The sequence below is a fragment of the Homo sapiens genome (genome assembly GCF_000001405.40).
Source record: "Homo sapiens chromosome 15 unlocalized genomic scaffold, GRCh38.p14 Primary Assembly HSCHR15_RANDOM_CTG1".
In the NCBI taxonomy this organism is placed as follows: domain Eukaryota; kingdom Metazoa; phylum Chordata; class Mammalia; order Primates; family Hominidae; genus Homo; species Homo sapiens.
The window spans coordinates 185,421-257,509 of record NT_187382.1 but is presented as its reverse complement, the minus strand read 5'-3'; the positions used below and the strand labels follow the sequence as shown (position 1 = coordinate 257,509).

At 37.2% G+C, this 72,089-nt stretch overlaps 2 long non-coding RNA genes and 1 pseudogene across 2 annotated transcripts; all 3 read left to right on the top strand.

Annotated features, from left to right (window-relative positions):
- Nucleotides 1-20,581: 20,581 nt before the first annotated feature.
- LOC124900616 (uncharacterized) lies at nucleotides 20,582-23,875 on the top strand. Its single transcript, XR_007068540.1, has 3 exons — nucleotides 20,582-20,614; nucleotides 22,075-22,158; nucleotides 23,554-23,875. It is a non-coding gene; the product is annotated as an uncharacterized LOC124900616 (long non-coding RNA).
- A 40-nt stretch (nucleotides 23,876-23,915) lies between these two features.
- Nucleotides 23,916-30,334, top strand: LOC102723592 (neurofibromin-like; annotated as a pseudogene).
- Nucleotides 30,335-34,793: 4,459 nt separating this feature from the next.
- Nucleotides 34,794-62,957, top strand: LOC105369218 (uncharacterized). The gene is made up of 4 exons (XR_007068539.1): nucleotides 34,794-34,904; nucleotides 36,125-36,270; nucleotides 39,875-39,982; nucleotides 62,877-62,957. It is a non-coding gene; the product is annotated as an uncharacterized LOC105369218 (long non-coding RNA).
- Nucleotides 62,958-72,089: the final 9,132 nt, after the last annotated feature.

The following is a 72,089-nucleotide window of genomic DNA, read 5'->3' as shown; positions in this document are numbered from 1 at the left end:
CTTTGAAATATATGATCTTGTGCCTATCTACATTCACGGCAAGCACAATCCTTCCTTTAGCTTGAGCCAAAACCTGTGGGGCAGAAATAAGAAAAACCTTTAGCAGTAGGAAGCAGTGTGGAGTTTTTTAGTTTTTTGAATGCAAAGGTTTACAGAGACCTGAGGACCTTGAATTAAGTGAACATAGTTACAGGGGGAAAAAATAGTAAGAACTATCCCTACCATCAGCATTCAATTAACAGTAGTGAGAAAATACAGCTGTAAACCCAGTTGCAGAAAGTTGAGGATAGGACAAATTCAGAAGCTCTTAAAATCCTGGTAAGTAGAATTAAATTTAATTTAAAGCCAGCCATGGAAATTAAAAGATATAATTAAAGTTTAATTAAAATGTAGAGCGTTTAAGACTTTATGTGAGTGGTATATCACTTTCTTAGATGCTATAAAATTAAATTAGAAATATTGATAGAAAACATGTTCTTGAAAATATTATTTTGCTGCCCTGTTTCAGGTATCTCTATGTCTATAAATTCAATCCCTGTCTTCCATGGGTTTGCTAATGCTGGTCTTTCTGCCCATATGCCCTCACTTTCTATCTCTGCAGTAAAATGTCACCATCCTTCTTAGGCAAATCACACACTAGCTCTTACAACTTCCATCTGAAAATTGCATGCCATTACATCTATTCAGAAATCGATAGGCAAATCAGGGTAGTCTTTTGGTCACACCTAATTTCCAAGTGTCAGGGAGGTACAATTCTATCATGCACTCAGGAGGAAAAACAAAATACTGGTGAACAGAGTAACAACTACAACATTTAAGCTTCCTTTGTTCTTCATGTAAGCATATGATTAAACCTTTATTAAAAGAATGTAAAACAACTATATGTTTAAATTAACTATAATACTTTAAGCTCTTTGATGCAAAGATCTTTTCTTGCCTTTTGTCTTTTTACCTTAGAAAGCCCACAGGACCATGGGTTCTTACTTTGTATCTAATAAATTTTTTAAAAATTTTCCTTCAGTCAAAAATTCACTGAGTGAAGATGAGTACTATATACAACCTCTTCCAGGATACCCCTTTCTGGATATTGGTCATGCATACACTGCATACACTCAACACCATTGCCAAAATTTTGACAACTTGCCCTCAGAAAGATTAGCTACTTTGTTAAATTTTGATTCTTCCCTTTTTTTAATTTAGTTTCTACCCTTGAATCACAGGATTTCACACATACATTGCTATACATATCAGAGTTCAGTACAAGATAGAAAAACAACTCCAAATATTTTAAGCAGAAAGAAATTTAACAGGGAATTAATGCTTGATTAACTCTTTTTCCTTGTTATTCATAGTCATCCTTAGAGAGGTAGCATAATTTTACCACATTAGGATAATCTGCACTTTTGGTGTCTTGTCTTTCAATATCTTAAATGTTTCAAAATGTTCTGTACTATACATTTGATGATATTTATCATACATGGTATCATTAATTGATTCAATCCTTGAGTCAATAAATATTTGTGAAATAACTACTATTCACCAGACACTTTTTTCACTCACTCTTGATATCACAGTAAGGAAATCTGCCTCCAAAAAGTAATTAATTTGTGACATAGCAAACCCCAGAAGGGAAAATTTGAGGTAACACAATGAGTTCACTTGTACACATGGTCAACTATGTGTCACTGAGATATCCAAGTAAAGACAACCAGTCAGCGATTGGACAGAAAAGTCTCAAGCTCAGGAGAGGGTAATAGATATATTAGATATTAGAAGCTGTTAGCACAGAAAGGGCATTTGGACCTGAAGTGGGTATATACTTCCTAAGAAATACTGCCTAAGAAATATGTATGAGAAAAGAGCAGAGAGTCTAACGTCAAGCCACCAGCAATGCCATAATAAGCACAAATAAATATATAGTGGATAGGTGGAGAAGCAAAATACCAAAAAAGAAACAGGAAAAGTAAATAAAGAGGGAAAAAAAAAACAGAAGAAAATAAGCAAAGAAAATGGGATTTTCTTTGAATTTTCATTTAGAGAGTTGTCAGTCTGGTCAAACACTGCTAAAAAGTCAAACAATTCACGAACTTACAAGTAACCATTTGATTTAGGTACATAGAAATCACTGGTGACTTTGGCAAAATTTCAGAGACATTGTGGAGAAGGAAACCAGATTGCTGTAGGCTGAGGAGTGAAGTGACAATGAGAGATACAGAGAACCGGTATAGACATGGGGCTTGGCTAAAGGAGAGGAGAGAGATGAAAACTGAAGGGGGATGTTAGATCAAGGAAGAATTATGTTTTTGTTTTTGTAAGGTAAGGTTGAGCAGGGAAAGGAGAGAAAGGTGGTAAGCAAAGGTACTCGCTCCCTGTAACTGTGGTAGAGGATGGAATACAGAATGTGAAGGGGGAGATTTCAATTTGAACAAAAGGGTAAGAATCTCTTTTATTGCTTATAGGAAGAAATGAAAAGAATGTGAGGACAGATTTTTTTACTTTAGTATGTTCCAATCATCAATAACAATCTTCCTGTGTCAAACTATTGGTTTGTCTTAAGTGATGTCCTAAGTGAAACACACAGTACACTAGCTTTGCCTTCAAAGCTTTCTTTTACTTAAGTAATCCAGCCACATAGAAAAAAATAAATATTGAATAGTATTTTTAGACAGTAAGATAGCTCTCCCACCCAAGACCCTCAGTTCTTCTAAAAGAAAACTGCTATTCCTAAGTCACATATAGATAATCAGTGCATTTACAAATATGTGTATAAACACATGGCTTTGGGCATTTAATTTTTAATTTACATAATGCATAATATTAACAGGTAATAGTTTTACATATTTACAAGGTACACGTGTTATTTTGATACAGGTATATAGTATGTAGTGACCAAATCAAGGTAATTGGGATATCTGTCACCTCAATCATTTATCATTACTTTGTAAGCACGTTTTTAAATAAATTATAGCGTACTAATCACACATTTCTGTACTTTATTTCACTTAGAACTACTTCTTGGACATATTGCTTCTTATCAAAATGTATACATCTATCTTAATTCTTAATGGCTGTGTAGTTTTTCATTCTCTAAATGTAACATGATTTATTGATTCAGTCACCTATTAATAGACGTATTTGTTTCCAAGATTCAGCTATGACAAATAATGCTGAAAGCTTATTAATTTATGTAGAAATTTGCAAAATACACAATATCTGAAAGAAATATTCTGAAAGTGAAAATGCTGAGTCATAAACTGTGCACTTTTTTTTTTTTTTTTTGAGACAGAGTCTCTCTCTGCCACCCAGGCTGGAATACAGTGGCATGATTTCAGCTCACTGCAACCTCCACCTCCCGGGTTCAAGCGATTCTCCTGCCTCAGCCTCCTGAATAGCTGGGACTACAGGCACCTGCCATCACACCCGGCTCATTTTTGCATTTTTAGTAGAGATGGGATTTCACCATGTTGGCCAGGCGGGCCTCAAACTCCTGACCTGAAGTGATCCACCCACCTCGGCCTCCCAAAGTGCAGGGATTATAGGCGTGAGCCACCACACCTGGCCTAAGTGTGCACACTTTAAATTTTGGTCAATATGGCCACATTTTCCTCCAAAGAGGTGTCAGTGCTTTCCTCATTACTGTTGCTTTTCTCTCTATCCTTGGCACCAAGGCCTAGCTTTTCACAAGTTCTTCAAAATGAGCTTCACAAATTATTTTAGCCACAATGTTTTATGGCTTCATTATGGTGATATGAATACTGTCCATATCAGTGACATTAATTACTGTCAGTTGAGAGAATACGGTACATATTCTTGAAGTAAGACTCTTTCATCAAAGGTGACCCAATGTCTACCCTTTAAATCTATATTGTACACACTTAATAATATAAGGTCAGTGACCACATGAAATAAAGATATGGAGTAGGAGAAGGCTGCAACAGCTACCCACAATGCATTATAGAACAAACCTAGCACTGCCACTATTTCAATATGGGCATAGATGGGATATATGATTCTTCAGAACTCACTAGATCTGTTACCAGGCTAACCAGTTATTCCCCATAAAACTCATGACTTCTTACAAATCATTTGCTGGAAAATTTTTATATCCTAATTTCCTGAGATGGGCTCTACATTGTGGCAGATGGCTTTTTGACCTCTTAACTGTACACTCAAATTTTATCTGGCTTGTAAAAGCTCTATGACATTTAGCACAGACTGTATCATACATTCTATATGCAATAGAAAAAAGGTTCCCAAGGATATAAGCTATAAACAAAGCGCTTGTAGTAGTGTAATATAAGGGAGTAATAGTTGTTGCTATCGTTATTTTTTAATTTTAATTGACATACTAATTATATATATTTATGGGATAAACTATGATGCTTCAAAACATGTATACATTGTGTAATGATCAAATGAAGGTAATTAGCATATCCATCACCTCAAACATTTATAATTTTTGCTGTGAGAACAGCAGAGAGATACATTCTGGTTGAACTTGCTACAGAATAGTAACAACTGATGTGCTTCTGCTAGTCTTTTTTTTTTTTTTTTTTTTTTGAGACAGAGTCTCACTCTGTTGCCTAGGCTGGAGTGCAGTGGCACGATCTCAGCTCACTGCAACCTCTGCCTCCTGGGTTCAAGCAATTCTCCTGCCTCAGCCTCCTGAGTAGCTGGGATTACAGGTGCCAGCCACCATGCCTGGTTAATTTATATTTTTGTAGAGACAGGGTTTCATCAAGTTGGACAGGCTGGTCTTGAACTCCTGACCTCATGATCCACCTGCCTTGGCCTCCCAAAGTGCTGGGATTACAGGCGTGAGCCACTATGCCTGGCCAACTTCTGCTAGTCTTTTTGCAGTTTGCCTGCTATTTAGTTATCTATGATCTCCTCTACTTGCATAACTTACCATGAACTAACTTAAGAGCATTCTATGTCAACTAACCTTAGTAACTTTCCCTTGTCTGATGCGTTAAATTTCCTTTCCAATCAATGTGATTGACTCAACATCACACGGTTCAGCAGTTACTAAAATGCACCAAAGAGTTACTACAAGACTGTAATTTAAACCCAGGCAGGCAATTTCAAAAAGCTGTACCTGGTAGCTTTTCTGCAAAGTGGTTGTAACCCAGATGTTCTATCTATGTGAAGGCAGCTCAACAATATTTCTATGAAAAAGGCATTAGCGAACAACCTGACACGTTATCTCAAGAGATACACTATCATTCTACTGCTATACTGGGTACACTTTTGCATTGTCAATAGCTCCCATGATTAAAAGAGAGAATTAATGACAGACATCTTGATTCATACTTTATTTCAATCATCTCACTTGATCCTTCAAACCCTATGGTATTATGTATTTTTTCATTGTAGAAATTAATGCTCAGAAATAAATAGCGCACTACAAAATGCCATAATTGAAACCCAAGCTTGCCAGCGTCTAAAGCCCATTCTTCTACCATGATACCATGGTGCTTTTTTCAAGCGATATGGCTTTTCCCTCTCCTCTAATGACTTTTTTATTCACCTCTCCACCTTGGCTTTATGGCGTGCGCGCACTCACACACATACACACACACACACACACACACACACACACACAGAGCTTAGGTTAGCTCATCATTATTTCTTTAGTACCTGTTATTTGATTTTTTGCCAACCAGGCACCAGACTTAATTTTTTATATTGCATATAGTTTGCTAAATAAGGGACATGTAGTAATAAAATAATATCCCAGAGGACATTTTCACATTTTACTTGCTGTTTCTCTTTCAAAATTTCCAACGTTAGAAGAGGCAAACAGCCATAGGCTCTGGATATAATAGCTTCAGCTGCAAATAAAAAAATTGTCTTTCTGGATGGAAGGTGTGAAAAGGACTATTATTGCATCAGTCTCTCAGCTACTCTCCCACAGAACATTGCGGTCCGTTCAAACGAATGAGGACAGTAGTGAATAAACCAGTCTTTTAAACTTGTGTAAGATTTTCCATACCTGGGTTTCAGATCATTTTAGAGGCAAGTATTAATTTATTCTTTTTTCTCCTAATTTTTCATATGGACAAATTTAGGCACAGAGGAGATAATGAACTTGGCAGAGAATCAGGAGCAAAACATTGATGGAAAATGATGCTGATTTAAATGTTTCCTGCTTGCATTTCTCATAATGAAAGCACAGCCATATTGTGACACTTGTTATTTTATGGTTCACTGAAGAGCCGCAATAACAAATTTTAAATACCTATCAAATGTCATAAAATGTCATTTAATATTGTTCTTGGTTTGTTAAAGGGAAAATGAAAACTGATAAAGTTCATGTATATTTTGTGCTAGTTCAATAAACTAAATACCATACTATAAGACTTTCAGCAAACATACAGTCAATTGTAATATGGTAATATTAAATAAGAGGGTACTACACTTTTTCAAGAGAAAGTGGTCTTATTAAAAAGGTTATTTTAATGATGCTCTAAACAATTTCTTTGGCTGCATCACAGCATAGGTTCAGTTCATAATAAAAGTTGCCTTTGAACAAAGTATTCTAAATTTTTACAAGACTCCAATTCTCCTGTGCAATTACGGAATTTGAAATGTAATTCTCCTGGAACCATAAAAGAATTAAGACCAGAGAACTGCTGTTAAGAATAAAGCAAGATAAAAAGGAATTGCTTCAAAGACCCTTTTTATTCTTCTATTTTTTAGTGCCACGTTATATTCCAAGTCACTATGTTGTTATGGAAAAGGACAATGAGAAAATCCACTCTAGACAATTGAACATTTCTAGAATGTTGACTCAGGGCTATTTTTCTCTTGATAATTATGTATTAATTCAATATGGACATCTGTATGTGAAATCCTCAAAGAATTTCCAGAAGAATGGATGATATATCAATGCACAACTGTTTGGCATTGGTTTATTGTGGACTCAGCACTGTGTTAGGCACAATGGCTCAGGCAAATTGTTTGGGAACATGGCCCCTGCTCTAGATCTGCATGGCATTTGTTTATCATTTGAACTGAGATGTGGTTATTACAACTTAACTTCTATCTCTATTTCACATTCCATTAATCATCAAGTACTATAGATTCTATCACCTTCATAATCTTTCAAATCTGCCCATTTTACTACATGTGCAATACCACTGTTAATGATGATCACAATAAGCTCCTAACCATCCTCTTTGTCTTCAATCCTATCCACTTTAATTCATTCTGAACAACAGTTTGGAAATAAAATTGTGAGTGTATCACCCCTCCATTTTAAACTGTTCCAGAGTATTTTCATTTAACTCCTGCCACAGTTTAAGCCCATCAGCATAACCAGGCAAGGTCCTCCGTAAGCTGACCCTTCTTAAACTTCTAGCTTAGAATTTTTACTCCTTCTGCAAATATTTCATCCAAATTAAATATCATGTAGTTTCCTAAGAGAGATTCTTCTCTCTTCTTCTCCCAAGTCCTTTTTTATTTCCTCCTTTTAGAGCGTACTTCCTCTCACCTTTCACCTGACTCATGTTACCAGTCTGTTGAGACTTAGTTCAGAAATCACATCTTTCATTTTTTCTTTCCCCACCCTCTCCTCTCCTATGAATTAAGTCTTGTTTCTATGTAAACAATTAGCTTAGATATTTATAACTGATGCTGTACTTATATGGTTCTGTTGTCTTCCATGAACATGTGTTAGATCTTTGAAGACAAATATATGTTATTCATCTTATGAAATTTGTCCTACACAGAATTTGGCACATGGTTATCCATTCAAATGTTTGTGGAATAAATATGAATAAACTCAAAATAAAGAGAACATATATTAATTTTGTCCTAATTTGCAAAATTCTCCATTTTATTTCCCTCACTGCAAACTATCCCCACTGACAGAATTGGTATCTGATTTCATAGTGTTGATTTCTAACATTTTTAAACAAAAAACTATGTTTCAATTATAAATCATGTATTTAGGTAAGAATCCTTGCTTCATCAACTATAAGAACATAAATTCTAAGACATTTTCTCTACTGAGATGTTAAAATGTAGGGAGAAATGTGTGTTTTATAATTAACGAAATAAAATTCCTTAAGGTCTTACCATATGCTTGGCCCCATGCTGTGTTTTATATTAATCAGTTCTCTTAATCTTCACCACAGTCCTATGAGGAGGGTATTTTTATTATTCTCATTCTAAAAGTTAATAAAATAAGTTCAAAAGAAAGGTAATTTTCCCAAAGTTACCCAGATTATAAGTGGCAATTGTAGGATTTATCTCTATCTTACTCTACTGTCTGAAACATTCTCGATATTCCTTTTTTGGGTTCAGTACTAAGAAAAAACTATAGAAAATAACATTACTGGTCCTCATTTTAGAATATTCTTTCCTTGGGTTCATCATACACACACGTGCACACATAAACACAAACATACACAGTAATTGTAAACGGTGTGGTAATTTCTTTAAATTTTGTTAAAATACCTCCCGAGAAAAATGGAGACAAGTAGGGGAGAGAATCTCAGAGCTTGAAGACTATCTTTCTGAAATAAAACAGGCAGGAAACAATAGAGATAAAAGAATAAAAAAGACTAAACAAAATCTCCAAGAAATATGGGATTATGTAAAGAGACAGAACCTACGACTGATTGGGGTACCTCAAAGAGATGGGGAGAATGGAATCGAGTTGGAAAACATACTTTAGGATATCATCCAGGAGAACTTCCCCAACCTAGCAAGACAGGCCAACATTTAAATTCAAGAAATTCAGAGAACTCCAGTAGGACACTCCATGAGAAGATCAATCCCAGGACACATAATGATCAGATTCTCCAAGGTTGAAATGAAAGAAAGAATGTTAAGGGCAGCCAGAGAGAAAGTCCAGGTCACCTACAAAGGGAAAGCCATAAGAGTAACAGTGGACCTCTCAGTGGAAACCCTCCAAGCCAGAAGAGATTGGGGGCCAATATTCAACATTCTTGAAGAAAATAATTTCCAGCCTAGAGCTTCATATCTGGTCAAACTAAGCTTCCTAAGCTAAAGAGAAATAAGATCCTTTACAAACAAGCAAATCCTGAGGGAATTTGTCACCCTCAGGCCTGCCTTGTAAGAGCTCCTGAAAGAAGCACTGAAAATTGAAAGAAAAAATTGTTACCAGCCACTACAAAAACACACTGAAATACACAGACCAGGGACACTATGAAGCAACCACATGCACAGTTCTGCAAAATGACCAGCTAGCATCATGATGACAGGATCAAATTCACACATAACAATACTAACTTTAAATGTAAATGGGCTTAATGCCTCAATTAAAAGACACAGAAAGGCAAGCTGGATAAAAGGCCAAGACCCATCACTATGCTGTCTTGAAAAGAGCCATCTGACGTGCAAATACACACATAGGCTCAAAATAAAGGGAAGGAGGAAAATTTACCAAGCAAATAGAAATCAAAGAAGGGGTTGCGATCCTAGTTTCTGACAAAACAGACTTTAAACCAAAAAGATCAGAAAAGACAAGGGCATTACATAATGGTGAAGGGTTCAATTAAGCAAAAAGAGCTAACTCTATTAATCTACATATGCACCCAACATAGGAGCACCCAGATTCATAAAGCAAAGAGTCACAAAGAGACTTAGACTCCCACACAATAATAGTGGAAGACTTTAATACCTCACTGACAATATTAGACAGATCATTGAGACAGAATACTAACAAAGATATTCAGGACCTGAACTCAGCTCTGGATCAAGCAGACCTGATAGATACCTACAGAGCTCTCCAGCTCAAAACAACAGAGTATACATTCTTTTCATCACCACGTGGCACCTTAAAATTGATCACGTAATCAGAAGTAAAACACTCCTCAGCAAATGCAAAAGAATTAAAATCATAACAAACAGTCTCTTAGACGGCAGCACAACCAAATTACAACTCAAGATTGAGAAATTCACTCAAAGCCACACCATCAAATGGAAATTGAACAACCTGCTCCTGAATGACTCCTAGAAAAATAACGAAATTAAGGCAGAAGTCAAGAAATTCTTTGAAACCAATGAGAACAAAGAGACAATGTACCAGAATCTCTGGGACACAACTACAGCAGTGTTAAGAGCGAAATTTATAGCACTAAATGCCCACATCAGAAAGTGGGAAAGATCTAAAATTGACACTCTAACATCACAATTAAAAGAGCTGGAAAGGCAAGAACAAACAAATTCAAAAGCTAACAGAAAAAAAGAACTAAGATCAGAGCAGAACTGAAGGAGATGCAGAAATAAAAACTCTCCAAAAAATCAATGAATCCAGGAGCTCGTGTTTTGAAAAAAATACACAATCAATAGACCACTAGCTAGACTAATAAAGAAGAAATGAGGGAAGAATCAAATAGACACACAAAAAAATGATTAACTCCACCGAAATACAAACTACCATCAGAGAATACTATAAACACCTCTATGCACATAAACTAGAAAATCTAGAAGAAATGAACAAATTCCTGGACACACACACCTTCCCAAGACTAATTCAGGAAGAAGTTGAATTCCAGAATCGACCAATAACAAGTTCTGAAATTGAGGCAGTAATTAATAGCCTACTGATCAAAAAAAGCCCAAGACCAGGTGGATTCTAGGACGCAAGGCTGGTTCAACATTTGCAAATCAATAAACACAATACATCACATAACCAAAACCAAAGACAAAAACCACATGATTATCTCAATAGATGCAGAAAAGGCCTTTGATAAAATTCAACATCCCTTTATGTTAAAAACTCTCAAACTAGGTATTGGTGAAACACCGCAAAATAATAAGAGCTATTTATGACAAACCCATAGCCAATATATTGAATAGACAGAAATGGTACGACGGACATAATACTATTGCACCCCTACTAGACTACAGTGTAGTATAAACATAAACTTTAGATGCACTGGGAAACCAAACACTTCCGTCTGACTTGCTTTATTGCAGTGGCCTGGAACTGAATCCACGATATCTGAGGTATACCACTATTTGAACTGAATAAAATTGGTAGCTTTCACTTTGTTTTTACTTCTTCAGCAATCATAACAAATTTTGGTGTATTTAAAGTACAGCAAGGTAATTATTATCTTCAAAGAGCCCCTAAATTAGTAGAGAAGAGAATACCTATAAAAATGTAAAAACAATGCTGGTAAATAATGACAAATGGCATAATAAGGGAATAGATCCAATGGTTAAGAATTGCACAAAAATAAAAATCACTCTATTTAGAATTGGAAAAAGCACCAGGAATGGTATCTTATTTTAACAAAATTTGTAAAACTCAAAAGGCTGACATAAGTGATGGGCTCTGGGTATATGAACAGGCTGAGCAAGAGTGGAGTGTAGAAATTTCCCAGAGAATTGAGAAATACTTTTATGACTTGTATGTCAGAGAGTACACAGCAAACATAGCGCAATGTTAAGACTATAGATCTGGAGTGGTTTCTAGCCTCCACTCCTGGTTATTTCCTACTGATTAGCTGTGGGGCATTAATGAAGTCACTTAACATCCCTGAACTGGAGTTTTCTCATAGATGGAATGGGACTAGTGATACAACTGATTTACAACTATTGAGATAGAATTTTTTGTTAGTGGAAGAAAGAGATGGATAGATAAAAAGATGAGATAAGTCTGGGGAAAGAAATCAGGTCTTTTAGAGATGTACATTAGGGATTTAGAACTTCTTGCCATAGGGCATGTAAAATTTAACTTGGATTACATGAACTGGTTAATGCACATGATACAATTATTTAAATTAATTAAATTCAGAAAAATTATTAACTTTTGCTTACTAGATTACCTATGACAATGAACTTTCTGACATTGAAAACGCAAAGATAAGTAATAGCTACAATGTATTTTCAGGTCCCTATATAGTTGATATTTTATTAGATTCTACATGCTACTAGAACATTCAAATAGATACAGTTAAGATAGAGCAATGAGAATAAAACATTTCAAAATCTAATTTCCCTTAACATATTAATTTAACGTGATGTTAAAATATTTTATATAATCAATATCATATAACAAATTTTATAATAAAATATTCTTCGTTATGACAAAACTATTTTTCCTTGACTGGATTTACAAATGGTTGAGAGCAGTTATTTGCCTTTGACTCTTGTGGAGACCACAATCTGCTGGTTTACATTATTTATTTGTTTAGAGACTCATTTCCCTAATTAACTGAACAGAGGCAAACTTCACAGGTTCCAGAAATTAATGATATTTTATTGGCCTAGTAGTCCAGATAAAAAGGGAATTTCTGACAGGATGATTTAGATAATTGTCTCAATTTGCTTCATAGCTTTCTACTTATTGATACATCATTAGAGTTTACCTCGTGTATTCTCACAGGCACAGGTAATCAGTTGAATATATCTATAGGTGATTCAGCCTGTGTTAAGTGCCTCCTCAGTAAAGTATGTGCACATGATTGCATTGTTGAAGGTACATTACCAATAAAGATACCATGAAATTGCAAATCAATTCATAGATTTGTTAAAAACACTCAAACTTTTTCTTAAGAAAAATAGCTTTTTCTGTGTTTTAATTTTTTTCTCAATGATAATGTCAGCGTTAAAAAGATACACTCAGGTGCCTCGATGCTTCCTCTCTGTAAGTTGTATCTTGGTAAGTATTCAGAACAAAAAATAAGCATACAGATTTCTTAAACTTCGTTTTGGTAAAAGCTAACACACAAATACACACACACTAGCCTAGGCCTACACTGGGTCAGGATCATCAACATCAGTCTTCCATCTCCACATCTCCTCCCACTGGAAGGTCTTCCGAAGCAATACCACACATGGAGCTGTCATCTCCCATGGTAACAATGCCTTCTTCTGAAATAGCTCCTGAAGGACCTGCCTCAGGCTATTTTAGTTAACTTTTTTGTTTGTAAGTAGAAGGAATGCATTCTAAAATAATGTCAAAAATCATAGTATACTAAACACATAAACCAGTAACATAGTTGTTCATTATCAACTTTTATGTACTATGTATACTTAAATGTGCTATACTTTTTTTTTTTTTTGAGACAGAGTCTCGCTCTGTCGCCAAGTCTCGAGTGCAGTGGCGCGATCTCGGCTCACTGCAAGCTCCACCTTCCGGGTTCACCCCATTCTCCTGCCTCAGCCTCCCGAGTAGCTGGGACTACAGGGGCCTGCCACCACCCCTAGCTAATTTTTTCTATTTTTAGTAGAAACGGGGTTTCACCGTGTTAGCCAGGATGGTGTCGATCTCCTGACCTCGTGATCTGCCCGCCTTGGCCCCCCGAAGTGCTGGGATTACAGGTGTGAATCACCACGCCTGGCCTATATGCGCTATACTTTCATAGAACCAGGAGCTCAGTAGGTTTGTTTACGCCATCATCACTACAAACACGTGAGTATTGCGTTGTATTACAAGGTTAAGACGGCTATGCTGTCAGTAGACAATGAGGATTTTTCAGTTTCATTATAATTTTATAGAACTACCCTGATACATGCAGGCCATCACTGGTGAAACCTTGTTATGTAGTGCATGACTGTATTATATTGGAAGAAAGAGTGAGATAATATGCTGACACTCACACCGGGCTCATGCGCCAGTAGGAGGAGGTCGCCCTCCAGAGACTGCAGGAGAAGGGGGAGAACTCCTCCTTGCCCTGGCTGTTCCTCCACCACTTCCACCGAGGCCTGTGGTACAGCACCCGAAGCTTCCTACCCACCCTAGGCCTGGCCGGGCAGGCCCCGCAGCGCTCCTACTCCCTCTTCCCGGCCCCTGGACTTGCGGCTGCTGCCACAACTAGCGCAGATGTCACTATAACCATCGCTGCTGTTGCCCTCAATGCACTGGCCCACCCTACAAAGCTCCTACTACCTGGCCACCGCCGCAGCCCTGCCCCTGCCATGGCCACAGCTGGCCGTCCTCCTACCGCTCTGGTGCGAGGTAGTCTCGGTAGCTGCCACCAACCGCAGCAAGGCGAGCAGCAGCCCCAGGCTATCTGCAAGCTTCCAGCATGTAACTCCTCCTCCTCCTGGCATGGAACAGCTGGACACACACAGCCAAAAAAGCCTAGAGGAGAATGCAGAGACTGATAGCGTTAGAGCCTCACCTTGTCATCCTGGCCACTGGGTGGCAGGGGCCAGTCTCAGTGAAGGCACTCATATCCACCCTCCAAAGTCCAGCCTCTCCTTTTGGCTCAAGCGGGCCAGGAACTGGGACCTGGAGTGGTGACTGGTAACATCACACTGCCTGGCTCCAATCCACAGGAACCGCTGGGCCCACCAGGACTGCGCTCCTTGGGGAACAAAATCAGCAGGAACTCAGACACAGCCAGCCCTCCCACCCAAATGCCGGTTCCCCATCCCAATGCCTCCACCCACAGAGCCCTGTCTCCCCGTGGTGTCCCCGCCACTCCGTGTCCAGCGTGCCTAGGGGTGCCAGGTGGTCTCCGCAACACAGAGCGAAAAGGGCATGGCCCCGGGAACCCCGGCGGGTAAGGGGTCCTTGCCGTGCTCAGGATTACTGCGGAAACGCCGTGCGCTCGCTGCGCTCTAGCAGGAGCAGGAGGAGATCGCCTTTTAGAGTCTGAAATCCAGAAAGAGGAAGAAGGCTCCTTCCTTGGAGACCCTGTTGCTGCAAGCTCTGCCGCCACCAGCAAGGCAGCCCCTGATGGCGCCCCTAATCCGCTGCCTGATGTTGGCTCTGGGATAGCGCCCCCAACACCGCCCCTCGCCGCTGCAATGTAAAACCCAATAGCGCCCCCAACCCATCCCTGCCTCGGACGTCGCAGCACCAGATAACTCCCCCATCCTACCGTCTGCCGTCGGCCATGCAGCCACGGATAGGACCTCCAGCTAACCCCCGGCTGCGGGCAGTGATGCCCCGGAGAGCACGGCCACCTGCTCCATGCCGTCAATAGTGCAGCCATGGATCCTTAAGGTCCCCAACCCCCTCCCCACGACGAGCAGTGCAGCCCTACATAGCAGATAGCACCCCCAACTGTCCCCCACCCAGGGGGAATGATGCCCTGGATAGTGCACCCCACCCGCACCCCGCCATGGGCAGTGCAGCCTCCGACAGCACCCCTAACCTGTATACCGCTGCCAAAAATATGGTCCCCGATAGCACACCAAACCCAGCCCCCACCACAAACAGTGCAGCAGCTGATAGAGCACCTAACTCGCCCCACCGCCACTGACCACAGTGCAGCCCCCGAACGGTGCCCACAACCCACCCCACCACCCCGCCTGCCACCGGCCGGGTATCACCCCCAAACCGCCCCTTGCTGTGAGGAGTGTATCCCCTAGTAGCGCACCCAAACCTGCCCTCTATCATGGGCAGTCTGGCCCGATAGCGCCCGAAACCGCACCCTCCAAGCACCTACCCGCACCCACCGCTGCCCCGCCCCACCACCAGCAGTGTAGCATCTGATACTGCCTCTAACCTCTCCCCTGCCATGGACATTGCAACCCCACATAGCGCCCCCAACAAGCCCCCACCATGGGCAGTGCAGCCCCAGATAGCATCCCCACCCCGCTGTCGGCAATGAAGCCCGACCAGTAAGCACCCCCACCAGTCCGCACCCTAACCAGCCCTCCCACCACCATGCCGCCGGCAGTGCAACCACAATAGCAGCCCCAACCCGGCCCCTGTCGCGGGCAGTGCAGCACCCAATAGCACCCCCAACCAGCCCTACTGCTGCCATCAATACAGCCCAAGATAGTGACCCCAACCCGCCCCCCACCAACCCCCCCCCACCCGCTGCTGAGGGCAGTGCAGCCCCGGATAGCACACCTAAAAGCAGTGACGCCCAAAATAACACTCTAGTACACCCAAAGCAGTGACACCTGGAATAATACCCCAACCAGCCCCCGCCGCGGGCAGCCCTGGATAGCTTACCTACCCCATTGCCTTTCTACACTCTGGCCAGCTGCAGTATCCGTCGCTGCCACCAACCACAGCGAGGCCAGCCAGGGAGGCGAGCCAGCGAGGCCAGCCGCAGTCCTGCAGGCTCTAGCCTCCAGCCTATGGTAGGTGCTTTCTCCTTCTTTCCTTCCTGTAGCCAAGCACGGAGCAGCTGTCACTGCCAGCTGCCTCTCTCCATTGCCACCACACACCATTCAAGGCTCCAGGGCTCCAGGTTCCAGGCTCCAGCCTGCGGCAGCACAATCTGCTGCCGCTTTCTCCAAACTCTGCGGCAGAAGTACAGGTTAACACACGATAGCCTGCAACAGCGCGACGCCCCCTTAGCATACCTTATATACTGGGGGGTTGTGCAGGCCTGGTTCTCGGACTTCACGTTCTGATTGGATGAGAGAAACATCTACGCCTACTCTGATTGGACGTTATTTTCATGTTCTGATTGGATCAGAACAAGTCTTAGGCTAACCAATCAGAACGTGACAATAAAGTCCAATCAGAGTAGGCCTAGTGTTTTCCTCTCATCCAATCAGAACATGTAGTTTATAATCTCGGTATATAAAGCATGTTAAGAGATAGAGTTGCACTATTCCAGCCTCGTCGGCATCTGACTTCATAGCTGCTCCATTGCCAGCTTGGAGTAGGAGGTGCCAGCCACTGCATGCTGGAGGCTGCAGCCTACCGGGCTGTGGCTGGCCTCCCTGGCTCACCACCTCGCCGGCTTGCCTCGCCTTGCCTCGCTGGCTTGCCTTGCCCGCTGCGGTTGGTGGCAGCGATGGACACTGCAACCGGCCAGAGTGTAGAAAAGCGTCGGGGTAAGTGCGCTATCCAGGGCTGCACTGCCCTTGGCCTGGGACGGGTTGGGGGCCCTATCTCAGGCGTCACTGCCCACCTTGGGTGGCTGGTTAGGTGTGCTATCTGGGGCTGTGCTGCCTGCACCCAGGGGTGGTTTGGGGGCCCTAACCGGGGCTGCACTGCCCTCGGCGGGGAGCCTGTTGGGGAAACTATCCCAGACTGTATTGCTGGCAACAGTGAGGTGGGCTAAGTGTCCTATCCAGGGCTGCACTGCACGGCTGTTGCGGGGGGGTGGTGGTTTCAGGTTGAGGGTGCTATGGGGTGCTGCAATGCCCGTGGTTCGGGGAGGCGGGGCGGTTTGGGTGTGTTGGGTGCGCTATTGCGGGGGGGCTACACTGCTGGTGGCAGGGGGCAGGGTGGGTTGGGGGCCATATCAGGGGCTGCACTGATTGCTTTAGCTAGGGTTTCCAGTACTATGTTAAATAACAGTGGTGACAGTGGGCATCCTTATCATGTTCCAGATCTTAGAGGAAAAGCTTTCCATTTTTCCCCATTCCATATGATTCTAGCTGTGGGGGTCTCTCATGTGGTTTTTATTGTGTTGCAGTATGTTTCTTCTGTACCCGTTTTTTGAGGATTTGTAGTATGTTCCCCAAATTGAATATACCATTTTTTAAAAAGAGACTGAGTCTTGCTGTTATGTTGCCCAGGCTGGTCTCAAACTTCTGGACTTACGCGATCCTCTTCTGCCTCAGCCTTCAGATAGCTGCAGCTATAAGCATGCACCACCGCACCCAGCTTGAAGATACTGTATTTTTAATTCCATATTGTCAAGCGTTTAAGTTACTTTTCTTTAAAAAATTAATATTAATTCAAAGGAAGAAATTGGCAGAGTGAAAAGACAACCTACAGAATGGGAGAAAATATTTGCAAAGTATGTATCCAGCAGAGGATTAATATCCAGAATATACAAGGAACTCTTGACATCTCAATAGCAAAAAAAAAAAAAAAAAAGAATCCAACTGAAAAATGGGCAAATGACCTGAATAGATATTTCTTAAAAGATGACAGACACATGACCAACAAATATGTTTTCCTAAAAAGCTCAACATCACTAGTCATCAGGGAAATGCAAATCAAAACCACAATGAGGTGTCATCTCACCCCACTTAGAATGGCTACTATCAAAAAGACAAAAAATAGCAAATGCTGGCAAAGATGTGGAGAAAAGTGAACACTTAAATGGGGCTAGTGGAAATGTAAACTAGTACAGCCACCATGGAGAACAGTGTGGAGGTTCCTCAAAAAACTGCAAATAGAACTATTATATGGTCCAACAATATATTATTGGACATTTATCCAAAGAAAAGGAAATCAGTATATTGACGAGACATCGGCACCCCCGTGTTTATTGCAGCACTATTCACAATAGCCAAGATATGGAATCATCCTAAGTATCTAACAACAGATGAATGCATAAAGAAAATATGGTATACATACACAATGGAATACTATTTAGCCATAAGCAAGAATGAAATCCTGTAGTCTGAGGCACATGGATTGAACTGGAGGACATCATATTAAGTGAAGTAAGCCAGGGACAGAACATTAAGTACTGTGTGTTCTCATTCATTTGTGGAAGCTAAAAAAACGTTGATCTCATAGAGGTAAAAAGTAGAACAGAATACTACAGGCTGGGAAGCATAGGGTGCAGGGATGGTAGAAAGCAATTTGTTAAAGGTTTCAAAATTACAGCTAGATAGGAAGAGCAAGTTCTAGTGTTGTATAGCACTGTAAGATGACTGTAATTAACAACAATATGTTACACAGTTTCAAAGAGTTAGGAGGAGGATGTTGAATGTTCCCAGCACAAAGAAATGATAAATGAGATTATGGATATGCTAATTACCTCGATTTGATCTCTGCAAATCTATGGGAATGTTACTATGTTATTCATAAATACTAATAAATACATCAAAAATTTTAAAATTAATAATGAACAAAAGATAAGGGGCCCTGAACTCTAGCTTTAGGGCTGAATTGTATCCAGTCAGATGGTTTATATGTTATTTAAACTTTCACTTTAAATTTGGAGTGGAAATATGTTTGGAAATCCTTACTTTTAGTATGTTGATTTGTGTGTGTGCGTGAGGTAAATTTGGTTGGCTATTGGCAAATGTACTGGGTAGCTACTTAATGAAACATTTCCTTCCAGTGTTTCAGCTTTCTGATTCTTAGAACATGTGTATATTTAACAAAATATGCATTATCACTTTTGAAAGTAGTTATTCTAACACTTATTTGTGCTAAATTAGAATATGAATTTGGGAACTATTACTCTTTTCTATGGTCTGGAATAATTTAAGTAATAGAAATTATCTGATTAGATAGAAATTCATTGTAAAATCATCAAGTTTAGAAGCTCTTAAGATTTCCTTTGACTTTTGCTTATTAGTTTTAAAGAAAAAAATAAATTGACATAATGGAAATTTTCACTATACATCAGGAAGGGAATTCAGTGGAAAAGTAAGCTTCCTACTCCCTCTTGACCTTCAGTTTATACTTTTCTTCCTAAGTCAAGTACTGCTACTGGTTTCTTATGCTGTTTCTAGAACTAGCTTATCTATTGTCTACTTAAAATAACTCTTTAATCCTTTTATTTGAGCTGCCTTATGGATCTATGTAGTTTTTCTGTCTCTCTTTAAAATTTTTTATGCGGTAGAATACATATAACATAAAATTTACCATCTTAGCCATTTTTAAGTACACAGTTTAGTAGCACTATCTTTCACATTGTTGTGCAACCAATCTCCAAAACCTTTTCATCGTGCAAAACAAATTCTGTGTCTATTCAACTGCTCTCCATTCTTTCCTACCTGCAATTCCTGCAACCATCCTTCTACTTTCTGTCTCTCTGAATTTCACTATGTCACATAAGTGGAATCATACAGTATTTGTCTTTTTGACATGGGCTTATTTTACTTAGCATAATGTCCTCCAGTTCCATTCATGTTGCCTTGAAAGGCAGGATTTCATTCTTTATGGCTGAAATAGTGTTCATCTTGTTGTAGCATGTCAGGATTTCCTTCCTCTTGAAAGCTGAATGATATCGTATGTATATACCAACATTTTGTTGATCTAAATGTATCTGTCAATGGATTTTTCGGTTGTTTCCACCTTTTGACTATTATAAATAATGCTACTATGAACATGGGTGTGCCAGTAACTTCAAGGCCCTGCTTTCATTCTTCCGAATATACATCCAGAAGCGGAATTGCTGGATCATATGGTTATTCTATTTTTAATTTTTTGAAGAATTTCTATTATTTTTAAAGTCACTTTTCATGGTTTGTTCTTTCCTACAAAACATGTTTTTCAATTTTATCAGTGCAGAGTTGTATATAATATTTATATATTTTACTTGTACAATTAAAGGCTGTATTTTATTTCTATATTATCATATAATTACCTTCAGTATCTATGTTTGTAACTGTTTCCTCATTTCTTTTTTTCCTCGTTCACGTTTACTATTTTATTGGTCTTTAAAACCTAGGCTTTCTTTTTTTTTTTTTTTTTTTTTTGAGACAGAGTCTTACTCTGTCGCCCAGGCTGGAGTGCAGTGGCACGATCTCCGCTCACTGCAAGTTCCGCCTCCCAGGTTCACACCATTCTCCTGACTCAGCCTCTCCTGAGTAACTGGGACTACAGGTGCCCGCCACCACGGCCGGCTAATTGTTTTTTTATGTTTTTAGTAGAGACGGGGTTTCACCATGTTAGCCCAGGATGGTCTCGATCTCCCAACCTCGTGATCCGCCCACCTCGGCCTCCCAAAGTGCTAGGATTACAGGCATGAGCCACCATGCCCAGCCTACTTCTTTTTTTGTCATTTCTAATTGACTGGTAAGTACATTATATCATTACTGCAGCAGATTTATGTTACAGTGTTTTACCTGTTTATGTTAGAATCAGTTTATGTTTCTGGAATCTGGAATAGGATAATACCTATTTGATTTGAAATTGGACAGAGAGTAGCTTTATGTTGGTCCAGATAATCTCATTTCTCATTTGGACAAGATATTTGAGGGTTTGAAAAATTCCTGTGATGATTAAAGGAGAAAACTCTTGTGAGTTATTGTATGCTGAGACACACACACACACACACACACACACACACGCAGTTTATTGCATTGTTGGGTTTTATACATAAAATTACCCAAGTTGCAAATATATGTCTTACAACTTTGACTCTCAGGATAGTGCAGCAGGATGAAGCGCAACCGCCCCCGCCCCCCCTCCCCGATTTGCCAACAAGGGCAGACCAAACTAGAAGTGTGGCGCTGTACATGTTTCTGTGGAACCCTGACAGTGAAGCTGTTCTGGTTGCCATGTCCTGTTTCCGCCACCTCTGTGAGGAAGCAGATACCTGGTGTGGGGTGGATGAAGTGTCAGTGCATCACCTCTTGCCCAACTGTAGCACATTCATGGAGTTTGCCTCTGTCAGCAATGTGATGTCAACAGGTAAATGTGAATAGTGGTTTTTTTACTCAACCTGCCTGAAGCACGTGGCATCTAATTGTGAGAATGTATTTAAGGTTACTACTTTGTAAGTTTACAGGGGAGATTCAAGTAGCTTACTTGAAATCCTTTTCTGAACAAAGAAATGAAACAAAGATGAAAAGAAAAAGCATTTGAAATAGTCTCCCAGTGAGTTTTTAATATGCTATATGTTTTAAAAATAACTGGCAGTATATGTTACTATCAGTTGTGATCATATAATTTACCCCACCTAAGTTGTAGATAGTGAAGTTTTATGCACATTGGCATATGTTTTGAGTAAATTATAGGTGGGAATAGCTATTTTGTGCTGTGGACATTGTAGAGTTTAAGATAAGTACCTTTCCTGTGAGGTTAGTGAAAGGAAGTTTTTGGCTTTATCATTTGAGGCATTTGCTCTGCTCCTCCTACTCTGCCTTTTGGGTAGGGCTTATGAGGTTCTCCATGGGCAGGCAGGGCTCTAAGTGCAGTGACTTGATTGGCTGTTGTATTTGCTTAGGAACAGCAGCACTTCAGAAAGAGTGATGGCACTGCGGAGGCGCACTTAGCATCCCACTGCAGGAAACACTGAGGTGTGCTCTTAGCAAGAGAAACACCCCTCCTAGGCGCCCACCCTCAATTTTGGAAACCTATTGTTACATATGTGTAATCAGGAATAGCTTTTGAAGTAAATCCAAGATATGTGCGTGTTAGAAGTGTAATATCTGAGTACTTATTATACATCAAGTTTGAAACTTGGCCATTGCTGGTTGACGTTTAGCTCTAGACTTAAAGTTGCTTTCAAGTGATAATTGCCTTCATTTTAGGCTTGGGAAGATACACATGCAAAATGGGAACAAGCAACAAAACTAATCTTTAACTATCCAAAAGCCAAAATGGATGACAGCCAGGTAAGTCTGTAAAGTTGACTTTTGTCTATTAACTGATCTGCTAAATATATGTCCTTCTCTTTGGTAATCTCTCACGAGTCACTCAGTAAAGTAAGCATATAGTTGTCTGAAGACTGATATTTAGTTGTGGTTTATCTAGACCTGTACTTCGTAATATGGTAGCCACTAGCTACGTGTGACTATTTAAATTTTAACATAATGAAAATTAAATACAATTTAGTTCCTCAATCATATAGTAGCCACATTGCAAGTACCCAGTAGCCACATATGACAGTCTGGACAGCAGAGAGAGAAAATGTTTCCATCATCACAGAAATACTGGGCAGCACTGCTAGAGACTGTTGCAGAGACCATTTATCTTTTCTTGCTCTTTATCCCTTCATCAGGGTGTTTCACAGAATTTTCAGAAAAGGAGCAACAGAGGTAGAGAAAAAAAACATGGAAACAATTCATTTTGCTATTTTGTTAAGTATTCTAATTAAGGAATGTCTTGGGCAAAAGATTGAACCCATAGATTAAATGAGATTTTAAAATGTGGACAGTTCATTCAACTATTACTATTGACTATATTATCTGTTACTCTGGAAATTGATGAGTTGGTGTTTGTGTGTAATTGATTTGTAATGTTCATATTCCTCCCATTATTAGGCAATTTATATAAACTGGTTATTCCCCCATGTTTTTTTCTGTCATACTTAATTACAATAAGAAAAATGTTATGTTTTTATGAAGCAAAATTGTGTACCTAATAGCTTTATTTGGAGGGGACATGTAGCTTTAGAATGAAAGCTTTTGGGGGGATAACTGTTTAATATACCATACAATTCACCCATTTAAAGTGTCCAATTCAGTGGCTGTTTTTAGTATATTCCCAGAGTTGTGCAACCATTACCACAGTCCGTTTTAGAACAATTTCATCAATTGAGGAAAAAAACCCCTGTATCCTTTAGCTATTTCTGCCTCTAACACCCTACCCCACCTCCCCGCCACTTTCTTGTCTCTCTTCCCCCGGCTTCTCCAGCCCTAGGCAACCTTGAATCTACTTTCTGTCTCTGCAGATTTGTCTCTGCTGGATCTTTTCTGTAAATGGAATTTTAGAATATGTGGGCTTTTGTGATTAGCTTCTTTCACTTAGCATAACGTTTCCAAGGTTCATCCATGTGAAATCAAAGCTTTTTAAAAGAAATTTGATACTTGGGCGATTATATTAGTGTATGACAAAAATAAATCAGTGGCTCTTTAAAAATGTATATGGTAATTTTTGGGGTTGATTTTAATGTGTTTTTTACATTTTTTGTACTTTTGTCATGGAAGAAATGTTGGATAAAGAGTAATTTGTCAAGTCTCAACTAATTTAGGTTTAATTCATGCTTTGCCCAAAAATTTTGTGTTTAGGCTGCTGAAAGTTTCACATGACCATTGTTAGGAGTCGAATGTCCCATCTGAGTGGAGGAGGATGCGCAGATTTGTCTGACACAGACTCCCTACAGGAATGGATCAACATGACTGGCTTCCTTTGTGCCCTTGGGGGAGTGTGCCTCCAGCAGAGAAGTAATTCTGGCCTGGCAACCTATAGCCCACCCATGGGTCCAGTCAGTGAATGTCAGGGTTCCATGATTTCAGTGATGTCCTCAGAGGGAAACGCAGGTACACCTGTCAGCAAATGTATGGATCAGCTGTTGTCCTTAATGGTGTGTAACCATGAGAAAGTGGGACTTCAAATACAGGCCAATGTTAAGGAACTGGTGGGTCTAGAATTGAGTCCTGCTCTTTATCTGATGCTATTTAACAAACTGAAGAATGCCATCAGCAAGTTTTTTGACTCCCAAGGACAGGTAAAGTGTGCTCTTTTTTATTTTTCACCTTGTTTGAAATAAGGAAGGCTTTTTCTTTCCAATTATTTAAATTAGGTGCTCACAGTTTTTAAAAATTGCCAAAAAATTGCAGAAAGAAGAGTCATCTCAATGTAGGGGTCAGCTTGCTTCTTAGGAACTCTGGTGTGTATGTGTGCCTGAGGGTATACCTGCCTTGTGTATGGGTATGAGTGTCTGCATGTATCTGTATGCTTGTTTGGCTGTGTGCCTGTGGGTGCACTTCTGTGTTTGTGTGTTTAGATCAGTCGGTTGCATCTCTCTAGAGGTCTGTCTTCTGGGCATTGATGGCAAATGATTAATATATTTGTTCTTTCTATAGGTTTTATTGACGGATACCAACACTCAATTTGTAGAGCAAACCATAGCTATAATGAAGAACTTGCTAGATAATCATACTGAAGGCAGCTCTGAACATCTAGGGCAAGCTAGCATTGAACCAATGATGTTATATCTGGTCAGGTAAGCGTTCTACTGAAATGTAGCAGAAACATACTTTAAGAGATCAGAAAAACCTCTTACACATTGATATTGGTAGTAATTGATAAAATAATTTGCCATTCTTTACTGCACACAAACTAGGGTGTGACAGTCAGGTAACCAGAAGGTGTGTATGTTCTCATAAAAATAAATATTGTTTTCAGACTTACATGTAGTTCATTTTATTTGATGACTAAAGTACTTTGAATGCTTTCTCTTTTGTCTATATCTGATAATTTTTTTATCGTCTCTGTGTCTGTATAGGTATGTTCGTGTGCTTGGGAATATGGTCCATGCAATTCAAATAAAAACGAAACTGTGTCAGTTGGTTGAAGTAACGATGGCAAGGAGAGATGACCTCTTATTTTGCCAAGAGATGAAATTTAGGTGAGTTCTCAAAAGAGCAATGTAGGGTCTTGTAAATCTTAATTTGTTGAATGAAGTACAGAAATAGAGTAGATATCTGGTTATTGGTAGGAAGGAAGACATAAAAAGAGAGCAATTTACACGTTTGTGTTTCTCTACGTCTCTCCTCAAATTTCCGTAAGCTTTGTGCCTGTGGCAAGCCTCCATTTTTCTAAAACTGTGCTGTACTTGAGCTAAGAATTTGATTCTGTTTCCAATTTGATACCATAAATAAGGGCCATGTTGGAGGTTAAATATCCACGTTGCTTGTTCCCTTCTGGCTTTTACGTCTGTGACATCAGTATCTCTTTTATAAAGTCGTCATGTCACCTGGGTTATCTGCCAAATTATTTGCACTGTAAGAAATCTTACACAATTAAAGGTGTGTGTGTGTGTGTGGCTTCAAAAAAATTGTTGGCTGTTTCTCTTTTCTCCGCCATTCTTTAGGAATAAGATTGTAGAATACCTGACAGTCTGGGTTATGGGAACATCAAACCAAGCAGCAGATGATGATGTAAAATGTATTACAAGGTAAAAAAGAGAATGACCTTCAAGTATTAGTGGGTTTTCCTGTAAGAATTATAATTACTTCATTACAGCTTTATACTTGTATTTTATGTGTATTTAAATTTTTTAGATGTCAAACTTTTGTGGTTGAAATATGTAAAGATACTAATCTTTATTACTACTTTTTTTTGACTGATAGACTTTCTGTAAAAATAAATGTGCGAGAGCGGTATGTTTGGGAAGTTAGTGTTGTCAGTTTATGAAGAATAGTCTACCGTTATTGGGAAATAAGGTACATAAAGCCTCAGATTGCATTTATGTTATGATTAGATAGAAAAAGGTATTATTTGAGGAACTCATTGTGTTGGTCTTTCTAAAAAATAATTGATTTCCTGATTCAGGCACCAGAGACAGAAAAAAAAGGAAGTAATTAAGTGTAATTAAGTCTGCTTTAATGATAAATGCTTATTGACACATATCAGAAAGTGATTAAACACTATGGACTGTATAATAAGCCTTTACATATGTTTCTTTGACCAAGCCTAGCTTTATAATATGGTCGTCTCTCAGTATCTGTCAGGAATTGGTTCCAGGAACCACCCCCCAAACTCCTGCCCACATCTCACTTCCATGAACACTAAAATCCACAGACTGAAGTCCCTGATACAAAATGTCATAGTATTTGCATATAAACTATGCACATCCTCCCATATATTTTAAATTATCATTAGATTACTTATAATATCTAATAAATATAAATCTTATATAAACACAAGTTGTTATACCATATTGTTTAGGGAATAACGACAAAGAAAAATCTTTACATGTTGAGTACAGATGAAACCCTACTTTTTTTTCCCCCAAATAGTTTCAATCCATGGTTGGTTGAATCCGTGGATACAGAACTCGCTGAGACAGAGGGCCAATTGTACATGCTTCTGATTGAAGATAGTCATTTTGCCAAGATTACTTTGTAGAAAGTTACTATTGTCTTCTCCTCATTTGAGATGATTTTGTATTCTAGGATCTGCATATTAATTCAAATTATTTGGGTTGTGCTAATAATTTGTTTAATGAAACAGGTAGTTCCTAAAGTTTATATCTGTTAATAAGAGGTTTATTTGAGAGGAAGTGAAATAACCTGAAAGATTTATGGTCTCTAATTTTTTTTTTTTCAGAGATTTGGACCAGGCAAGCATGGAAGCAGTAGTTTCACTTCTAGCTGGTCTCCCTGTGCAGCCTGAGGAAGGAGATGGTGTGGAATTGATGGAAGCCAAAGGGGACACAGTTATTTCTTAAGTAAATTTCAGTCACCAAAAAACACAAAGCAAAAGCAAATAAAGCCCCCCGCCGCCACACACACACACACACACACACACACACACACACACACACACTCAAAGACAAAACAAAACAAAAACAAAAAAACAAAAAAGAAAACAAAGAAATGTTCCCCATGCAGGACTAGGATTAGGAAAATAACTGTGTTTTATGATTTTTAAAGAAAATAATATGATCCCTGAAATTTTGCTTATAATAAAACCCAGATTGCTTCACTAAGTCATTTACAAAAGTGACATTGTGTAAGCTGTTTGGACCACTAATTTTATATACTAAACATTAAAAATGACACATTTACCAGGAAACATTGCATCTATTTGATGCTTATGTTATGAAAGGTATGCTAGGCTATATCAGGTATAATCATGCCCAACACAGCATGCTTCATAATGAGTCACCCTGGCTGATTATCCTGAGAGAGGAGAGAAGCAGTTAATCCAGGGCCAGTCACACCGTGCACATGTGATAGTTTTGGAATGTCTGGTTAGCTTTCTAGTTGATACGGCCTTTGCTATGTAAAGGTCAGTCTTTTTATTTCTCAGATACTTCACACTATTTATGAACCTTTTGAGTGACTGCAGTGAAGCTGAAGATGAAAGTGCACAAACAGGTGGCAGGAAACGTGGCATGTCTCGGAGGTTGGCATCACGGAGGCACTGTGCAGTCCTTGCAATGTCAAACTTACTCAGTGCCAGCATAGACGGTGGTCTCATGCACTCCATAGGTGAGATCAAATGAAAGTTTCATATAGAAATACACAGCCTAGAGAACTGGCTTGTAAGATAAGCAAAAATTACTTCAGTAAGGCCATGTTAGTAAATTTGCATCCATTTGTCCACATCAGGTTTAGGGTACTACAAGGATCTCCAGACAGCTACATTTATGGAAGTTCTGATGAAAATCCCTCAACAAGGCACAGAATTTGACACACTTCAGAAACGGTATTGGCTGATGGGTTTGAGCAATTGGTGGAACTGGTCACAGTGATGGGTGATCAAGGAGAGCTCCCTATAGCGATGGCTCTGGCCAGTGTGGTTCCTTGTTCTCAGTGGGTAAGTGCATAGAGTAAGTGGGGAAGAAAAGTGCCTGGCACATAGCAAATCCTTCAGAACATATTTGTTCAATAAATGTTTGTTGAATGAATTGATAAAATTTTAGAGCCAGAAGAAATCTTAGATGTTTAGTTAGGTGACTTTTCAGCTGTAGGGAAGTGGTTGGCACTGCTAGACCTGAATAGTGTCCTATATCATTTCATCCCACTGAAAAATTCCATTTAAACACTGATTAAAAATCACTGATCTACTCCGCTGTCTTCATATATTTGAGAAGGTAATTAAGTTAAACCTAATTTCAGTCAGTTGTTGCAACGCTGGAATTGGAATCCACGATTTGTGCCTGTTTACTACCTCCAGTTTGCTGTTCTTTTCCCCATAATATCTTACACAACTTTTAAAAATGTAAGCACTGTATTTGCATTTGATATTATGATATTGTTTGTTTTAAACACTGAAAACATCATATGGCTATTAGGTCTCTCTCTTAATTTAATGAAAAATTTTCCTCAAATCACATCATTCCTAATACATGTGAAAACGTTGAGAAGGGTGGTGGTTCCTTTCCAGTGTTAAAAGGCTATTTCCTTTTTAGTGTACCAAAAATGGTTTCACTTATAGTAAAGTATAACTAATAAGGTAATCTGTCATTGTAGATTTGTTTCTGCTTAAAGCTGTAGGATATTTGTTACACCTGTACTTAAAGTAAAATTCAAACTCCTTATCCTGTCCTACAAGGCTCCACCTGATTTGGGCCCTGCCTCATCTCTAACATCATCTTATGCCATTTTCCTTCTTGTTCACCAAAGCCACACCAGCTACCTTTCTGTCCCTCCTTGTTAGACTTGTTTCTGCCTTAAGCACCCTTGCTGCTGCTACCACCTGAAATGCTTCTCCTCTGGTATTTTATTTTGGTGAGAACGCCTAGCATGAGATCTACCCTCTAACATATTTTTAAGTGTAGAATACAGTATTGCTATCTGTAGGCAGAATGCTGCACCACAGATCTCTAGAACTTACTTTGTATAACTGAAATTTTATACTGATTGGTTAGCAACAGCGCCAAATCATTGAAATCTTCCTAAAGCCTAAAATTACTTCACAAACGTTCAAATGTTTTGAAAATGACTATTGTGAATTATCTTATTAGGATCTACCTATGATTAGCACTGAAAATACTCAGTAATTTTTTAAATAAAGAATCAGTTAAATTCAAGTAGCTTTAATTTGTTGTTGAGTTTTATATTAAATGACTTTGAGAAGGAATTTTCTATTAGGCCAGATCTCACCTATCACATTATTGTAATCCTGGGACCAGGCAAGAATTAGAGAGCTATGGGCCATGATCCTGGCCGTTGTTGTTACTGCTTGAGGATTGAGGCATCTTTTTATGGCTACCCCTATTCTCTATAAATTTCTTCTTGTGATTAAACAGTGATTTACCAGTAGATCATTTTTCTTGAGTGTACCCCAAACTGCTTTACTACAGGGAGTTACAAGGATGTCATTTAGGTAATTGGAATTTCAGCCCTCATCCCTGTCCCCCTTGCTTTGTATGTAAATCTGGCTGATCTCTGGGTTCTGAACGCCCAGTTCCTTTTCTTCCTGATTTCTCAAAAATCCTATAGTCTTTCTGTTTTTGTCATGTCTCTACCTAGTCTATGTTCAGCATTCACTGAGTTCCCCTGACTGTATGAGAAGAGAGTAGAACTCTTCTGATCATCAGTCTTATTTCTGCTCTGTGCAAATGCTTGTACAAATCAAACTAAAGTATTTGCTGTCATCTTCTGTTTCTGTTCTCTTTCATTTTGTGATGTAATTTGAACTGAATCTTGGAGATTTTGTCTCCTGGTAAAGCCTAGGCCTCTCTTAATAGCTTTCACCGGTTAATCCTTGGAATTAACAGCTATCGTAGACATCGTATATAGTCATCTATCATAAACAATATACGCAGATAAATCTCAGGAGAAATATTAATCAGTCACCTTTGCCTTAATTTAGCAAGTAGTTGTCAACTTTGGGTTTATGTTTTTGCCACTCTTCAGCTATCTACCTGAGAACAAAAATGCACTAACCTGATTTTGTTTTGTTCTCAGGATGAACTGGCTTGAGTTCTGGTTACTCTATTTGGTTCTTGGCATTTACTCTACCAACTGCTCTGGAACATGTTTTGTAAAGAAGTAGAATTGGCAGACTGACTCCATTCAGACTCTCCTCTGAGGCAACAGTTTGGCCAGTAAAATAATGACACTCTGTTTCAAGGTTTGTATCATTCATTTTGTGTGTGTGTGTGCTGAGGTATGTCAAGTAATGATTATGTACAGAATGTGCAGAGCTGATTGTCTTCTTTTAAGGTAAAATGTATGGAGCAGGCATAATGAAGTCCTACTCATGCATTTCTATAGGTATATGGTGCTACCTATCTATAAAAACTCCTGGATGCTTTATTACGAATTGAGATCACATCCTCTGATGGGCAACATGTTAGCTTTGAAGTGGATCCTACCAGTTTTATCATCTTTTCACATAAAAGTGCTCTTTTTTTTTTTTTTGCTAACACTGCATGAAGCAAGGCCCTCATAACTTCTCCTCTTGATCATTAAAATTTGTTTTTAATTATAAAAGTTATATACAAATATGCTTTTCTTTAATGATATCTGTAATTTTTTTTAAGTTATCCTTCTTTTTATCTGCCTTAGATCCAGGGACAGACAGGAGAAGGATGTCTTTGACTTCTACCTCCACAGACCGTTACTAGTTAAGGCTCTTTCCTTTTTCCATGACTTTACATATCACTTTACACAGTCACTTGCATGCTCTGTCACCCAGACTGGAGTGCAGTGGCACGATGGCTCACCGCAACCTCCACCTCCTGGGTTCAAGCGATTCTCGTGCCTCAGCCTCCCAAGTAGCTGAGATTACAGGCGTGCACCACCACGTCCAGCTAATTTTTCTATTTTTAGTAGAGATGGAGTTTCACCATGTTTGCCAGGCTGGTCTGGAACTCCTAACCTCAATTGATCCACCAGCCTCAGTCTCCCAGAATGCTGGGATTACAGGTGTGAGCCACCATGCCCAACCAGAGAATTGTCTGTTTTGAGATTAAAATTTGGGAGTTTTAAGAGAACCACTCAGTAGCAGTGATGGTCTATGAATATTCTAAAATTATGTGAAGAAATTTGTGTGAAAGCATACATCCATTTTTCTAACCTTTATCAGATTTCAAAGAGGTTCCTCATCCCCAGAAGGTTGAACACTATACTGGAATAGTCGAAGCACTCAAATTTTTTCTTAATTCTTTATCTTTTTATAGTTTTAGCTAAAACTTCTATATCTAATTCTAAATTTATATATTTCAGCTAAAAATAAATGGTATTTAGGTTTTAAAGCCATTCTAATAAAGCAGCTATATTTAGCCACCTTCACCAGTTTCCCCTTATTGAAGGGTTAAGGTTGTTCTTCATGCAATAAACACTGTAACATAAAGAAAGCTTCCTGAACTGTGTGTAGTGTAACTGAAGGTGGGACTATATTGTTACACCTCACCGCTTACAAATACTTTATTCTCTAAGATCTAATTTTTACTAACTTCCTATTAGAGATTACAGAAAGCTATTTTGAGATTATAAGCAGTGATAAGAATGCATTTAAAATGTGGACTTCATGAAGCACTGCGTTGAACAGGATGAAGTGAAATAATCCCGATTCCAGAGTTAATCTGGAGTCAGCCATGTGAATTTAGGACAGGAAATATTAATTTATTGAGGCATTGTGCAAAAAATAGTTACGTGATATTCTGCATGTAAATCTGGGTCCCCCACACCAATATCCTTTGAAAGGAAGGTTTATCCTCGGAATCACAAAACATTGAGTGGAATGCTACAGTTTTGTAATCACTGCTACTTTAAACAGCAGTTAGCCACACTAAGCAAGAATAGCTGTAGAGATTAAAATGTTACATTAAGTGTTCTTTAAAAATGAATATATATGGTATATATAAAAATGTAAATTCCAAAATAATATAATTTTCATCTATAACATGATTTAAAGCAGGGGACACTGGGAAGGGATGGGGGCTGAACCCATTTTATGGCACTCTTCCCAGTCTAAGGTACCTTTTACTTTATCTTAATGTAGAATGTTTTATAAAGAGAAAATCAATCCACTTTAAATATTGGGTTCACATTACTTTTCAGGCTGGACAACCATTTCTTGAATTCTTAAATTATTTTTATTTGACAGAATTATACATTGAGGTAGACATAGGGGTTTGCTGTTCTGCTGAGATCCTTTTTTCTTTTAGGTGCCCAAGAATTCCCATCCCTCCATGGTTCAAATAATAGGTAGGTTGTTATAAAGGAAGCTGGCAACAGGCAATAACATTACTTGTAAGTAAGTTTTTTTTTCCTCAATAGGAATCTAAGATTTTGTTTTTTTATAGCAAGCATTTTTTTCTTCAATTCAGTTGTAACTGGTACACAACAAAACATAAATATGTACTATCAGGTATAGGATGTTTTGGGGGTGTGTTGTTGAAAATTTAGTTTCACCTTATAATGTTGACCACACTTTCATGTCTGTTAATCTTAATAAATTATGATCATCTTTGTGTGAAAATTTGGTCTGTTTTCATGACTCCTCAAACTTGCAGTATAGGTGATGATACAGTGAAGATCTGTTTTCAGGTTTCTTCTACCCATCTCATCCATGAGGTTTTTCTTTCCTCTGAGATACCTAAATTGTACTTTAATATGATACAAGACTAGAATTGAGAGGAAACTTTATTTTCTCATGTTTTGGGAGAAGAAAAAATAGAAATGTGTCATTCATGAGGACTGATTGACTCAGAGTTGTTGTGCAAATTTTGACCTTTGAACTCTTTGTTCCCATGCCCCTATTTTAATTCAAACCTTATACTCAAGTCTCAACTTGTTTTTAGGGGGTTAGCCAATGTTTCCCTCAGAACAGTATCAGTGCAGCAGGAAGTGCCATGTTCCTCAGATTTATGAATCCTGACATTGTCTCACTGTATGAAGCAGGGATTTTAGATAAAAAGCCACCACCTAGAATCGGAAGGGGCTTGAAGTTAATGTCAAAGGTGAATTATTTTGATAATCTAGCTATCTTAAATTCCCCTTCCAACTAAATTTTCAGCTTTTCTTACAGTACTTCCTCTTACATTTATATTGGAAATACCCTACGGTTTTCAGTTATGTGTTTTTATTTTGTTTATATTACAAAGGAATTCATTAGTTAGGTACCTGATGGACCTTATTTTCATGAGAATACGTTTTATTATAGCAGATGTCTTGTGTCATGAGGATCATTTTTTGCGTAATCATTCTAGACATTCTGAAACAGACTACAGTGAAGGCTGTAGGATTTTTTATTTTAAGACATTAAACATTTTTAATATGTATTTGTACATGTAAATATAATTATAATTAGGAAGAATAGAAACACTACCTAAAATATAGAATGAGAAATGATTGATTTTAACTACTAGCAGAAATTATATCAAGAAAATTCATATTTTTAAAGAATATATTAATGTATAAACTTCATACAATAAATAATCTGATTATTTATAACCCTGTTTTATTGTGTAAATACTTCAGAGTATTGCCAATCATGTTCTCTTCACAAAAGAAGAGCATATGCGGCCTTTCAATGATTTTGTGAAAAGCAGCTTTGATGCAGCTTGAAGGTAAGCTACTTGCCACTTATTCACTTGCTCTGTTTGAATCAAATATTTTCAGTTTCACATAAATCCATGTACCTGTTTTACATGAAGTTCCGTGTAGGTTTTTTTCTCTTCCTGCTCTAGGTCAAGACATAGCTTGCCTTATTTTATTTTACTATAAAAGACAGTCTTGAAATAAATTAATATTTTTTATAATTTGGTAGTGATTTTCATATTTGAAAACCAAGAGGCATTTTGGACATGTCTAGTTAAATAAAGGATTTGAGGATGGTACAATATGGGGATAAGGAAGAAATAGGATTCCTTTTATTTAAAACTAAAACCAAATTGGTATTGATAATGCATAAGAATGTTTAATAAGGTTTTTATTAGTATCAGAATATTTGTGATACTTAAATTTGGAAGTGTATCTAAACTAAAATGTTATTCTTTAAACCAAGTAATGCAAACACGTAAGATTTTGTTCATGAGTAACTGAACTTTATGATTTTAGAAAACTTTTCTGCTGGATTTCCATAACCAGTTATTTCACTTTATTTCTCTGAGTTATTGGTTTATCTGTAAAGTGGGGATAAACTCTTTGCCTGAGTTGTTTTTAGAGAGAAAAAATGAGATAATTCATAAGAAAGTGCTTTGTAAATTTATGTCTGGAATTCTGCTTTTCATGCAGTGTGAATCTAATTGATCCTTATCATCTAAGCTAGCCTTGTACAACTCTCTCTTCCAGTTTATCATCATTGTAATTGTTACTGACTTTTATTCTTTTAGGAAAATTGGAGTTTAAAAGGTATATTGCTGAATGACAAGCCATGTTGGAAAGAGAGTGAATGTCAGCACAGGATTCATATTCTGGCAGACTGAGGGCCCAAAGAAAGTTAAAAGGAACAAAGTTTTAATACTGGCTTTGACCTAACAGGCTATATATCTTTGGGGAGGTCTTTTGTCTGGACCTTCATTTCCTTATCTGTAAAATACCAGCCTCTTTCCAAAGTTTCATCCATCTCAATTTTGCTGTTCTTTAACTACAGAAGCTGAAGCCAGGTATCAGAAATGGAAAGCCAACTTTCTCCTTGTCCTTTTTACTTTGTCTAATGACAAATCACATTGTGGGAACAAGCCCTCCATATTTGTAATTGTCATCTCAGTTGCTTCACAAAGTTACTTCGTATAAATTTAATTCAAACATAAGTATGGTGTGTCTCTGGTGTTGAAAATTCTAGTGACTTTGCATTTTCTAATGTTTTTTCTTGATATGGCATCTGATTGTCCTACAAGTGATGCAGTAAATCATAGCCTCTCCTTCAGCAGTGACGGCAATGTGCTCGCTTTACATCATCTACTCCGGAACAATCAGGAGAAAATTGGCCAGTGTCTTTCTAGCAACAGGTAAGATTTCCCAGTCATGAGGATAGTGAACATTCTCCATTTTAATTTAGATCAATAAAATTATTGGTCATGAATAGTGCTTTTTAAAAACTTTGCATCTTCTTGGACTAAGAATTATGGTTTAGAAAGAGAAAGTCTTTTTTTTTTTTTTTTCAAAAAAATACAAACAAAAGGTTAAGTCATGTTAAATAATCAACAAACCTATGTAGGTTCCAGTGGTGGTTATTATTATTATTTTCTCAAGTTAAGAAATCACAGATTAGCTCTTTGGGTTTGTATGGCTTGCAAACTGTCATAGACCCAAAGAAGTTCAAATTAGTGTTGGCATTTGAATCTGAAGAACAGCTAATTCATAGGAATTCAGTAATTAAAATATTGTCAGTGTTTCAATTCTATGATAAACTCATTTGTGATACTCTAAGTATATGCAAATAAAGCTTTATATAGAAAATACTGGCCTGGCACTGTGGCTGATGCCTGTAATCTCAGCACTTTGGGTGGCCGAGGTGGGTGGATCACCTGAGGTCAGGAGTTCGAGATCAGCCTAGCCAACATGGTGAAACCCCATCTCTACTAAAAATTCAAAAATTAGCTGTGCATGGTGTCAGGCGCCTGTAATCCTGGCTACTTGGGAGGCTGAGGCAGGATAATTACTTGAACCTGGGAGGCGGAGGTTGCAGTGAGCCGAGGTTGTGCCATTGCACTCCAGCCTGGGCCATAAGAGCAAAACTCCATCTCAGGGGAAAAAAAAAAAAAAAGAAAAAATACTTAAAAATTGAAATTATTAATTTGGGCATTGTTTCATTAGCTCTTATTAGTCTCTTGTGTTAACATAAATTACTTGCTGTTCCATCTAGTTATATAAACTTGTAAAGGGACAAAATTCCTAAGTATGAGGAGTTCCTTACAAAGGAAAAATGAGTCCAAATTATTTTTAAATGCCAATAAAAGTGGTTAGCACATTCACAGGAAAAGTAGTGGACTATGAAGCTAAGGGTAAGCAATTGGGAGATGGGAGTTTAAACCACAGAGCATTTTAATCTTTTATGCATTATTAATGGATTGAAGTAGACATGGGCCTGAGGTCTTTTGGGTGCTGTTTACAAATCAACAGGGACCACCAGCTGACAGTTAAAGGAAAAGCAACAGTTACAAGTTAAAGAAATGTGTACTGCTAAATGTGAACTGCTACTTTTTTCTAAGTAGTTTGCTATATCTAGGGATCATAAAGCTGTTGGAAGATGACCTTTTGATAAATGGCAACACTTCTTGTATACCTCGGTCCTCCAGAGCACAAACCTGTGGCAGATACATACCGGTCCAGCCTTAACCTTACCAGTTAAAAGTTTGAGGAATTTATGATGAGGTAAAGTACAACCTTGAAATGTAGATTGCTTTCTTTTTGGTTGAGAAGCAGAGTTTACCACTAGGCCACTTGTTAGATATGATAGAAGACTATGAGGAAAGATGCATCTAATAATCACATTGCCATGTTTGGGGACCCAACTTTTCTCCTATTCTATATATTATTTATATATATATATATATATATATATATAAAGAATATGTTTTATATGTTGATTGCCATAATAGTAGTAACAAATCATATTTTATCATCTCGCTTTCATAAGTTTTCACATTTAATACCTACCAGGGAATGAAGAAAACATTATTTTCAGATGATAGTTAAGGAAAATGCAACTCAGTGTGAATAACTGGCTTGTGTGAGATCCCACACCTGATTCATAGGTCTTTTGGTTTTAAGTGCAGAACTTTTCTACTACACTATAACACTTTTCAGAACCCTCATAAAGATGAATGGCTTTAACTTCTTTTAGATTAAGGCTCAGAAAATATAGTCTACTTCAGTATTGCTATAAAATTTCTGTGGACATTTGTTTTGAATCCCATTTCATGGCATTTAGCTTGTGAACAAAAAGATCTTCATGGTTAGACACTGACTCTATGATGATACAGTGAGAGTAGTTTGCTGAATCTTTTAAAGTACATTTCACAGTACCTTATGCTTAGTAAGGTCTCCATAGTGTCTGTGAGTTGAATGTTGTGTTCACAGTATCTGCCAAAACAGAAAGAAAAAAACAAAATCTGATGATGAGAAGTTAAAGCTTTGTATATCATATGCCTTGAATTGTAAGTGCCTGTTGTTAGTTGTATTACATATAGGTCATGGTTTTGTACACATAACTCCAAACCATTGATACTGTTAAAAGAATATATGAATATATGAAAGAATGTATAAACATAAGAATGTATGGGTATATAATGTACTTTCCAAATTAATTTTTATTTTTAGCTTTGTTAGATTTTTCTTAGTGTAGCAAACGTTTATTCCTATGTAATTAAGGGCATATTTTCTGTACAGAATATTCATATTACCTAATTGAAAATTATATAATACAAAAATATAATACTATTTTTAGGCCAGGCATGGTGGGTCATACCTGTAATCCCAACATTTTGAGAGGCCAAGGTTGGAGAATCACTTGAGACCAGGAGTTCAAGACCAGCCTGGGCAACATGGTGAGACCTTGTCTTAAATAAATAAATAAATAGGTTGGGCACTGTGGCTCATGTCTGTAATCCCAGCATTTTGGGATGCCAAGGCAGGAGGATTGCTTGAGCCAGGAGTTTGAGACCAGCCTGGGCAACATAGCAAGACTCCATCTCTACAAATAATAAGATATTAACCAGGTGTGGTGGTGCGTACCTGTGGTCCCAGCTACCTGGGAGGCTGAGGTGGGAGGTTTGCTCAAGGCTGAAGTGAACTGTGAATGCACCACTGCATTCCAGCCTAGGCTACAGAATGAGACTTGTCTATAAATAAAGAAATAAGTAAAAATATAAATTAAAAGAAGTAAAAAAAATAAGTAAATAGAAATACATATAAAGATGAGTACATCAAAACAAACAATTTTTAAATTTAACATCACTGAGGGCATCCTGGCCATTTTTCTATTTTTCTAGGAAAATGTTTTTATTACTCCTTTTTTTCTAAGATCCTACCTTTCCTTACAAAGCAGTCTTTTGTGCTTTTGAAGATTATGTGTTCTAATATATATAGTATACTTAGCACAGTATCTGGTACTTGTAAAGTGTTTAATAAATGTTAGATCTTATTTTTGTTCTAAATTCCCACTGATGCTTTTGGAGACCCATTTTCTGTTTTAAAAAAATGAAGGTAGCTTTATAATAGCCTCAGTTTTTTTTTTTTTTTTTTGAGACAGAATCTCGCTCTGCTGCCCAGACTGGAGTGCAGTGGCATGATCTCGGCTCACTGCAAGCTCTGCCTCCTGGGTTCACGCCATTCTCCTGCCTCAGCCTCCCAAGTAGCTGGGACTACAGGCGCTCGCCAGCACGCCTGGCTAATTTTTTGTATTTTTTGTAGAGACAGGGTTTCACCGTTTTAGCCAGGATGGCCTCGATCTCCTGACCTCAGGTGATCCACCGGCCTCAGCCTCCCAAAGTGCTGGGATTACAGGCACGAGCCACCATGCCCAGCCAATATTCTGTTATTTAAAAAAAATTATTGAATTACTCAATATAGAAATCTAAAGAAAGTAAAAAAAAATTAAAAATTGTTTATCCTCCTGCTCAGAAATAATTCAGTTAACGTATGGTGTATAGTCTCCCAGTCATTTATCTATGCACATGTATATGTTTTTCTCCTATCAAATGATATCTAGGTTGTTTCCATTAATATTTTTAAAATGCTGACCTGGTACCAGCAGCATGATGGGCTGAGTTAATACAGTCTCCTTCCCAAATCACAATACTCATAGATACACTAAGTGTAAAAGAAAACATGTATACTTAAAAAAAATTAGGAAGAGTGCAGTAGCTTACGCCTATAATCCCAGCACTTTGGGAGGCTGAGGCAGGTGGATCACATGAGGTTTGGAGTTTGAGAGAAGCCTGGCCAACATGGCGAAACCCCATCTCTACTAAAAAAAAAATAAAAATAAAAATTAGCCAGGCATGTGACGGGTGCTTGTAATCCCAGCTACTTGGGAGGCTGAGGCAGGAGAATCATTTGAACCTGGGAGGCAGAGGTTGCAGTGAGCTGAGATCGTGCCACTGCACTCCAGCCTGGGCGACAAGAGCAAAACTCCATCTGTTAATTAATTAATTAATTAAGTTTATAGCTGAAGGTAGTTTCTAAGCAAATTACCTAGCATACAGTCATTACAGACAAAGAAATGGAAAATATGAAAGAGATTAAGAGATGCAGAAGATAGAATGAGAAGTTCCAAAATATGTCTAGTAGGTGTTCCCTAGAAATTGAGCTCAGTGAGAATGGGAAGAAGTAATATTTGAAAGGGTAAAGGATGAATGTTTTCTAGAGTTGATGAATGACATTAATCTTGAAGTTAAAGAAGCACACTGCGTCTTGAGCAGACTATATAAAAAGTAAACCAGGCTTTAATACATATGGGAACATAATATATGATAAAAGTGGTATTTGAAATCAAGATTAGGATGGACTTTCAATAAATGGTGTTGATAAAACTGAGTAATGATCTGAAAAAATATTTTCATACCATTTATGAGGATAGACTCCCATAAATCAGAAAGAAAAAAAAACATGGGCAAAGCAAGGCCTTTTTCATCCATTCAAAATCCATAAACTAGAAAGGAAAAGATTAATAAAATGAATTCGTTAAAAAATCATAAACTTCTGTCTGACACAAAGAAGTCATGAGTAAAAACAATCCTATGGTTAATATCCTCATCCAGTAGTTCTCTTAGAATAGTCCTAAAAGTGCTTTTGTGGTTCAAAGAGTAATATCTTGAGATTTTTTGTGCATGTTGTCAAATTACCCTTTAGAATGCCTGTTGCTTTTAAAATAATTTTTCATTTTAGCATTTTATTGTTTATCCAATTATGGACTGTTTTACATACTCAGTAGACAACACAAAGCCTCACAGTTACCCTGTTCTTTTTCTTTTAGGCATCAGGTATGTGAAAAAGAAGAGATCAAGGCTTTGAAAACATTAAGTATTTTTTACCAAGCTGGGAATTCCAAAGCTGGGAAGCCAATTTTTTATGTTGCAAGGAGGTACGAAATACTATGTTTTGGTGTCTCTTAACAGAATTTTTTAAATGATAGTAAATATAGAGAGATGGCAAGTTTGGTTTTTCCCGTTTGACTTAACAGGAATTGAAGACAAGTTTACCTGGGAGCATATAGTGGGGTAAATAGCCTGCCTTTCCTAAAATGATGGTCAATATCTAATAACTGCTTTTCAGACTACCCATTTCATATTGGTTTCCCTGTCCTACATCATTTTTTTAAGACTGCCTAAAATGGATTAATTACCAAGAGTTAAAAAACCACAAAGAATCTTTTGTTTTCAAGTATATTCTGATTAAGTACTACTCAACAACATGATAACCGGGAACTTTTTTCAATTTTATTTTATTTTATGATTTTATTTTTGAGATGAAGTCTCGCTCTTGTCCCCCAGCCTGGAGTGCAATGGCACGATCTTGGCTCACTGCAACCTCCACCTCCCGGGTTCCAGCAATTCTCCTGCCTCAGCCTCCTGAGCCCTCCCCTGCCAAATCCTTCCCAGCTTCTGGTAATCATCAGTTTATTCTCTGTCTTCATAAGATCCACTTTTTCAGCTCTCACATATGACTAAGAACATGTAATATTTTTCTTTCTGTGCCTGGATTATTTCACTTAACACAATGATCCCCAGTTATGCCTTGTAGCTGCAAATGACAGGATCCCATTCTTTTTTATGGCTGAATAGTATTCCATTGTGTATACATACCACATTTCTTTATGCATTCATCTGTTATGGGCACTTAGGTTGACTCCATATATTGGCTGTTGTGAATAGGGCTGAGATAAACATGGGAGTGCAGATATCTTTTTGATATATTGTTTTTTGTTTCTTTTGGATGTATACCCATCAGTGGGATTGTGGGCATATAGTAACTCTAGTTTTAGTTTTCTGAGGATCCTCCATGCTGATCCCCATCATGGCTCCTTTATGGAGAGTGTGTGAGGGTTCTCCTTTCTCAGTATGTTCACTGGCCTGCTGCCTTAGACATTAAATCAGGTGCTACTGCGGTATTCCGAGTTGTAATTAGTTTTTTATTTTGACATCTATAAATCTTCAGGCAGCCAGACAGCTTGATAAATTTAAGCCAAATACAGTTTTTCTAGGAGTGGTGAATTAATGGGAGAAGTGGCCAGATCATCCTTGTGTGTAGGTGTGAGCATGTCTGAGTGTGGCGAGGGAAGGTGGTTGGGTAGAGAGTGCTGTGAGGGAGTGAGGTGGGAATCCCCCTAGCTAGGATTGAGTCATTTTTTTCTTCTTCCATGCAAAATGCATATTCCCCATTGTGGATTTCTGAGTGTGTGAGTGATGAAGAAATAGGGCATGTGCCTTGACCCAGTTGCAGCTATTGCCTCCATGTGCCTGAGGTGCCTTCCTCATACTCTAGCATGTTACTGGGCAGACAGTCAGTATTAGCACATGCTGCTGGTCCTTGTGAGCACAGCACGAAGACGAGAAATGGCTGGCAGAAGTTTGGCTTGAGGACCAATAGATGTAATAAATGTAATACAGTTAGTTTTAGAACATAATTCCATAATTTGATTCGGGTCAAATAAATCATTTTAACCAAAATTTCTATTGTGGAAGAAAATCTTTCAAGAATTATGAAATTTGTGTCTCAGAATTGGCTCATTTAAGAAAAATAATACTGTTCAAATGTGCGAAGGCTGTCAAAGGGTTTGTTGTATAGCTTTGCATTGGCTGAGTTTTCAATGTTTAGACATTTGAGTATAAGAAAACTGCTACACTAAAAGTAATAGACATAAAAATAAAAAATAAACAGCTGTGTAATGTTATCAGGCTAGCTAGATGTTATGCATCTGTGATTCTGAGGCTTCTTTGCAGCATTTGGTTCATGGAGGTTCTGGTAAGACCAGCTTGTGAGCGTTGATGTTTCAGAGCAGGTTATTTTCTATGGTGTGAAAGATGCAGTCATTGCCAAGAGTCACAAAAAGTGAGGCTGGGAAGAGGATACACTGAATAAAGTTTTAAGGAAGTTTAAGAAAGCACACACCACATTGCCATTTGCTTTCTTAAAGTTTCAAGGAAAATTTCTAAAAAATACGTTCGTATGGTTTGTAAGGTTCACATGAGATAAGGAAGTAAATAGAGCACTTAGCATAGGAATTGGAAAAAAAATACTTATACTTTCAGACATAGAAGACATACAGTTAACAGATTTCAGAGTCAAGCACTGGTTAGATAAAGTCAAATGCTCTCTTTAGATGTGTACTGCAAGGCATTAGCCAGGTGCAGTGGCTCATGCCTGTAATCTCAGCACTTTGGGAGTCCAAGGTGGGTGGGTCACCTGAGGTCAGGAGTTTGAGACCAGCCTGGCAAACATGGTGAAACCCCGTCTGGACTAAAAATACAGAAAATTAGCTGGGCGTGGTGGCACACACCTGTACTCCCAGCTACTTGAAAGGTTGAGGCAGGAGAATTGCTTGAACCCAGGAAACGGGGATTGAAGTGAGCTGAGATCACGCCAGTGGACTCCAGCCTGGGTGACAGAGAAAGACGCCGTCTCAAAAAAAAAAAAAAAAAGAAAAAGAAAGACAATATTGGTGTTTTAGATTATAAGAATACAATTTTGATCATAATCATTTACTGTTCTTTGTCACGAAGAACTACTGATCTGTCTTTGTAAACCTGCAAACCTGATCATTGAGAAGTCTGCATCACTATTGATGACAACTTATGGTTCTTCATTAAGTGACCCAGTTCATTTGCTGGAAGATTGGCTGCCTGTTAGCGCAGAAAAAGATCCTTTTTCTAGTGAATATCATTGCAAAGTGAAACAGGAAGAGTGGAAAGGTACAGTCTGTAGGCTAGCATGCGATGCACCATGAAACTCATCATGAAAAGGACATGTGTGTCATTAATCATGGCCACATTGATCACGGCCCCACTCTCTAGGGAAGAAGCCAGTTTTTTCCCTTCCCTGAGAGATACCATAACTGAGCCGCCATCAGTATCTTCAGCCTTCCCTTGGAGGAGGATGAACTCGACCTCGATGGTAAGTGATTGATGGTTGACTTAAGGGAATTTGGCTGGCCAGGAATTTGGCTGGCCAGAGAGATGTCCTTCCTCCCTCACTGCTTCCTCATGGAAATGTTAATGAAGATTAAACAAATTAATATATGAAAGTAATACCTGGAACTTAGTAAATCTCAGTGAATTTTAGTCACTATTACTGCTCCTGTGGACCTCAAGTATCAAGCAATGTGACTACGATCAGTAGTGAACTAGCCTTTCTGTAGGCATATTCCTTTGTTTCTCTTGGCTAAATACCTGGTAGTAGAATGCCTAGTGCATATGGTAAGTGCATGCTCAACTTTTTAATACACTGCCAAGTTGTTTCCCAAAGCAGTTGAACCATTTTCCATTTTCAGCAGTAGTGTATGAGAGTTTCAGTGGCTCTATATCTTGACCAGCTTTGGTATGGTCCATCTTTAATTTTAGCCATTCTGATACATATGCAGTGCTATATCATTATATATATCCTTTTTTGAGACTGAGTCTTGCTCTGTCGCCCAGGCTGGAGTGCTGTGGCGCGATCTTCGTTCACTGCAAGCTCCACCTCCCAGGTTCAAGCGATTCTCCTGCCTCAGCCTCCCAAGTAGCTGGGAGTACAGGCACCTGCCACCATGCTCAGATAATTTTTTGTATTTTTAGTAGACACAGGGTTTCACCATGTTGGCCAGGCTGGTCTCGAACTCCTGAGCTCAGGTGATCCACCCGCCTTGGCCTCCCAAAGTGCTGGGATTATAGGCGTGAGCCACGGCACCCAATCTAGAGCATCTTTTCTTGTGCTTGCTTCTGTCTGTATGTCTTCTTTGGTGAAGCATCTGTTTAAACCATTGCCTATTTTTTATTAGGGTGATTTATCGTCTTACTATTGAACAGTAAGAGCTCTTGTATATTTTGGTTACAGATCTTTTGTTGGATGTATGTTTTGCAAGTGTTTTCTTCCAGGTGAGCACTGCCACTTCATTTCATTAACAATGATGTTGAAATAGGAAAATGTGTATTTTGGGGGAGTCAACTACTCTTCTCAAATCTGCCTGAATAGATTTATCCTTTAGGCCTCTTTTGTGGCAAGACAAATTCATAGCTGAGAAATTTATATGGGAGGAACAAAAAAGTAACTGTACCACTATCTAATATTGAGTACCAGTATTAGTGCAATTATTTAATAATGTAACTTCTTGTTAGTATAACATTAGTGAAAAATAATTATGAAATCTTTAGTATGTTTATCTTCTTCCATAAAATAAATTCATGGCCAGTGGGGTGTCTCACGCCTGTGGTCCCAGCACTTTCGGAGGCTGAGGTGGACAGATCACGAGGTCAGGAGTTCGAGACCAGCCTGGCCAACGTGGTGAAACCCCATCTCTACTAAAAATACAAAAGTTATCTGGGCTTGGTGGTGGGTGCCTGTAATCCCAGCTGCTCGGGAGGCTGAGGCAGAAGAATCGCTTGAGCTTGGGAGGCGGAGGTTGCAGTGAGCTGAGATCACGCCACTGCACTCCATCTTGGGCAACAGAGCAAGACTCTGTCTCAAAAAAATACATTAATTAATTTAAAAAATAAATTCATCAAATAACGACAATCACGAGAGTGACTACAAAAGATGGGCGTGTCCTCAGAGTCTGGCCTCAGTGAGTTTGGAGTGGTGCATACCAGGAGCAGCAGAGGTTCCAGGGAAAATTGTAGACAGAGGAAACAAACCACCATGAAGGAGAGTCAGTGGCAATAATCATTACCAATGAAGAACTGTAGAGTCGTATTTCAAGAATGAAGGTGAGAGCCGGGTGTGGTGGCTCATGCCTGTAATCCTAGCACTTTGAGAGGCCAAGGCAGGCAGATCACCTGAGGTCAGGAGTTTGAGACCAGCCTGGCCAACATGGTGAAACCCTGTGTCTACTAAAAATACAAAAATTAGCCGGGCGTGGTGGCAGGTGCCTCTAATCCCAGCTACTTGAGAGGCAGAGGCAGGAGAATCACTTGAGCCTGGGAGGCAGAGGTTGCAGTGAGCCGAGGTCACGCCACTGCAGTCCAGCCTGGCGACAGAGTGAGACTCTGTCTCAAAAATAAATAAATAAATAAATAAAATTGAGGTAGTCATTTACAGAAAAATATAATCTTTAAGACTTAAGAGCATTTAAGACCAACAAAGTTTCAATAAAGAAATGTTAATAGAGAAGGTTAGCAAGAAAGGAAAAGATTAAGGAGTGCAGTTATGAATAGTTAGAATCTAGTAGCTAGTAAGCAGATGACACATCTGAAACTCTAATCACGTATTTGCAACAATAAGAAAGCTGTATGTAAAACAACTTCTGTTTGTGGTTGGTGGAATTAAAGGAAACAAGACAGAATAAGCGAACAACTGAAAATAAATACAAAAATGAGGTGATCAGAGTGAAGGCATTCTACAGTGTTTGCATTATTTTGTGGAGGGAGTTAAAATTAGCTTAATTTTAGCCTTTGTTAAATTGTAATGCAAAATGCAGTGTAAAATTTCAAGGAAAACAACTAAAAGAATAGTAAAGATTCCAAACCAATAGAGGTTTAATTTCCAAACCAATCAAAGGAAAAAAGATGGAATTGGTGGGTGAGGGTAGAAGGATTTAAATTATTCAAAAGAGACTGGGCAGAGTGGTTCACACCTGTATTCCCAGCAATTTGGGAGGCCAAGGCAGGTGGATCACCTGGGGTCAGGAGTTCAAGACCAGCCTGGCCAACATGGTGAAACTCCTTCTATTCTAAAAATACAAAGAAAAAAATTAGCTGGGCGTGGTGGCTTACACCTGTTGTCCCAGCTACTCAGGAGGCAGAGGCACGAGAATCACTTGAATCCGGGAGGCAGAGGTTGCAGTAAGCCGAAATCATGCCGCTGCACTCCAGCCTGGGGAACAGAGTGAGACTCAGTCTCAATAAATAAATAAATAAATTCAAAAGAAAAGCAGGAAGAGAGAGGGAAAAAAACTAGATAAAATGGACAAGTAGAACACATAAAATAAAGTGAAAGGATAAGGATATAGAAGATTCGAATAGATTATTTCCCACTTTGATTTTAATGGACATATATAGTGATTAGAGAATATTATGCAGCCATTTAAATTGCATATGTAATAGTTACCACTTTACTTGGCATAAAGCCAGTTTTAATAAATTTCAAAGAATTAGTAACAAAAATAATTGAGAAAAACTTCCAGAAACTGGAAAAGGATAATGTGCTTTTGTTATAAAAGTTCATGTTATGTTGAAATGGATAAATGGAAAACAACAAAAACAAAAAGCATACCCAGAAACATGAAGGTCACATTTTATATCACCAGAATGATATAAACTGATTTGCTTCAAAGGAATGAGAGAGACTTTGATTTGATCAGGGTGGTGACATCAGAAGCAAAAAGAAGTGCAGAAATCAATAGTGAGTTCTCACAGAAAAGAACATTGGAAATAGAAATTTACAGTCAGCCAAACTATCACTGAAACCAACCTAAGACAGAATTTATTCAGAAGTATATACTACTGACTACCTGTAAACTCTGTGAGGGGAAAAAAAACCAAAAAAACAAAACTGGAGGATGCACTCCCTAAAGATGAGAAAATGAATTCAAAGAAATGCATTAAAAATACTAATCAGGCTGGGTGTGGTGGCTCACACCTGTAATCCCAGCACTTTGGGAGGCCGAGGTGGGTGGATCACCTGAGGTCAGGAGTTTGAGACCAGCGTGGCCAACATGGTGAAACTCCGTCTATACTAAAAATACAAAAATTAGCCAGGTGTGGTGGTGTGCACCTGCAATCCCAGCTACTCGGGAGACTGAGGCAGGACAATCACTTGAACCGAGGAGGCAGAGGTTATAGTGAGCTGAGATTGTGCCACTGCACTCAAGCCTGGGCCACAGAGTGAGACTGTCTTAAAAAAATAATAATAATAATCAATAGTCGGCAAAAACAAAGAAGTAAAAATAATAGTAAAATTTGATTAAATCTGAATTGGTGCAAATATTTAAATAAATCAGCTACATGAGACATCTCAAATGTTATCAACATAGGGAGTAATATAGGGTGGAGCAGGTGAAGTTTGCTATTGTATTTTATTTTCTAAGTATGGATAGAATTTAGGAATATTAATAGTGTTTTGTACAGTTAAGCTAACAGCTAGTCAGTTACATTTGGATTTTCTACCTACACAGTCACCTCTTATGGAGATAATGACAGTTGCTTTTTTGTTTTCATTGAATTATTTTGCTTTTATTGATTTTTAAATTTTCTCCTGTGTACTGGTAGGACTTGCAGTGAGCAGAGGGATGACTGAATAGAATGAGAAGCAGATTTGCCCTAAGCAGTTCCCAACTTGACTTTTCCCTTTAGCTTAGTGATTTTGGGGTCCAAAGATTTGTTTTCCTTTCACACAGCATTGTTTACATTAGCCAAGATTTAGAAGCAACATGTCAACAGATGAATGGATAAAGCAAATGTACATACACACCCCCAGGAGTACTTTTCACTTATAAAGAATAAGATCCTGTTATTTGCAACAACATGGATGGAACTGGAGATCATATGGTAAGACAAATAAGCCAGGCACATAAAGGCAAAATTTTTTCTTACAAGAACTTTGGCTATTCTGAGTCTTTCGTGGTTCTGTCTGCATTATAGGATTGTTTTTCCTGTTTCTGTGAAGAGTATCGATGTTTTGATAGGGTTGCATTAAGTCTGTAGATTGCATTGGTTAATATAGACACTAAAAATACTGATTCTTATTCATGAACATAAAATACATATTTTTGTCTTTTTAAATTTCTTGCATCAATGTTTTATAGTATTCATTGTAGAGATCTTTAACGTCTTTGGTTAATTCCTAGGTATTTAATTTTAATTTGAGGCTATCGTAAATGGGACCACTCTCTTGATTTCTTTTTCACATTGTTCACTGTTGGCATATAGAAATGCTGCTAACTTTTTAATCCTATATCTTGACTAAAATTGTGAGTTCTCATAGTGTTTTAGTGAATTAGGATTTTCCAAATATAAGACCACATCATCTGCAAACAAACATAATTTGACTTCTTCCTTTCCAATTTGCTTGCCCTTTATTTTTTCTCTTGCTAATTGCTCTAGCTGCCATGTGTTGAATAACAGTAGTGAAAGTGTGCATCTCTGTCATGTTGTCAATCTTAGAGGAAAAGCTTTTCATTTTTCCCCATTTAGTATCATACTATATGTGATATCTATATATCTATATATAACTTTTATATGCTGAGGTATGTTTCTTTTTTTATTATACTTTAAGTTTTAGGGTACATGTGCACAATGTGCAGGTTAGTTACATATGTATACATGTGGTATGCTGGTGTGCTGCACCCATTAACTCGTCATTTAGCATTAGGTATATCTCCTAAAGCTATCCCTCCCCCCTCCCCCCACCCCACAACAGTCCCCAGAGTGTGATGTTCCCCTTCCTGGGTCCATGTGTTCTCATTGTTCAACTCCCACCTATGAGTGAGAATATGTGGTGTTTGGTTTTTTGTTCTTGCGATAGTTTACTGAGAATGATGATTTCCAATTTCATCCATGTCCCTACAAAGGACATGAACTCATCATTTTTTATGGCTGCATAGTATTCCGTGGTGTATATGTGCCACATTTTCTTAATCCAGTCTATCATTGTTGGACATTTGGGTTGGTTCCAAGTCTTTGCTATTGTGAATAGTGCTGCAATAAACATACATGTGCATGTGTCTTTATAGCAGCATGATTTATAGTCCTTTGGGTATATACCCAGTAATGGGATGGCTGGGTCAAATGGTATTTCTAGTTCTAGATCCCTGAGGAATCGCCACACTGACTTCCACAATGGTTGAACTAGTTTACAGTCCCACCAACAGTGTAAAAGTGTTCCTATTTCTCCACATCCTCTCCAGCACCTGTTGTTTCCTGACTTTTTAATGATTGCCATTCTAACTGGTGTGAGATGGTATCTCATTGTGGTTTTGATTTGCATTTCTCTGATGGCCAGTGATGGTGAGCATTTTTCCATGTGTTTTTTGGCTGCATGTATGTTTCTTCTATAGTTTTGAGGGTTTCTTTCATGAGGAGATATTAAGTTTTGTCAAATGATTTTCAGGATCAATTAAAATGATCATGTGGTTTTTGTTCTTTCTTTTGTTGATATGGTATATTACATTAATTGATTTGCATATGTTGAAGTATCTTTGCATCCATGAGATAAATCCTACTTGATGATGAGGAATAATAAACTTTTAATCTGTTGCTGAATTTTACTTGCCAGTATTTTTATGAGAAATTTTGCATCTATTGCTGATATTGGCCTATAGATTTTTTTGATATGCATTTGTCTGATTTTAGTATGAGAGTAATGCTTGCCTTACAGAACGAGGTTGAAAGTATTTCCTCCTCCTCTGTTTTGAAATAGTTTAAGTGGGATTGCTATTAGTTTTATACATGTTTTGTCAAATTCAGTGAAACCATCAGATTTCAGGCTTTTCTTTGATGGGAGGCTTTGTATTATGGATCTCATCACGTCTTGTTTGTGTATTCAGGTTGTGGATTTCTTAATAATTCAATCTTCTTAGGTTCTATGTGTCTAGAAATTTATCCATTTGTTCTAGATTTTCCAATTTATGGCATCTATCTGCTCATAGTACTCACTAATGATCTTTTGAATTCCTGCAGTATAAGTTGTAGAGTTGAAATGTCTCCTTTTTCATCTTTGATATTATTTGAGTCTTTTCCTTTTATTCTTTTATTTATTTATTTGTTTTTGAGATGGAGACTTGCTCTGTTGCCCAGGCTGGAGTGCAGTGGCTCGATCTCAGCTTACTGCAACCTCCGCCTCCCGAGTTCAAGCAATTCTACCTGCCTCAGCCTCCTGAGTAGGTGAGATTACAGGCGCCCACCACCACGCCTGGCTAATTTTTGTGTTTTTTAATAGAGACGGGGTTTTGCCATGTTGGCCAGGCTGATCTTGAACTCCTGACCTCAGGTGATCCAGCCGCCCGCCTCAGCCTCCTAAAGTCCTGGGATTACAGGCATGAGCCACTGCCTGCTGAGTTTTTTTTTTTTTTTTTTCTTAGTCTGAGTAAAGGTCTGTCAGGTTTCTTTTTTTTTTTTTCCAAAAAACAACTTTGCATTTTATTGACCTTTTGTATTTTATTTCAAATTCATTTATTTCTGCTTTGATCTTTATTATTTCTTTTCTTCTAATTTTGGTTTGGTTTGCTCTTGTTTTTCTAGCTCTCTAAGATATGTCATTAGGTTTTTTTTTTTTAAGTGTCAATTGTTTTGGAAATACAGGTGGTTTTTCATGACATGGATAAGTTCTTTAGTGTGTTTTCTGAGATTTCAGTGCACTTGTCACCTGAGCAGTGCACACTGTCCTTAATATGTAGTTTTTTATCCCTCACCCGCCTCCCAGCCTTCCCCCTCAAGTCCCCAAAGTCTTTTACATTATTCTTATGCCTTTGCATCCTCATAGATTAGCTCCCACTTATATGTAAGAACATACGATATCTAGTTTTCCATTTCTGAGTTATTTCACTTAGAATAATGACCTTCGGCTCCATCCAAGTTGCTGCAAATGACATTATTTTGTTAAGTGTTCCCATTTCACCACATCCAATGCCAACATCTGTTGTTTTCTTGACTTTTTTTGGCCTACAAAAAATGGCCATTTTTGTAGGAGTTATTTGATATCTAACTGTGGTTTTCATTTGTATTTCCTTGATTATTGATGTTGAGCATTTTTAGGTTGTTATTAGCTGTTTGTATATCTTCTTTTGAAAAAATATATATTCATTTTCTTTGCCTACTTTTTGATGGAATTATTATTTTGCTAATTTCTTTGAGTTCCTTATAGATTCTGGATACTAGCTTTTTGTCAGATGTGTAGTTTGCAAATATATTCTGCTACTCTGTGGGTTGTCTGTGTACTCTGCTGCTTATTTCCTTTGCAGTGCAGAAGCTTTTTAGTTAAATTAGGTCCCATTTATTTATGTTTGTTTTTGTTGCATTTGCTTTTGGGGTCTTAGTCATGAATTCTTTGCCTAAATCAATGTCGAGAAGAGTTTTTTTTCTTATGTTATCATTTAGAATTCATATGCTTTCAGGCCTTAGATTGAAATATTTGATCCATCTTGAATTGATTTTTGTATAAGGTCAGAGATGGGGATCCAGTTTTATTCCTCTGCGTGTGGCTTGCCAGTATTTCCTAGCACCATTTATTGAATAGGGTGTTCTTTCCCCAATTTGTGTCTTTATATGCCTTGTTGATGATTAGTTTAGTTGCCTGTGTTTGGCTTAATTTCTGGATTCTGTATTTTGCTTCATTGGTCTGTGTGTAAATTTTAATACCAATACCATGTTGTTTTGATAACTATAGCCTTGTAGTATAATTTGAAGTAGGGTAATGTGATGACCCCATATTTTTTATTTATTTGTTTGGTTAGTATTACTTTGGCTATGTAGGCACTTTTTTGATCCATATTAATTTTAGGGTTTTTTTTCTAGTTCTGTGAAGAATACTGGTGGTATTTTCATGGAAATTGCATTAAATCTGTCATGAAGTTGTTCATTTGAATTTTTTTATGTAGACACTTTTAGTTATAAACTTTTAGTACTGCTTTTACTGTAAATCCTAAGTATTTCCATTGTGACATATTACAGAAATATTTCAATTTATTTATTAATATCCCCATTGACCCACTGGCCTTTCAGGAGCATATTGTTTAAATTCTATGTGTTTGTATAGTTTCAAAAATTTGTCTTGTTATTGATTTCTAGGTTTTTTTATTGTAGTCACAAAAGATGCTTGATATTATTTTAATTTTTAAAATGTGTTAAGACTTGTTTTGTGACCTAACATATGGTCTATCCATGAGAATGATTCATGCACTGCAGAGCAAAATGTGTAGTCTGAAGCCATTGGATAAAATGTTCTGTAAATATCCATTGTGTCCATTTGGTTTATAGTGCAGATTAGGCCTGAGATTTCTTTGTTGGTTTTCTGTCTGGAAGATTTATCCAATGCTGAAAGTGTGATGTTGCATTCTCCAGGTATTATTATATTGGAGCCTGTCTCTCTCTTTAGCTCTAATAATACTGGCTTAATATATCTGAGTACTTCAGTGTTGGATGCATATGTATGTAACATTCTTACATCCTCATGCTGAATTAAACTCATTATTATTATAGAGTGACCATCTTTGTCTCTTCTTCTAGTTTTGTCTTGAAATCTATTTTGTCTGACATAAGTGTAGCAACTACTGCTATTTTTGTTTGTTTTCTTTGACATGGAATTTTTTTAAATCTTTTTAATCTATGTGTTTATAGGTGAAGTGTGTTTCTTGTAGGCAACAAATCGCTGGGTCTTAATTTTTGTATCCATTTAGCCACTCTGTGTCTTTTGATTGGAGAATTTAGTCCATTTACATTCAGTGTTGTTATTGATTATATAAAGACTTACTCTTGCCATTTTGTTCTTTGTTTTCTGGTCTTGCTATCAGCAGCAAGAGGGAACCTGAAAGTAGGTAGCCATCTGTGAGGCTGAGTCTGGGATTTTTATGGGTTTAAAACAGGAGAATGCATGCTGATTGGTTCATGGGTGGGCTTGGAAAAGACACCATTCAATTGGTTAAAAGGCATCATTCTCAAAGAACCAATAGAGAGCAGGTTAGACAGGGATGGAAGTTCTCACTCTAGTCCATGAATTCTTTCTGGAACTGGTAGCTCAGTTTTCAGGCTTTTTAGACTGTTGTTTCCTTGAAGGTCGAGTTTCACCAGTGCACCCATCCCTGTCTGCCTAGGAGTTTGTCTTCTGTTGCTATCAGTAGGACTGCAGTGGGTCAGACCTGAAACCAGCACAGCACTTGATCACACCCATGGTGAGCTGTAACCCTACCTGGTACCACCAGTAATTGCTCAAGGTCTTGGGGCTTTATAATCTGTAGGTGGTAAGCCAGCCAGGTTTGTATCCTTTCCTTCAGAGTAGTGAGTTCCCTCAGGTTCTGGGCAAGCCCAGTGGTGCCATCCAGGAGCCAGGGGCTGGAGTCAATAACCTTAGGAGTCTACTTTGTGTTCTATTGTACTGTGGTAGAGCTAGCAATTAAACCATGAAATTCGGTTCTTCCCATTTTTCCCTCCTTACTCAACAGGCAGAGGGGCCTCATCCTATTGCTGCCATCACCACAGGCCCATCGGGAATACTGCCAGGCTTCCACCAATGTTCTCTTAAGGTTCAAGGCTCTTTAGTTCACTTATAGTGAATGATGCTTGGCCTGGTACTCATCCTTTTGGTCAGTGGTGTCCCTTCTGTCCCAGTACAGGTCCAGAAGTGCCATCCAAGTGCCAAGACCTGGAATAAGGGACCCCAAGAGCCCACTGGTGCTCTTCCTCTCTTTGGCCATGCTGGGACCTAAGTTGCAAGATGAAGTTCTCTAGTTTTTCCTCTACCTTTTTCAGTGTCTCCCTGTAGCCACCACAGTTGTGAATGTGCCGAGTCTCACCTGATTCTAGCAAGCCTCAGAGTCTCAATGAAAGCTCACAGCAAACTACCTGGTTATCACTGCAGGTTATTCCAGGCCAAGGGCCCTTTACTTAGCAGTTGATGGGTCTTGTTAGTACCGGATTTCTTCATTCAAGGCAGCAGATTTCCTTATAGTCCAGTATGTACCTAGAAATTTTAATTAGGAGCTAGTGGCTGAGAAGGGTGTTTTATAACTCTGACTGGTGGCCTTGCTGGTATCCAAAATACAAGACAAAGTCCTGTTTACTCTTTCTGTCTTCTTAAGTAGATGGAAGTGGTCTCTTGAATCTGTGAGCTGTGCAGCCTCAGTTTGGAGGAGGGGTGGTATAAGAACTCTCTTAGCTGCCCCAGCTTGTATCTTAGTAGGTAATGTGGCCCCCAAGTCCACTGGCTCTAAGCCCAGTTCAGCATGACACCTGGGAGTTGCTGTCCTTGTGACCTAGACTGTTTTAAGTTTCTTTAGGGCCCCAGAGCATTTTAGACTATGGTGGTGAAGCTTGCCAGAACTCAAGTTCCAATCACTGGGAGGGTGATTCCCCTCTGTCCAGGGCCAGTTGAAACACACCCTCTGTGGGCAGGCATCAGCTGAGTTCATTCCAGTTTTGCTTTCTGCTATGATAGGGCAGCACTGAGTTCAATGCTCACAATCCCAGTGCTCTCCCTCTCCCAAGTGTACAGATTCTGTCTACATAGCATGTGACTACTGCCAGGGCATGAGTGAGGAGTGGCATTAGTGATTCAAGACTGTCTTTCCTACCCTGTTTTAGTGCCTCTTTGTGTACTGCAGGGTTAAAACCAGGTACTGTGAGTGCTCGCCTTTATTCTTATGAAGGTTTTTGTTTGTTTTTTAATAGATAGTTGTTATATTGGTGTCCTTCCAGGGGAAATGATCACTGGAGCCTTCTATTTAGCCATCTTGCTCTGTCCTCTGTTGGTTTTCTACTATGGCATTGTGCTCATGTTCTCAGCTTGGTAAAATTTCATATTAGATTTGTAAAGTATATTCAGCTAAATTCAGTATGTAGAATAATTAGTTATTTTTACTACTTTGAGCTATATATTCTTATTACAACCAAGGCATTTTACCAGAGCAAGGCATAGAAGAGTCATTCAAAAAAGCAACACTAGGAAAAGCAACACTGGGAAGATATGAGAGCTGTGGCCTTGAAAATTTATGCTTATGGAAAAACTGGGAAAGTATAGGTGAAGGACAAAAAGAATGTTATAATTTATGTAGCCAATATTTGACAACTTCTCATAACAAAAATTTAACTGTGAAAGGAGATGAAGAACATAGAATATTTCTGAAGAAGCCTCAGTTTCTGCCAGCTACTCCTACAGAACCATGTATTCCTGTGAGTAAATATCAACATCAATTTTTGGAATCTGTCTTTTGTAATAAAAATCAGATAAATTTTAGCCATGACTCAAATATTAGTAAACATCAGAATACTCATTTTCTAGAAAACTATTACAAATGTAATGAATGTGAGAAAGTGTTTTATCAATCCTCAAAGTATCCATATTCAAGAAAAGCCTTACAACCCTAATGAATGTGGTGAAACTTCTAACCCATCCTCAAAACTTACTCAACATCGAAGAACTTATATTGGAGAGAGCTCACAAAGATGTAATAAAAAATGTATAATAGTCTTTAGTCAGTCACATCTGAAGAGACATAAGATAATTAACACTGGAGAGAAATCAGTAAAATGTAAAGAACGTGGCAAAGCTTTTACCAGGGGCTTACAACTTGGACATCAGAAAATTCATACTGGAGAGAAACCTTACAAATGTGAAAAATGTGACAAAGCCTTTAAGAAGAGCTCACACCTTGCTCAACATCAGAGAATCCATACTGGAAACAAACCTATCAAGTGTAAGGACTGTGGCAAAGCTTTTAACAGAGGCTCATACCTTACTTAACATCAGAGAATCCATACTGGAGAGAAAGCCTTCAAATGTAAAGAATGTGGCAAAGCCTTTAATAGAAGCTCATACATTACTCAGCATCAGAGAATTCACACTGGAGGGAAACCTTTCAAGTGTCAAAAAATGTGGCAAAGCTTTTAACAGAGCTTCACACCTTACTCAACATCAGAGAATACATACTGGAGAGAAACACTTCACACATAAAGAATGTGGCAAAGCCTTTAACAGGGGCTCACACCTTACTCGACATCAGAGAATCCACACTGGAGAGAAGTCTTTCAAATGTAAAGAATGCAGCAAAGCTTTTATCTAGGGCTCACACCTTACTCAACATCAGAGAATCTACACTGGAGAGAAATTCTTCAAATGTAAAGAATGTGGCAAAGCTTTTACCAGGAGCTCACACCTTTCTCAATATCAGAGAATTCATACTGGAAAGAAACCTTTCAAATGTGAAGAATGTGGCAAAGCTTTTAACAGACACTCAACCCATACTCAACATCAAATAATTCATACCAGATAGAAACTCTTCAAGTGTAAAGAATGTGCCAAAACCCTAAACTGGTGCTCACACCTTACTCAACAATTCTATCTTTTATACAATAAATTACAGTTAACTATAGTTGTCCTATTGTGTTACAAAACACTAGATCTTATTTCTTCTATTTTTCTTAATATTTAATTAAAATATTATTTCAGGCTGGACATGGTGGCTGATGCCTGTAATCCCAGCACTTTGGGTCAGTGAGGGAGGATCACTTGAGCTCAGTACATTGAGGCTGCCTTCAGCTATGATTACGCCACAGCACTTGAGCTGAGGACAGAATGAGACCCTGTCTTTAGAAAAAAATAGGCTGGGTGTGGTGGCTCACACCTGTAATCCCAGCCCTTTGGGAGGCCTAGGCAGGAGAATCTCATGAGCGCAGGAGTTTGAGACAAGCCCATGCAACATAATGAGACCCCATCTATACACAAAATTTAAAAATTAGTTGGGCATGGTGGTGTGCAGCTGTGGTCCCAGATACTTGGTAGCCTGAGGTGGGAAGACTACTTGAGCCTAGGAGGTAGAATCTGCAGTAAGCCATGATCATGTTACTTCACTCCAGCCATGGTGATAGAATAAGATCTGTCTCAAAGAAACCAAAAAAATAAAATATTTGCTTATTTTTTGAAAAAAATGCACAACATTGAGAAATATGGAAGTTATTTTAAAAGTTTTTTATTCTCTTCTAAATGCATTTTCTAAAATATACAAAAAATTAGTAAAAAAAAAAAAAATGACATAACTGACCTCACATGCATTAAGTGAAATAAACCAGACACAAAACATAATACAGTGTATCATTCCATTTATACAAAATAGTAATCATACCACAATAATAAAGAGGTAATAAAAATGGACCAGGCATGGTGGCTCACACGTTTAATTCTAGCACTTTGGGAGGCTGAGGCAGGTGGATTGCCTGAGGTTAGGAGTTCGAGAGCAGCCTGGCCAACATGGTGAAACCATGTCTCTACTAAAAACAAAATTAGCCAGGTGCAGTGGTGGGCGCCTGTAATCCCAGGTACTCAGGAAGCTGAGTCAGGAGAATCTATTGAACCCGCGAGGCAGGCAGAGGTTGCAGTGAGCTGAGATCGCACCACTGCACTCAAGCCTGCATGACAGAGACTCCATCTCAAAAACGAAACCAAACCAAACAATAAAGGTGATAAAATGGAATGTCCATAAAAGGGAAATCAGTAATGATTGTCTAGTCCTGATAGTGGAAATATTTTAAAGTTATACCATGGCTATAGTTGCATAATTATAAATATACCAGAAACTTTGTATTGAGTATGATGTTATGCATATTTCATCATAACTTTTTTTAAAAAAATAAGCATGCCATAAAATAGCAAGGTGGTTAAATTGCTTGCTTGAAAACAATCTGAAAATGCAATCAATTTTTGCTCATTTCAAGGTTTTTGATTAGGTGTTTCTGAATTCGTCCGTTAGGTCTAGTTGGTATATTAAAGTCAGCAGTTCACATTGAGAATTTTCTACTTCTACCATTCTGCCATTTGTGCTTCATATATTGGGGTCTTTGTTAGGTACATGCATATTTAAAACTATTTTATCTTCTTGATAGATTTATAATTTTTTAACATAAAATTTCCTGTGTCAATTAATTATAGCAATGTTGTCTTAATGCCTATCTTGTCTAAGGGTAACCACCCCAGCTTATTTTGCTTACTATTTGTGTGGAATCTTTTTACCCATCCTTTCACTTTCAACCTATTTGTGAGCTTAGGACTAAAGAGATTCTCCTGTAGATAACATAAAGTTAGTTCATGTTTTTGTTTATTTTTAAACCATCTGCCAATCTTTGCATTGTAATTGTAGATGTTAATTTCTATTTAAACTATTTATAAGGAAGGGCACACTTCTGCCATTTTTCTAGTTGTTTTCTAAAGTCTTGTATATTTTTGTTAATTAACTCTTATATTACTGACATCTTTAATGTTCTAGTATTTTTCCAAAACAGTTTTGATTCTCTTCTCATTTCCTCTTTCACTTCTTTCTTTAGTTGTGTTTTTAGTGGCTACCTTAAGGATGACAATTAATCTCATCACTGTGTAACTGTACTTTAAATTAATACCGCTCGTAATTCAGTTTTATTTTAAAAGCTGTTTCAATAGAGATCTGCTCCTCCAATGTTATGTTGTTTTGTCACATATTACATCTTTATGCATTGTATGACATTAACAAAAATTTATAATTATTTTATGCATTAGTATTTTAAATTACATGTAAAAAAGAACAATAGATAAAAGTTACAAAATATTCTTTAATAGTGGCATTTATATTTTGCCATGTACTCATTTTTACTGGCATTCTTTATTTTTTCATATGGCCTTGCATTATTACCTAGTTTGTCATTTCATTTCAACCCAAAAGATAACCTTTGTCATTTAATGCATACCAGGTCTACTAGTGACAAGCTGTTAAATTTGTTTTAATCTATATAGCTCTTAGTGTCTTCAAAGGTCTTCAAGGATGTCCTTCATCTTTGAAGAGCAGTTTTGCTGAAAATAGAGTTCTTTGTTGGCTTTTTTTTTTTCTTTCTACACTTTAAATATATTGTCCTATCATATTCTGGACTCCGTAGTTTTTAGTGAGAAATTATATTCTGGACTCTAGTTTTTAGTGAGTTGTTAATGTCAGTGTAGATGCATTGCAAATAGTAGTCTTTTCTCCATAACTTTCTTCAAAGTTGTCTCTTTAGCTTTTGAAAGTTTTATTGTAATTTGTCTTGGTGTAGAGTTCTTTGAGTTTATACTATGAATTCAATGAGATTTTGGAATGTGTAGATTCACGTATTTCATCATGCTTGGGAACTTTTTAGCCATTATTTCTTCAGATGTTCTTTCTGCCCCATTTTATCTTTCTCCCTTCTTTCGGGAGTTTTCATAATGCTTGTAATGGCACATTTTATAGTATCCCATTGTTATCTTAGGCTCTGTTCATCTTTATTCATTATTTTTTATTTCTGCTAGTTGGGATAATACGAATTGAAGTGACCTCAAGCTTGCTGGTTGTGTCTTTCGTCTACTTAAATCTTTTGTTGAACCTTTGTGGTGAATTTTTTATTTTAGTTATCTTAATTTTCAACTTTAGAGTTTGGCTTCAGTTTATAATCTCTATCTCTATTAATATTTTCTATTTGATGAGACACTATTCTTCTGAAATGTTTTTCCTTTTGATGTTATTTATCTTTGCAGCACATTTAAGACAGGTAATTTAAAGACTTTTTCTAGATTTTTCAATGCCTACGATTCCTCTAGGACTGTTTCTGTTAATATCTGTTATCTTATTAGTGGGCCATTATTTTTTCATTAATTTATTTGCACGCTTTGTATTTCATTGCTGTTGCTGAAAACTAGACTTTTTCTATCACAACAACCCTGAAATAATATTCTCTCTCATCCCGTTGGGTTTTTTTGTTGCTTATTGTAAATTTTACTTGTTTGTTTGGTGAGTTTTCAAAATTATTTTTAAAATATCATCCTTTTGTCGTGTTTAGCAATAAAAATCTCTGCTTTATTAGCTTCATGTGAGCTAGTTATTTGACAGAGATTTTCTCAAATGCCTGCTCACATCAAATATAAATCTACTAGTTCTTGCAGTTGGGTTTACTTAGCCAGAAAGATTACAACTTTGCTGTTTTCTTTTCTTCCTGCTTGTGCAGTGCTTGGAGGTAAAGCAGACATGAGAGATAACAGCTTCGTAGGTCTTTGTGAGCATTTGCCTGTCCCTTGATTGACCCTGAACATGCTTATGGGCTTCTGGATTCTCAGGAATATGTGGATAATTTTCAAAGCCCGAATCCCCCAGGCACCTCACTCCTCAGTCTTTTCTCTTAGATATTCTACATGACTTTTGCTTGCCGCACTGATATTCTTTCTCCAAGGTGTGATGAGTAGTTAATTAGCCCTTAACTATTTTTGCCAAACATTAGGTTATTAATTTAGAATTGTTTATTTTTAATGTAGGTGTTTACTGCTGTGAATTTCTCTCAGTAGTTTGCTGCATCTCATGTTTTGATGTTTTTTTGAGACAAGTTCACACTCTGACACCCAGGAATGAGTGCAGTGGTTTGATCAGGGGTCTCAGAAGCCTTGACCGTGTAGGCTCAAGTGAACTTGCTGCCTCAGCCTCACAAGTAGCCAGAGCTACAGGCAGGTGGTACAATGCCTGGCTAATTTTTGAATTTTTTTTGTGAAGATTGGTTCTCATTATGTTGCCCAGGCAGGTCTCAAACTCTTGGGCTCAGTCCTCCCACTGCTGCCTCCTAAAATGCTTAAATTACAGGCATAAGTCACAGCACTCAGCCTTTATAAAACCTTTGATATTTTTTCTTTTATTCTGTTTTCCCATGTTTGTAACATGTTGTCCCAAATTATACAATAGTTCTATGGTAGTTGTGGCAGATTTGTGACATAAAATAGAGAAAACATAAGTTACATTTAAATTTGGGGTAAACAACAAATAACTTTTTAGTATAGCTATGCAATGTTTTTATATCTGTGTATAATATGTGTAAGCAACTACTGGAGTATATACAAATAACAATTCATCATTTACCTGAAATTCAAATATAACCAAGTGTGTTACATTTGTCAACCCTTGTTCATGGGAGCCACTGTTCTTTTCTCCAGACTCAGCATTAATGACCTGAAAACCTTCATTAGAGAAAAATAAAGTTTGATAATTAGCAGATACATTCTTTTGCGGTATGTAGTAGTCATTAGAGAGGGTGTGGCATGAATTAAAGTGTGTGATCTGGATACCTTATGGGGAGAAAAAAATAGAATTCTTACGTATGTTGTTTTATCTAATTGTATTACCTCTTTCTGTGATATAACTTTTAATACATACAGTATATTTAGTAAAAGTGATTTCTACATAAGTAGTAAGTAGTTATTTGTATATTAATTGTCCATGTTTATTTTCTGGAACTAGACTGCAGTATTTAATATATGGAGATTATTATGGCTTTAATCTGATACTATCCTGGAGCTTCTTTTAGGTTTAACATGACAAAAGAACCATATCATGTTGATGGCATCAGTATATTTTGGTGGCAACTATCCATTGTTTGGTTCTGGACATTGAGATAAATGTGTACTTATACTAGATTATGTGTTGGGAGAAAAAATAAAAACTGATATATAAACTATGCAATTTCCTTTTTGTAAACTCATCCATATCAGGTGGTTTAAAATTGGTTAGCAGTTTTCTAACTCAGATGTTAATTTCTGAGTATGAGGTAAAAAATACTGTCAAATCATCTTCATTGCCTTGCACATTTATATTTGTGGTTTGTGCATTAGTACCATCACAACTCACTGGCTCACTATAGCCTCAAGATCCTATGCTCAAGTGATCCTTCCATGTCAGCTTCCCATGTAACTGGGACCACAGGTACGTGCCACCATGCCTAGCTAATTTCTTTCTTATTTTTGATAGACACAGGGTGTCACTGTGTTGCTCAAGCTAATTTCAAACTGTTTATCTGAAGCAATGTCCCTGCCTCAGCCTCTCAAAGCGGTGGAATTATAGGCATGAGCCAGAGCTCTATTATTCTAAGCTGCGGGCTGAATTAGTTGGATACAATAGTGATGACTGTATTCAGGGCAAAGAAGAAAGTAATTGCAGAATTATTCAATAAAATTTTATGAAGGGTTCTCATACAGAGATATCATGATTAAGAGATGGAGAATTATCTTTACTATTAGTGACCTTGGTGTTTTTCCAAGGCTTGGAAAGGCATCTTTCCATGGAAGGGTATCTCTGTATAAAGTGAAGCATCAAGAAAATTATCACTTAATGCAAATTCATGGATCCCATAAAGTAGAAAAAGGTAGTCCATGTACTTGTAGCATTGAAAACTGGATTTTAGCAATTTCCACCTGAGATGAAATAAAGCTTTCATGAGATTTCTCTGGGATAAAAACAAAACTTGAACAGAGCCAGAATTATTTTAAGGGATTCGTTTAATAGGACTTGTGGTAAGTGGAATAATGCCATGCAAAGGTCCCCATGTCTAACCACCAGGTTCTAGGCATGTATTATGGTATATGAGAAATGGGAATTCAGGCTGCAGATGAAATCAAGGTTGATAACCAGCTGACTCTAAAACAAAAACATTAACTTGAATTACAGATTTGGGCCTAATGTAATTATAAGCATTCTTAAAAGTGAAAGAAATAATAAGAGAAACTGAGTACTGTGATGTGAGTCAGTTAAACTTTTTTTTCAACTTTTTCTTTAGGTGATTATTTTCCCTTAACATAAAATTTACTTTAGCTCAACTATACAAACATGTGAGTTATTGTTATGTAACCATCACTCTTCATTAAGAAATGCTTTGTAAAAAGTGAGCCAGTTTTTCATATACATTCTTCAAAATACATTCTCAACATTATATATCAAATTATATATACATACATGCACACATACACTATATATATCAAGGATTTATATGATAGGATTAATTAAGAAAAAAATTAGTGGAATAAAAATAATGTTTATGATAATTTTGGCCATAGAATATATAATACAGATGATGTGAAGTACAAAATGTTTTTTATACTTCATATTTTGATGTACAAAGTATGTTTGTCTTTGTAATTCAGATGATTACTTTGCACTTGTGTTCCCATGAAAAATGCCTTTCATTTCTAAGCTGGTATTGGCATCTCAGCCAACACTTTTCTCCTTCTTTTCTGCGTCTTCTCCTTTTCTGCTTTTTCTGGATCTCAGGCCAGAGCGCACTTACCTACCAGTCTGTCATGTGGCCCTCATCCACATGGTGGTCCTTCTCACCATGGTGTTCTTGTCTCCACAGCTCTTTGAATCACTGAATTTTCAGAATGACTTCAAATATGAGGCATCTTTCTACCTGAGGAGGGTGATCAGGGTCCTCTCCATTTGTACCACCTGCCTCCTGGACATGCTGCAGGTCGTCAACATCAGCCCCAGCATTTCCTGGTTGGTGAGGTTTAAATGGAAATCCACAATTTTTACCTTCCATTTGTTCTCATGGTCTCTCAGTTTTCCTGTTAGTAGTAGCCTGATCTTTTACACTGTGGCTTCTTCCAATGTGACCCAGATCAATTTGCATGTCAGTAAATACTGTTCACTTTTCCCAATAAACTCCATAATCAGAGGACTGTTTTTCACTCTGTCATTATTCAGAGATGTTTTTCTTAAACAGATAATGCTGTTCTCAAGTGTCTACATGATGACTCTCATTCAGGAACTACAGGAGATCCTGGTACCTTCACAGCCCCAGCCTCTACCTAAGGATCTTTGCAGAGGCAAGAGCCATCAGCACATCCTGCTGCCGGTGAGTTTCTCGGTGGGCATGTACAAGATGGACTTCATCATCTCAACCTCCTCAACGTTGCCATGGGCATATGACCGTGGTGTCTAGAGGCTAGTGGGCAGTGTCTATACCATTGTCAGGTTTTTGGTGCTACTGAGATCTGATAAAAGGGTAATCAATGTGATGTAAACTATAAGACAAATGTTTAAAAGGTTAATTGTATGAATCCTGTCATGAGTTAAATTATTCAGAGTGTTCATTATAGAGAATAATCCAAAGTTAAAATAATTGGATAATTTATTTGTATGTAGGATAAAAGTAGTAGGAGATTGCTTCTTGAAGATTTAAAATTATATTGAGTGTAATTATTTGCATTAAAATAATTTTAAATGTTTTGAATAGCAAGTATTGATATAATTAAACTTTCGAATAACTTAGTGCTTTGCCTTTATTCCTAATGTTTATATGGAAGCATGTGGTCAATGTTTGATGCATTACAGCTCTGAGCGGTCCTTCTGTATTAGGTGGTCATCATTTATATACTTCTCCATAAAAGATTAAGGACCTGGAAATGTAAGATACATGAAGAAAATCTAAGTGGAGAGGCTGTTTGTGGTTAAGTGATAACAGTGTTGTAAGCGATGCATGAGGTAGGTGTTCAGTGCATATCCTCTGCATTTTATTAATAAACACTGTAAAATTTAGAAGAAAATTGTTTCACCAAATGCACATAAAACTAATAAAATAGAGTGGATTTTGATATGTCTCAGATTATTTGTAAACTTTATTTGTTTTAACAAATAAAAAATATTTTTAATATGTTAAGGGTCTTGTGCATTGATTGAAGTGTCATCCTGCTGTCAACATTAACTTATTCTACCTTACTCAGGCTTGTAGGTAAAACATGGTAAGACTATACCATTAAGTAATATGGTGGAATAACATCTGTAGTGATTCTTTTTCCCAGTGGCCTTATACTTCAAATAATTTAGAGAATATTGTTCCCACGTGTTACATTTTTATTTATTTTGTAACTGTGAAGTTATTGTGATGGTTATACTGAAGATTATATAGGAGTATAATCAAAAGCCCTACATTTCTGAATTCTGAATAACTATTTAGAAAATTCAGCCTACATTTTTTTGAACATGTTATCTCTGGTTCTACAAACACAAAATTTTAGTTTTAATTTACATGGTGTAAAATTTCTAAATATATTACTCTAAAGATAAACTTCAGATATAAAAGAATTGGAGAAGTAATTGTTTTTATGTGAGTGTGGACCTATTCTGAGTAGGAAAATATATCAGAACAAAGCAGATGATTTCATGAGTGTTTATGATATACTAGCAAACTAAAACCTCACAGATTCTGAAAGCAAATTTATTTCCTCTGCTTTCCATTCATCTCTAAAATCTTGTGGTTCAGAATCTCCCCATCCAAACCCTTTGTTCTAGCTTGCCTTCTATTCATGCTAGACCTAATATACAATTTTCTTCTTTCAAAGTTCATGAAGTATTCTTTATGTGACCTGCCTAATGATTATAGCTCTTTCGGTAAAATGTAATGGTGCTAACTAAATAATTTGAAGATCTGAGTAATTTTGCAGTGAGTATATTGTTAAATTTTATTATTTAATTAGTATATTTAATCTTTTCAATTAGAGAATTCTATTTAAGCAAAATGTTTTTATTACTGTTTCTTTCATGTTTTATAGTAGACATATTTGATATAATTATTGAATTTATTGAGCCATGCTTTTAAGGTAAAAACTCAGGAGGCTTCATAAGCCATGGGATTTTCTTGCCATTTGTATGAAGTAAACAAACACAAGACGGTGCTAGGTGTGTAACAAATGCTTTACAATTATCAGGAAATATTTCTGCTCGAGTGAGTTTGTATCTTCATATAAGAGATTAAAAACACCCAGAGTGAAGAAGTGGCGTTGGTTTTGCATGGTGAGAGAGGAAATCTGTAGTCAGGCTGCACAACTAACTCTAAATTTAGACAGATAAATTCTGCTTCTTTTATTTTCTAATTATCTTCAGTTTTTCTTTCACTGTCTTTTTATCTTCACCCCCAAATACATATGCATTACAGCCCTTCTCTTTCTTTGCCTGTCTTATGGCAACATCTTGCTCACTGTTCTCCCCACCCCATGTTATTTCACACAGTACTCTGCAGGTTCTGAGGACAAGTTAGAATTATTTTTAATGTGCCTAAAAATTCTTTGTAGCTGGAGAATTTGAGGTCATTTATAGATTACAAATGCAACATTCTTGTCACTTAATTTAGATAAGATAACGCAGTATCCATGGATTAGATCGTTGGACAGATAGCATTGTTAAACATTATTATATTATAACACAAAGAATGGTAAATATCAAATTAGACTAAGTGAAGTATTAATACCAGTGGGCCATGTATTATTAGTGCTACATAAGAAAACAAATCAAAATTTGGATATCCCATTAGAGACATGTCTTAGAAATAAAATTGTATTAAGGAGAGTTAGTGGTAAGTAAAATATTTTAAATTCAAATTTCTATGAAATATTTATCCCACCGCTTATGTTTCCATGCAGAATCTTCTGTTGTTGAGTGGGTATAATAAGTTTTGGACAAAAATAAAATAACCTTTGTGGGTTTAAAATTTGGAATAATCTTTTTTGCGGATTCGTATTGCCATCTTGGGAAATTTCTCACTCATATTATTATAACTTCTTTTATTTGAATGGGCACAGTTACAGTCCACAGTTTTTATTCTCAGACACCTAATTACAGCCAAATTCTAGGTCATTCTCTTTAGAGAAATCTCAAAGACAATGGCAGGCTTTTGGATTAAAACATTTTCTCAGTGATTTTGGAAGCAAACTTGTTTTCAGTGTTTACAGAAGGGCCAGAGGCGAAACCATTAGCAGCACCTGCCTTTTTAGTGTCTTCTATACCAGGAATTCCAGGTACCTGGAGCTCAAAGTAAAAGCTCTAAAGTACATAGGATTCTCCCAGGCACTGTGCTGGTTCTTGCACATGCTGGTAAATATCTGAGTTTCTATGCTTATGACTGACAAATGAAATGACAAAAACATCACAAAAACTATATATTTTGATACTACTCTGCTAAGCTTATGAATAAGACACAGACTGATTATTTGAAACACTACCTTTTCATGTTTCTACATTTTTTAAATTGACAGATAAAATTATATGTATTGTCATGTAAAATGTGGTTTAAAGCATGCATACATTGTGTAATATTAAATTCTGGCTAATTAACAAGTGCTTTACCTCATATAGTTATCATTTTTGTGATGGAGAACACTTAACATTGACTATATCAGTATTTTTAAAACATAACAGTATGTCATCATTAACTATAGTCACCAGGCTTTACAACAGATTTTTTTAACTTATTCCTTTAATCTAACTAATTATATATTCTTTGAAAGACATCTACCCAATCCCCTTCCAAAATATCTTAGCCTCTCGTTCCACTATTTTAGTCTCTACTTCAATGCGATCAATTTTTTAAAATTCCACATATGAGCAAAATCATGAGGTATTTGTCTTTCTGTGTCTGGATTATTTCAATTAACATAATCTCCTTCATGTTCATCCATGTAATTGAAAATGACAGTATTTTCTATTTTAAGGCTGAATAATAATCCATTCGTACAGAATGGATGTATGCCACATGTTCTTTATCATTTTATTTGATAATAAACCCTGAGTTTGATTTTATATCTTGGCTATTGTGAATAGTGCTGCAATAAACATAACAGCACAGATGTCTCTTTCACATACTTGATTTTTTTGATATGTGCCCAATAATGATATTGCTGTATCATATGATAGTTCAGCTTTTAATGTTTGAGAAATCTCCATACTGTTTTGTATAATGGCTACGCTGATTTACATTCAGTGCGCAAGCATTCCCTTTGCTCCACATCTTTGCCAATAATTATTTTTTTGGCTTTTTATTAATAGTCATTCTAACAGTAGTGAGTTGTTATCTAATAGAGGTTTAGATTAGTCCTAACCTTAGATTAGCCTTAACCTTAGATTAGCCTTATGATAATTTACCTCGCATTTTTTTCATATATTTTTTACCATTTGTATGTCTTCCTTTAAGAAATGTTTATTTACATCTTTCACCCATTTTAATAGTTACTTGTTTATTGTTCTATAGTTGTTTGAGTTTCCTGTCTATTTTGGATAGTAACCCTTTGTCAGATATATAACTCATAAATATTTTCTCTTATTTATACGTTATTTTTCTTCTGTTGGTTGTACCTAGTGCTGTGTAGAAGCTTTTCAGTTTTCAAGTAATCTCATTTGTCTACTTCCACTTTTGTTTGCTGGGATTTTGAGGTGAAATAAATAAGAAAAAATTATTGTCCCCACCAATGTCATGGAGCTTTCACTCTGTTTTTTGTAGCAGTTCCAGAGTTTTGAGTCTTTGATTTATGTTGGTGGAGGGTCTCATTTCATTGTTCTGCCTGGAGATACTCAGTTTTCATAACACCACTTTTGAAGTAACTGTCCTTTCCCCACTGTGTGTTCTTGTCACCTTTGTGTAAGATCCTGAAATTTTATGAATTTGTTTCTGGGCTCTGCATTCTGCTTTATTCACCTATGTTTCTCTTTTTAAACCAGTTATCATACTGTATCAATTCCTAAAGCTTTGTAGTGTATTTCAAAGGTAGTGTAATGCTTCCAGCTGTATTATTTGTGCTTAATTTCTGTTGCTGTTTAGTGTTTTTGTGATGCCATATGAACTTTAGAATTTTTGAAATATTCTAAATAATTTCATTTGTATACAGATAAGAGACTGCTTTGAATCTGTAGATTGTTTTGCTCAGTGTAGACATTTTAACAGTATTAATTCTGCCAATCAATGAACCAGAAATATCTTTCCATTTATTTGTGATTTAGAAAGTTTTTCTACTCAGTGTTTTTTAATTTTAATATAGAAATCTTTCACCATTTTGGTTACATTTATGAGTAAACTTTTTGTAGTTATTATAAATAAAATTGTTTACTTGACTTTTTCAGGTAGTTTATAGTTCATGTATAGAAATTCTGGCATTTTGAATTGGTTTAAATTTTTTATTTTTGTGGGTACTTAGTTGGAGATATATTGATGTGATATATGAGATACTTTAATACAGGCATAGAAAGAAATAATCACATCATGGAAAATGGGGTATCCATCATCCCCTCAGGCATTTATTCTTTGTGTTACAACCAATCTAATTTTACTTTTTTCGTTATTATAAAATGTACAATTAAAATTATTATTGACTATAGTCACCCAGATGTACTATCAAACACTAGGTCTTATTAATTCTTTCTTTTTTTTTGTACTCATTAACCATCCCTACCGTCCCCTACATTCCCCACTGCCCTTCCCAGCCTCTGGCAACTACCTCTACCTACATGAGTTATATTGTTTTGATTTTTAGCTCCGACAAATAAGTGAGAACATGGAAAGTTTGTTTTTCTGTGCCTGGCTTATTTCACTTAATCTATGGTTCCATCAATGTTGTTGCAAATAATAGGATCTTATTTTTTATGGCTAAATAGTATTCCATTGTGTATATGTGCCATGTTTTCTTTATCCAGTCATTTCTTGATGGACATCAGGTTACTTCCAAATATTGGCTGGAGCACACTGCTGTAACAAACATGGGAGGGTAGATATCTCTTCAATGTATGGATTTCCTTTCTAGTAAGTGAATCCTCAGGAGTGGCATTCCTGAATTATATGGTAGCTTTATTTTTAGTTGTTTTGAAGAATTTTCAAAATGTTACATTCCTGTCAACAGCATACAAGGGCTCCCTTTCTCCACTTCTCTCCAGCATTTGTTACTGCCTACCTTTTGGATATAAGCCATTTAACTGAGTCACGTAATATCTCATTGTAGTTTTGATTTGCATTTGTCTGATGATCAAAAATGTTGAGCACCTTTTCGTATGCCTGTCTGCCCTTTGTACGTCTTATGAAAAATGCCTATTCAAATATTTTGTTTATTGTTTATCAGATTATTAAATTTTGTACATTGAAAGATTTTACTGTGAATAGTTGACGAAAATTGGTTAAGTCCATTAAGACATGCTTCCTGCCCCTCACAACTCACCCACGCTGTTCTAGTCTCTCCGTAAGTGTCAATTCTGAAGGCCACAACTTCCATAACTTCCATATCTTCTCAGTATTACATTTCAAGATGAATATATTGTGCTTTACTCTGGCAACATGTCTTCCATAAAATGAGAATACACATCTGGGAAAAGGGAAAATAAATTACCTCACTTATTAGATTCAGGTGAGTACGTGTTAGAAACCTAATGTATAAAGTTATGTCAAGCACATTAGCAAAATGACACAATAAAAATCATAGGCCCTAATTTCTTCATATACATATACACTTAACAAAAATATCCTGAACAAAATTCCATTGTGATAAGTTTAAAAATCAAGAGTTTGCAGCACCCCAGGCAAGCAGAATGCCAAAAGCCAAATAGTAGAGGAAGGAAAATTTGTTGCATTTACCCACCACAGCCCTTCTTCCTCTCCAATGCAGCATGATGCTTATAGAAGTAAACTTCTGACTTCTTTCTGAAGAAAGAAAATAAACACACAATCCCAGAGTAGACACAGCCTGAGAACAGGCTTTAGAAACCTCCAGAATCTCTAGCCTGGTCAATTGGTGTCAGACTCCAAACCACTTTATAAAGACTGTGACAGCTTTCTGTTAATGCTCAAATCACAATGAAAGATGACAACAGAGTACCAGAGTAACATGGCCAAAAAAACACAATAAATTTCCAGATATGAACCCTAAAAAATTGAGATATACAAATTACTTGAAAATATTCAAAATAACCATCTAAATGATGCTCAGTGTATGAAATGGGAACATAGACAACTGAATGAAAGCAGCAAAATGAGAATATCACAAAAAATTATAAAAACCTTCAAAAATTATGGAGCTGAAGACTACAGTAAGTCATAAAGACAGAAATTCTCAAACAAAATACTTGTAAAATATCAAGAAGCTTAAATTACTTTGGCTAAGATAAACACAAAGTTACTCATAACAAGACAGATTATAAGCAAAATTTTAAAAGTCGTAGGCAAAAGGAATCTTGGAAGCAAGCAGTAAGATAAACCTGTTGTGTCATCTATAGCATGCTTCATTGAGATTTGCAGTGGATTTATCAACACAGTCCTTGCAGGCCAGAAAAAAAGTTAAGTGATATAGTCAAAGTGCTGAAACAAAAACTTTCAAAGCAAGAATACTATAACTAGGAAAATTCTTCAAAAAAAATTCCAAAGTAACAAAATGCAGTAAAAGTACATCACTAGTATATCTGCCTTACTGAAAATGCTTAGGGGTGTCTCTTCCACTGAAAATAAAATTCTAGAAAAAACCTACATTATATAAAAAACATATAACTCTCTAATAAAGACATGCACATAACAGGAAATTGTATTAAAATTATAATACAGAAAACAATTCTATTTTCAAAATTTGATAGACAAAAACATGAAAGTAGTTATAAACACAATATGACAATATAATTTGTGACTTACAAAGTTGAGAGCAGACATACTGAAAAAAACTAAGCATCTGAATATCTTACCAATTCAAAATATATTGTAATTTTAAGAAGATTTTTGTAATCTTCATGATAACCACAAATATTAGAGAAATACAACATAGAAATTGAGAAAGAAATCAGACCATATCACCAGAGAAATCAGTGAGACAGCAAGAAAGATGAAAAAGGAACAAAATGGCTACAATAATAAAACAATGATTAATATAATAATAGTAAGTTCCATTTCAGAATACTTTAAAAATATTAATGGACTAACTTTCCCAATCAAAAGACATATTTCATGAAGAGATTCTAAAAATTGTATTAACAGCATCAACTATATTCTGTGTACAAGAGAATCACTGGATCCAATCACAAAGATAGACTAAAAGCAGGATGGAAAAAGATATTCCATGCAAATGTTAGCCAAATGAGAGCAGAAGTAGTCACTGTGACAAAAGACTTTAAGTCAATCATTATCATATTTTATAAAATTTAATTCAAAACTACAGGATAAAAAAGACATTAAATAATACAAAGGTTCATTCATTGGAAACCTATAAAAATTGTATATGTTGTTTGTGTGTGGATTCCTGTGTGTGTGCTTATACCTGTATCTACATCTACATCACACATCAGGGTTTCCAGTTATACATCTATATCATACATCAGGGTTTCCAGTTTATAAAGCAAACATTGATGACATTGAAGCAAGAAATACACAGTGAACAGAAGACTTGAATACACTATAAAAATCAAATTCAACATGCGTAGAGAACACCTCATCCAACAAAATACACAATGTTTTCAATATTTCAGAAAATATTCTTGATAGAAGACGTTAGGCCATGAAACAAGTCTTAACACCTTTTTTTAAATTGAAATATTACTGCTTATTCTTTATAACCAAAATTGAATAAAATAGAAAATGAAACATTCACAAATATACGGGAGTTAAACAATACACCCTCGAACATGCTTTTCTTCAAGGGTGGGAATACTTAATATTATGAAGATGTCCAGACTACATAAAGTGGTCTACAGATTCAATACAGTCCTTTCCAAATTCTCAGTTTATTTTTGCAGAAATAAAAAAGCAACCCCAGAATTATACAGACTACAAAGAGAC